Raw genomic sequence first — 72,089 nt, forward strand, 5'->3', positions numbered from 1 at the left:
GAGGTTTCTTATAATCTAAGGGTATGATTATTTAGATTTTGATACATGATTCTTTCACATATGGATTCTGGAGAGTTTTCTAGTCAACATTTTGTTTGGTACCCAACCTCCAAAAGTGATCCATCAGGCTGTTGGATGGTCTAGTCTTAGGAAGTTACAATGCAATGTGTTTCTTGATGTTGAGCAGGCATGATTATTGATATAAATTCCCCATGGTCACCATATTTATAATGATGTTAATAGTTGATGTATAATTATGTTATGACTTATGAGGATAATAAGCTTATAGAGAAATTGCAGTCGATAGCAGATAAGAGTCGTACTAACTGGTGGTTTTTTTTATCTCCACATGGATTGAATGAGGTGCTTTACCTAATGCACATAATCAAATGGCACAACCTCTAACACTATCACCTGGAAAGTCACCTATTTATCAACCTCCACAAAATCAGGTATGACGAGATGCAAGAAAAGGTTCATATCGATCTGACCCACCACCACTACCACCATAAACTGGACCAACAATTGATAAAGACAAAATTATAACATAGTTTAATTTCAAATGCAGCTTCAAGATTGTCAATGGAAATTGTTGGCAAATGATATATGTATGTCTCATGTTGAGGTTATGTAAGAGATACATTTAGATCTTATTGATAAGAGTACCAGGATGACGGTACCTCACTGAGGTTGGAGGTACGTTATTATTTAACCCTCGTACATTGTTATTTAAATTAATGGTATGGCTATTATTGCATCATTCATTATTTAATAGTATGGAACCATTATATTATTATAGGGTGATACGGTTTCCCGTGTAGAACCATTTATCATTGAGGATCGTGGTACATTGCATGACGACAAATTTTGGACACTTTGATATGAGGTAGATAAATAATCACGTGTGTTATTACCCGTTGATGTATTGTTAAAAACATAATTATATTTAATCTTATCTTTTTGAAGGGTGACACTAAAATTCTCATATAAGATGATAGACTTGATTGGATGTTTTTCACTCTCAACATATACGATAAGCTACTATAATGGCGAATATTTTTCAAAATCTGCATCTTAGTTTATCTCTATGTGAACCTGTATCCACAAACTCCTAATGGCTAGAAAGTATTAGGGTACAAAGCCTACTGATGTAATCCCCCTAACGAGTTTCAAACTCACCCTTGTGAAGGGCGTATGCGTACCACAATAGTCGGGCAATAAAGATGAATGTGGAGTATTCTTATGTTGGTTCCTAAAGAGGTTGGCCGCTAGTCAATCTATGAGCATAGAGGGTAGCACCCAAACCTGTATCGAATGAGACTTGCATAAATTGCATGAGCTACAAGGAAAAAGTAGGGTTAATTTGCATGTTGTATTATTATTTAATATATTTAAGTTTTATAATTATTAGTTTTTACACTAGATTTATTTGTTTTTGTGATATAGTTTTTTCTTAAATCATATAAAAGCCCACTTAACCATAATTAAACACATAAATATACACACTACAAATGACCAACAATTAATTTAAAATGGACAAACTAGAAAAACCCACTCCAAAATGAACACACTACAAAAATGAGTAAACCTCCAGAATGGCTTATCTGGAATTTTAGACGAAATGAACTCCCACATCTACTCATCCAACTGTCCGACTCCAAAGCCCGAACCCTCACCAGTACTAGAATCACTACCAGGTCTTCCTCGAGTGACGACCATACTTAAAATAGATCATTCAAAACATCAGGACACACACACACACACACAATATATATATATATATATATATATATATATATATATATATATATATGGAAGGGTTATATGGAAAACAAAAAACCCTAAAAATGCATAAAAAATACTTAGAGATTACACAACTTTTTTTTTTTTTTTTAAATTTTATATATGAAAAAATCGCATATTTATCTAAAAATCCGATGAAAAAAATAAAAAATCAATTTTTTTTCAAAAAAAAAAAATCAGCGAATTTGTAGTAAAAGGTGCAATTTTTTTCAAAAAAAATTCAATTTTTTTTTGTGATCTATAAGTATTTTTTATGCATTTTCAGGGTTTTTTTTAGCGTTTCTTGTTTTTCCATAGAACCTAAACATATATATATATATATATATATATATATATATATATATTTTAGCGTTTCTTGTTTTTCCATAGAACCTAAACATATATATATATATATATATATATATATATATAGATATATATATATATATATATATATATATATATATATATATATATATATATATATCGAGGAATCCCATACTCTACAAGCATCCTGGTATCATCGCAACTTTCCTTGACTCAAGTACGAATCCTCTGCTTCCAGTAGTACGGGCCTATACTACCTTCCACATCTATCTGTACTTTCCCCAATGATTGCTCCGAATCCCCCAAGTCACTCCCTTATCTGTACATACAACCCTCAACAAGACAAGGCTACCCGCACTAAATCTCTTCCTAGGGTAGTCACCACACAACTCTCCGACATCAGATGCAGAAGGAACTCCCTCTAACCCCCCTTTAACTAGCTCACGAATACAATTACATATCACTGACACCAGATAATTCTTCGAATGAAAGGTCTCACACTACAACGGTTGGACTCAAACAAGAGCTGCACAATAGAGTTAAAACCTAACCTTCTAAAATTATTTAGTCTCAATAATATTTAACTTAGCATATTTGCTTACTAGTTAACTGGGGTTAATGAGAACTCCTAAAAAGCACAAAGCAAGCAGCATTCAAGCATTGATTCATCAGAACAAGTATAACCTAAACAGGCCATCCTATCACTGACTAATCAGTATTAGCATGCAAGTCTACAAGCTCATATAGCAGGAATATAAATGCATATCCTTTAGATCATTAGCCCTAATCTAGTATGCAATTCACAGGTTCACATATCAAGCATATCAGAAAACATGTATGGGTATTTTAGGAAAACTTACTTGATCTCAGTCGATTTCATGCACCACACCCCTTTTTTTTTGTTAGAAAATTCCTCTTGTAAAACATTTATTTTTATAAAAACCTACAAAATTCTCAGTTTGAGATTAGACGCACCCGAGAGTGTGCCCGAATCCCTCAAACCAAGGCTCTAATATCAACTTGTAACGTCCCAAAAATTAATACCAAAAAATTAGTTTAATTATAGTAAAAACCATCATTCAAAACGTGTTTATAAAACTGTAATAGAATCAAAGTATGATCAAAACATCCAAATACATCAGAGTCAAATATACTGCAGAACAATATAGTTTGTGCGATGCGATGACCCCGAGCTCTTCCCTTTTGATCCAGAAGTACCTGAAACATAAACTGAAAACCATAAGCACGAAGCTTAGTGAGTTCCCCAAAACATCACATAGCATACATATCAAACATATAATGGGCCACACCTAGCATCGAGCCCCGCTCGGAACAGATCTGTCAATCATCAGGCCTTGCATGGCATCAACCCCGGTACGGTATACATACAAACACATAAACACATGCAAGAATCATAAAGATAAATAACATAAAATACAATTATTAGGCCATGCCTAGCGTTGGGCCCCGCCCAATATACATATCAAGTATCATACATGCAAGAGTCACACAGACAACTAGCATCTTAATCATAATAAACTATAGGCTGACATTGGTGCCTTCGACCCGCCAAACAAAGTGAGGAAACTCACCACAATCTGCTGAATCTCTCAGATAAAATCTCGAACTGCTGATCCAGAAAAATCTCCGCGCCAACACCTTCAAATAATATCCAATTAATAATTGGTCCACAATCCAAAACTGGAATCCTAGTCCGAAGTCGAACCCTCAGGGTAAAAGTCCATTTTACCCTTTCCTCACTTGGTCCAAACCCAAGGCCCAAAAAGCCCAATAATGCCCAACTTCCTAATTAGGCGCAAAACCCATCATGGTCCTAATCTAAGAAAGCCCAAAGCCTTATAATGCCCCAATATCAAAAAACTATTGGCCCAACAATGCCGAAACCCTAAAAGTCCAAAATCTGGCCCATTACGTGAAAGTCAATAAAAGTCAAGCTGCTGAGTATGCTTGGCGTACTCAGACTTACGCTCAACATACTACCACGGGGCCAATACGTGCAACGTACGAGCTGGGTATGCCCCGCGTACTCCACAGACGACCAACCTAACCCATTAAGCACTTAATTGGTTAAGCCACTAATCTAAACTCTCATATCTGATCCTAAGTGGTGTCCTAACACGTAAAGTTGGCAACTTTCCTCCCATACATGACTTAATGGGACCCAAACCTCAAAGAGAATCATGATAATGATCCTAACACATGAATGGACCAATATTACTCATAAATATTGCATTTTATGGACAAAGGACCTCAAAGGTGATAAGATCTAACATCCATGGCTTCTAGAGTAGATCATAATCTCAAATATGGCTTAAAGGACCCAAAAATGCAAAAGTGAAGCCCTAACTTGGATCTAGCAAATGGACCCATCAAGTTGAGAGCTTTATACCTTAAATAGCTTGCAAAGTTGAAGGTGATTCTAGATCTACAAGCTCAAGCTACTCCAAAGCAACCTCTAAGTGTTATTCTTCCTTCAAGTCACCAAAAGCACCACCAAAACTCACTTCCAAGCTCAAATCTCACAAATGGCAATTAGGGATTTAAACTTAGGGTATAGAGAGATGGAGGTTGGTCATATGAAGGTCTAAGGTTGACATAAGTTGTTTAAATAGGTCATAAACCCTAAAAATTAGGGTTCTCCCCTGCTTAGCGTCCACCCCGCGTACTCCCACATTAGCCCAACGTATGTGGGTGCTTCCGTGTTCCACTCACGAGCCAGTACGCTCAGCGTACTCGACTAAGGACTAAAATGAAAGGAATTTTACATTAGGGGCTAAAAAGAAACATACCTACATGGAAAAAGGGTTAGAAGGGTTGGAAAAAATGAGTTCCTTCCACCTTTAGAGAAAAGATAATGATTTAGGTAAGTAGAGAGTCTTTCTAGCTATTACAAATACATCTAAGGTTAAGTCGAAAAATATGTGTATATCTAACATGCAACTTTTAATTTCAAGAAACTGATTGCCATCACGATCCTAACTTCCTCTTTTGTACATCCCTATGTCCCTTTGATTCGTAGCATCGCCATCTTCGACATTTGAAGGATTAGTCGATTTGGAATAAAGAATTGCCAAATCTATTAACTAAGATGTCAAATTGCTTCATCATCTTCTAAAAATTGTCCTCAAATTCTCTTATTTCTAATTTCTAAATGCACCACATTAATTCTTCATTCCATCTCATTAAATCTTGAGTTAACGTCTCCCTAAAATGAAATATAACCCTAAACTAACTAGAAAAATGACATAAGACCTTTTAAATTATAGGAAATGGTTAAATAACAGTTTTAGTCCATGTAGTTTCAAGTTTTTGGAATTATATTTTTTTGTCTTTAATTTTTTTATTTTTATAATTTACATTTCAGGTTTAAGATAAAATTTAATAAATGTTATGTGGTATTCAAAAAGTTGCAAGTTGATAATAACTTTCGATTGCGTTTGCATCCATGGTACTCAAGTTACCAAATCAAGCACGGTTGGTTCCTCATCCGTTAAAATTAACTTTTTCCTTGTTATTTATTTTAAATGACTAAATTAGTCTTTGACCAAAATTGAATTATACTCTTATTTTATTTCTATTTTTCTATTTTTATTGGCTTCTTTTTATTTATTTTTTTGTTTTTTGGTTTTTGTTATAACTAGACTTTTCTTTTAGATATCATGTATTATTATATAATTCGGAATAAAATTAAAATTACAATACACAAATAAAAAATATTAAAAGTGAAAAGTAAAATACAAAATTACAAGACTAACGCTCCTTATTATTCTATTTTCCCCTCTTTGTTTTTTCTATGTTTGTAGTGGTGCAATTGAGATATGCCAACAGGAGTTTATGGTGGTACTCCCCTTCCCTCGTATTTTTGTGTCTCCTCTATTCTTTTTTTTTTTTAGTTTTAGGTCCGATCGGTAGGAAGATCGATCAATAGGAGTTAATTTTGATGAGTTGTGGTGGTGGGATTGAGATATGACAAAGAATGCGGCGTGTGATGATTAGAATAAGAGTTGTGGTGAAGTGTTTTGTCTTGATAAAAGTTACGCTAACTCTTAAATATTTGTTTGTCAAGAAATGTTTATTGACAAGAGAATCTTATATCTTAAGGAGTCAGTGGGAGTCTCAATGGTCTTGAAAGGTTTCAGGAACAAATCAAGAATAAACCTTATCGATCATCACTAGCACACGACTTGAGGTTTACAACCCATCGTGTTGACACTATCTTGTTTCTGTGCCATTCCAATTGAGTTAATTATGCATGTGAGTTCTCATTTGAACGCATAAAAGGCAAGCACTTTGATCAATGAAAAGTACATTGATAGGAAAGGGTGAGCTACTTAACTACTTGGAAGACATGGTGGGCAGCCGTGTTACCATAAGGCAAGAGATCAAGATTGACAAGGTTCGGTCTATATGAGTTTGGATTTGTCGCAAACTTTGGTTTTGGGCAAATTCGCATGGATAGGAACACATACACCATTAAAATCTAAGTGTCATAAGATTCCCTCCTTCATGAAAATGAATGTGAGGAAATGCTTTCACTAAGAGAGATTTTAAGAAGATAGTAATTGTGAAATTGTATTCTCGAATTCGATTATGGTTACGGTATCCCTTTCCATGATTCGAATTGTGAGATCTGACAATTAGTTTGAATTGTTTAGACACACATATGAGCTATCTAAGGAAAAGGTGTATAAGACTAAGGAGCTTAGATAAAAGATTATCAAATCACTAGGTATTAGAAATATGAACTTAAGAAATTCAATAGGTATTGTTTTTCTGGAAGTTAAGCTGTTTTTTGAATACATGTCAAAGCTAGTGGGAGCATAAGTGTTATGCTTATATGATAATAATCATCATGATAGTGGGAGCATAAATGTTGTGCTTATATGATTATTAAGGCAAGTATTGCAAGTTAGCAATATTAATTATAGAAAACAAGAGTTATAATTTGCAAAGTCGTAAGGGTTGAATAGTTGTTTTGCTATAATTAAGGGAGAGAATATTGTACTTCATTTCAAATCTAAATGCTTAGGTTGTGGAATGTTAATAAATTTAGTCAAGGATACATAGTGCGTTCTCAAAATTTCGATTATGATTATGGCATCCCTCTTCATAGTTTGAATTGTGAGAACGTGACACATTAAATATTATGGTAGAAGATTGATAAAGTATCATATCTTTATGTAAGACATTATGCATCGGGTCCCATACGCTTCGGGTATAGGATCGATTGCAAGTGCTATAATATTTGACCATTCTAAAATTTTCCAAATGTCTAGCACATTAAGAGGGAAAAAGGACAAGAATCAGTTTTGACTAAGATAATTAAACAACTATCAAAGGACGATCCAAAGTTCGTTGAGGATTGGTTGCTTGTGAGTAGTTGGAAGTATGGTATTGGATGGACCATATCGACATTATTATGAATAGATAAGATTCTATTAAGAATGAGTTGTCATATGGCAAATTTGGAAATGTTTCATATTAGGAGTTGGATATTGAAAGTCTATGGCAAGATTAGAAAATTTTATGCAAAAGGATGTTCAAGGAATGTACTTTGAGTGAGAGACATCACGTCTATGGAATTGTATTGTAACAATCTCAAATAAAGGACTTTGTAATTTCATTAGCAATAGTCATTGTGACTTTTTGTGCTATGACATTACGAAAGGATCATTGCATAAAATGTTAGAATCCAACATAAGTGGCAAGAATTTGATATTCTTACACTTGTGATAAGGATTGGGAGTTGTGAAATGAGTATGATTGGAAATGTGTTCATTTGATCTATTTCACAAAGTAAGGACCGTAGGTAAACATTGTGTGCATGCTTAGAGCATGGGGCAAATGTAGTAATAATTCAAGTAAGAAGTTGATTACCCGAAACAACGAATAATGAGTAATCAATATGGTGATTAAATAAAATGTTTTATTTATACCCAGAGTTTGGGGCCATACGAGATCAGTATTATTCTTGTGTTTCACTTTGCATGTTTTAACTTCCTGAATAATTAATTATTTTAGAATAATCAAATTATTCGAACGGACCATAGTCGTTCATATGTTGGAAGTAGGTATGAATGAAGACTGTCATGAATTGGTGTGTGGATTGTCTAAAGTGTATTAGACATAAACAAAGGTTTGCTGCAATGTTCATGAGTGCTTATGAATATGATTTGAGCATTGGATTAAACCCACGCTCACTTGGATCACTTCATGAATTGTATCACGAGTGATTGGTGAGTCAATAACATCTTATATTCTTGAAACCGAGATGTGTGAGTTGTATCTTGCGAGTCGGTTACACATTGATAATATGTAAACGCACCAGTAACTTGGTGTTATAAAACATATTGTTGTGTGTGATTCGGTAAGTGAGTGCAAGCAAGCATTGAATCAAATTTTATTCGTTCCTTTTATCCAAAGTAGGATAAAAGCGATATCTTTGGGCCCCTCGATGATTTAGTGATGGCACCTAAGCGCTTGGCCAAGCCGGGACTAATTTGATGTGTTCAATTGTAGTCTGTTGTCAGTTGTCATAAATCGGAAATCGGGAAACAGTATAGAGAGAATGATTGTAATCCATGTCTCATATCTATACGATATCTAGAATGGAGGAATATATGATCCCTTATCTAAAGGACGCGTATCTGATAAGATCAGAGTTGACAGCGGCTTTTGAAAGCTACGATTACAGATCAGGATCTGAAGTCATACGCAGAATAGTTATTAGACTTATCCAAGTGGGAGACTGTTGGATTAGTGTCTAAGTCCATAACTGTTTTGGTATGTACTTCACCCGATAGTAAATGGTCCTTTTGGGTTGCCTTCACCAAAGCAACTTGATAGGATGAATTATGGAGAGAAATGATTAATTATGATTTATTAATATATTATGAGAATAATATATTAAAGGAGAAATCATATTGTTTAATTAATATTAGTCAAGAATTAATTGATAATTGATTTTATGGCTAAAAGAGATTAATTAAACTTAAAGGACTGGAACTGTAATTATAAGATAATTGCATTTGGGTTATGGATTACCTTGGAATAATAGGTTGGACGAATTCTATGGGGAAACCCATTAGAAATCGTCCAAGGGATATTCTAAAAGGGTCCATGGGCTGCTTAGGGCTTAAGCAGTCAGATTAGGGTTTCCTAGTTGAAAACTCTAATAGTCTACATGTATATATAGTACCCTTAAGCCCCAAAAACGTGGCTAAGAGTTCCACTAGGATTTCTGGACGTTTTGGGCAGCCTCCTCTCTCCTTATTCTTCATCCTCTTGCTCTTGGTGTTTGTGAGCCATTAGAGGAGTGACAATTGTGACTCTAAGCTTTCTAAAGTCATTACAAGGAGGATTTGTGATTGTTATTGCTATATAACAATCAAAGGTAATTCTCTAAACCCTAATTTCAGTTTATAATATGTTAGATCTAAGATTGTAAGTCTTGGATATATTGCATGTACAATAGAGAAACCTAGATCCAAGCATTAGGGTTTGCATGAGTACATAGATGTTCTTATGGCTAAAACCCATCAGAAAAATGATACAAGACCTTTTAAATTATAGGAAATAGTTAAATAACACTTTTAGTCCATGTAGTTTCAAGCTTTTGGAATTATATTTTTGGTCTTTAAGATTTTTATTTTTATAAGTTACATTTCAGGTTTAAGATAAAATTTAATAAATGGTCATGTGGTATTCAAAAAGTTGCAAGTTCATGATAACTTTCGATTGCGTTGCACCCATGGTACCTCAAGTTACCAAATAAAGCATGGTTGGTTCTTTGTCCGTTAAAGTTAACTTTTTCCTTTGTTATTTATTTTTAAATGACTAAATTACTCTTTGACCAAAATTGAATTATACTCTTATTTTATTTCTATTTTTCTATTTTTATTGGCTTTTGTTTTGTTTTGTTTTTTTTTTTTTTTTTTTTTTGTTTTGTTATAACTAGACTTTTCTTTTAGATATCATGTATTATTATATAATTCGGAATAAAATTAAAATTACAATACACAAATAAAAAATATTAAAAGTGAAAAGTAGAATACAAAATTACAAGACTAACGCTACTTATTATTCTATTTTCCCCTCTTTGTTTTTTCTAAGTTTGTAGTGGTGCGATTGAGATATGCCAACAGGAGTTTATGGTGGTACTTCCCTTCCCTCGTATTTTTGTGTCTCCTCTATTCTTTTTTTTAGTTGTAAGTCCGATCGGTAGGAAGATCGATCAACAAGTTAATTTTGATGAGTTGTGGTGGTGCGATTGAGATATGACAAAGAATGCGACGTGTAATGATTAGAATAAGAGATGGAGATGGTGGTCCACCCCAAAATCTAAAATTAAATTATCGGTTGATGATTTGTTGGGTGATTTCCGGTTATAATTTTTGGGTAACTTGTTGGTAGGATCTTTGTTAGGAAGATAAACATGATAAACAAAAATAACATAAATTCAACATATATATAAAGTTAGAAAGGGGTAAATTAGTCGTTTCACATGTTTAACCAACATCTTTTAATGGAGTTACATAAATGGATCAATCATGCTTGACTTGGAAACTTAAGGTGCCACGGATGTAACGCAAACAAAAGTTATCCTGAATTAATTTGCTACTTTTTGAAAACCACCCATTTATAAAATTTTGTCAAGTTTTAAATTTCCGAATAACACTTTAAGTTCTTTACCTTGTTAATTTGTAAGAATAAAAAACATTTTTTTGTCCCTATAGTTTCAAGTTTTTAGAACTATATTTTTGGTCCCTAAAATTTTTAGTTTGTATGAATTATATTTCTAGTCCTTGCCTCATTACTTCTCACAGAAAAATAATCCCAAGAGAAACGGTACAAATTACTAAAATAGGTATAACTTTTCACAATTAATTTTAATTTTTAAGAAACAAATGATTTATACTTTTCGTCGACCCTATTTTTTGCAATGTTGTGCACTTAATTACGTATAGGTTTATATACCTTTTTACAAAAAAACTAAATTACATTTTCGATCCCTGTGGTTTCTATAATTACTTATTATTTGTTTTATTAATCTCTTAAATTACACAAATTACATGCCAACTTTTTATATTATTTTATTCTGTGAAAAACATTATTTTAAGATTAATGAAATCCCGTATAGGCCATCACTACGTGTTTATTACAAAGCACTAAGAAATTTCCAACAAGCAAACTCATTTAACCCTTCGGTGCCATGTAACTTTTCCTTTATATATCCATGCATGCATCATGCATTATTTATTTCCGGCTCGTATGTGAGCAAATGGCCATAGAGAGACTCAAGTGACATAGTCTTCAAGTTCTTTGTTTGTCTTATCAAAAATGTTACCAATTCCCAATCCGAAGATAGACTTTTGAGAAATTTATTCACAAGTTCATCATTATCCAAGGTTTTGCGGTGTTGTCTCAGATCATTGATGAGATTATTAAAACGGAGGTATGTCTGAGTCAATGATTCATCAGGCTTGCATGTGAACACCTCGTACTGCTGTATAAGGAGAAGCCTACGAGAGTCCATTGTTTCATCTGTACCTTCAAATAGGACGATGAGATTGTCCCACATTTCCTTGGCTGACTCACAGTTCATGACAAAATGATAAACCTCATCAGGAAGGGACACACTCAGAATATGCATTGCTGTATAATCAAGACCAACTTTCTGTTTATCTTCATCACTCAGTTTAGTTCGACCTTCCTTTATTGTTTCAACCAATTTGTTGTCAAGAAAGTTTAGGTAACCAATCATACGGTTCTTCCAAATGGAGAAGTTATCAACACTAGAGAGTCTTGGGGGCTCATTTATTGAGCTATGTTGGTCTTCTGAATTACTTCCGGATGCCATAACCAAATCCTGCAACCCATTACATTGTTCATTAGTAATATCTATACACTATACACACACATACACACACACACATAGGAAGTACATGTTATGTATGGATACAAGTTGCATGCAAAACTCGAATCTTGCAACTGTAGAGGGTACGTACAGCCATGTCATAGGGAATAACTGATTCGAGCAAAATATGTTTCTACCAGGAGATGTTTTTGATATATTAGAATTCAATTCCAAGCAAAGATTGAGAAGAAAGGCTCAACACGTTAGAGTTTGAGGTATTTTTGGAAAAAGGGAACCTACACTTGCCCTTTTGATCCCAACATCTTCATGACCTCCAAGGTTCTTCGTTTGTCCCTTGGGTTCGACCTTGCGACGATTATCCATATGGTAAATCTGAGTCAACACTTTGGTGAAAGCGTTGTCGACACATGATTTATCGAGAGCTGATGTTTCCATGAATAAGTTAATATTCTCTCTCTCGGCAAATGCCTTTGCATCCTCCCTTTGGACCTCTCGCAAGTTAGTTTGATCAGCTTTGTTCCCAAGGAGCACGATCACCATGTTTTGATCCTTGTGATCCCGAACCTCCTTCAACCATTTTTCCACGTTTTCAAATGTTATTTTACGTGTGATGTCATAGACGATCAATGCACCTACTGCACCTCGATAGTATGCACTAGTTATGGCCCGATACCTGTAGTACTTCATATAATTAAACAGATATGACACATTATATATGCAATACCAACACCGAAGGGTTAATTTTGGATGCATGAACATACATGAAATTAATGTCATTCTAAAAAATATATAAATTAGATACCACGACCGAATTAATATAATATGATGAAAGTTGGTGCGTGTAAGATATAAGAATTGTAAAGATAAACACGAATATATGTACTTTTCTTGGCCAGCTGTGTCCCAAATTTGGGCTTTGATAATCTTGTCGCCAACTTCGATGCTGCTGTTGGCGAATTCAACCCCGATAGTGGCTGAGGATTTGAGGATGAATTCGTTCCTAGAGAATTGTGATAAGAGATTGCTTTTCCCGACACCTGAATCCCCGATCAAAACAAGCTTGAAGAAGCAATCGTGATCATTATACGCCACCATTTCTTTAAAGGGAGATCAAAACTTTGTTCGGGAAGAAAGAGATCCAAGATTGGACGATGATTAGAGTTTAATTTGTTTTAGGTTTCCGAGTAAGTTTTCTATCAATTGTGTAATGGTAAGCGTTCCATAAAATCTAAATATAGTTAAGTCTAACAAAATAGAATATCCCAAAACATTTTTGTAAGTTTCGAGCTTGTAATATATGAGGTAGGAAACATTTTAATTAGTAAATTTAGCACAAAATGAGCTCTCAACTCCAGATAGGTTTAATACATACGTCTTAGGTCCACTAACAAAAATAAAAATGAAAGCCTTTTAAACTATACGTATTTAATTTAAGACAAATCCTAAAAAATAATAAGGGTGTGTATGAGTCGATTTGGTTCGGTTAATAACTAAAATCCAACCATAACCATTATACATAGTTAATGCATGCATTTCGGTAGCCATTGAGTATCGGTTAGTATTGGTTATGGTTAACGGTTTAGTCGGTTAATGGTTATGCACTACAAGAAATAAAGGCATTATCGACGACGAGGACTTTTAACGGTGACTCAACAATTTGTCGTCATTAAAGGCCGTTGTTGCCACTAAAGGCATCACCGGTAATGCCTTGTCGACCGAATCCGCGTTATCCTCTTTTGATATGTCCCAATCGTTCGATCGAATATAGTAACGACCCAAAAATCATAAGGTAAAAAATCCATTTTTATTTTAATATATAAACAACTTTTATTCTTATTAATCATTTTAAAACATGTCAAAGTGAAAATAGTTATCTGAGTACACTCCTAAAATCATAAGTGCGGAAACATCGGTGGATGCGCTGCGATCAAGCCGGGCTCTACCATTTCGAACCATAACCATAAAAGTGTAAGCACAAATCTTTGTGAGTTCCCCAAAATACCTCATACCATACATATCAAACATACAATGGGCCATGACCCACAACCATCGTGTCCTGTCCGGAAAGATCTGTCAGTAACATGCGATTGGCCCCGCCCACCACACTCATTAGACCCCGCTCGGTATACATGTAAACACATACAAGACATGCAAGAGTCACAAAGACAATTAACATACTATAACATAATGAACTGGGTCGGTATTGATGCCTTCGACCCGCAAGTACAGTGACAAATATCATACTATAACACACTTATCAGACCCCGCCTGACATCAGGCCCTACCCGATATATATATATATATATATATATATATATATATATATATATATATATATATATATATATATATATATATATATATATATAACACATGCAAGGTCACACAGATAGCTAGTAAACTAATAACCACAAATCATGGGCAGACATTCGTGTATTCGACCTGCTAAACACTGGAAGGAGACTCACCTCAATCCGAGATAACCAGAACACACGCGTTGCCGCTATCGGAATCCTCACACTTAACATAACCAAAATATGCCTAATCAATAATTTAATATATTTTCCAAAAATCCAAGCTCCCAAACATCCTCTATCTTTCCAATGGGTAAAAGACCATTTTACCCTTCTCATATCTGATCCAATAACCCATGGCCTAAACTCCAAAAGACCCAAGGCCCAAAAGGCCCAAAAGAAAACCATGCGAGTACGCCCTACGTAGCCAACTCATACTCCCCGTGTACGGCCCACTGAAGCACAAGGTACAACTCGCTAAAGGTCAAGGAGTGGGACTTCATGCATTACATTGAGCGTACGCATATGTACGCTCAACGTACTTATCAAATGACAAAATCTTCATATTAAGCACTTAATGCTTAAGAACAAAACATACAAACTCATATTTAACCTCTAAATAAGGTATTAATCCATAAAGTTACCAGCTTTACTCCTTTACATGACTTAATGGGACCCAAAACACATTTTTATCCATTTAAACCCATAATATGAACATAAACTTAAGCATGATTCATCAAAAACCCATCAAGATGATATTTTTATGGTTCCTAATAACTCCATAAGGGATAAAGTTTCCAACTTTATCCATTAGAATGGTCCAACCAACCAAGATCTAGTCTTTAAGTCTCAAAGATACCAAAAGTGCATCTTTTCCAACTTAATCCATGAAGTCCAAATCTCAAGCTTCTAAATCTGAATCAATATTATGTTTAGATGGATAAAGTTTCCAAATTTATCCATAACAAGGTCACAAACTTTTAAGATCTAAACTTTATGCACTAAAATGACCAAAATCTCATAACACCCAAAACTAGGTAGATCTATCAAATGCATCACCAAGATTCAAAGATTATACCTCTAAAAGAAAGATCAAGGTGAACAAAGTTTGGATCTACAAGCTCCAATACAACCAACACTTCAACAATGAGCTCCTTCTTCTCCAAGATGCACCAAGAACACTCCAAAGCACTTAAAAACACCTTCTTTTTGCTCAAAATTCTCAAACTAGGGTTAGGATTTCAAGGGAGGGTGTTCGAGAGGTGGAGGATGAGAATGTAATGAGTTTGGGGAAGTTAAGGAGATCAAATAAGGCTCAAAACACAAAAATATTGTTTGGAACTAATCTTGTATGCCCATCATACTAAATTTACGCCCAACGTACTGAATTTACGCCCAATGTACTAGACTAAGCCCAAAACCTTCCTAACTTCAAATGGTCATAACTTCTTCGTTTCATCTCTGATTTCAATGATCTTTATATCCATGGAAAGGTATTGAATAACTCTAAAATAATATCTAAATATCTTCGACTAAAAACTTCTCGAACAAAAATCCATATTTCATGCAAGAACCTGGCTTAATCTCTTCCTGTTCTACCCTTCGGCCCAAAACAGAAATCGAACTCTTGGATCACATAATCTACATTACCCACATCCAATTGGGTCTAAAACTCTCTTTCCCAAAGCCCGAATCCTTATGATACTTGATCTTTTGGTCGCGACCTCGAATTATGAAACGACTAGAAACTAGGTGTTAGAACTCTCCCTCACTTAAATTAGATTTTGTCCTCGAAATCGCTCCTTTCTATTTTCTAGGAAATCAAACGATCCGACCAATTCTTCCAAATCCCTAATAAAATTCAATCCTAACATACGGTGGCCTTCCAATAATCGAACCTATCCTTAGCATAACTCAAATGTTGACGACGAACGAATCCTTACTCCCGCTAACCTTAACCTATGTAGGATAGCCATCACTGCTCAACTCAAATCCAGGAACCCAACACCTTATCCGACTTCCTGAAAAACAAAACCATTTCGAAATACTATCAATAGGACCTATCACTGCAATCCGAACATGACTCACATTCCAAAATCCAAAGACTAGCACTTGCAATTATCCGAAATTTTATTATTCCATGATGACCTTCCACTAAATCAAGATATAAAATACCTAATCCACCGTGGAGACTGAATGTCTCACACCTAGTCCCACCACAAGGATCCGACTAAGAGTCTAACTAATAAGGGTTACCGTAGCCTAACAACTACACAAATATCTACTACTGACCATAGATTCATCCTACTCTAACCGTGATCTAATACCTTACTCCAAGCAATTTCCAACGGGTCTTATCCACTCTTACCATAACCATACGGGCCTCGCCCATGGGTTTCACCTAGTCTGCACAATCGAATAGGCCTCTCCTATGGGTATTACCCAATTGATTGTTGTACAAGCATAAACTCACCTCGATTCCAACAATCTTCATACCAACTAAGAGTAATCCTTCGATAGTATTGCGCGCCTCGACCCGGGCAAGCACTGATCTTTCCTCAGTCCCACAACCATTCCCATAATGACCTACTTCATTCTGGTGAATGCTACTATCCCATCATAGACTTACAACACCTCCCTGATAGCCAATCATCCTTTTGTATGTTATGACTACCCCTTAGTCTTATGACATCCCCATATCAGCCTACCAACCTTGTGAATGTTATAGATGCCATGTAGTCTTACAACACTTCCATATTACCATATACCTAACCCATGGTTTTACAGTCTATCTACCATACCAACCATAATCATTATGAATCGAACTCGTTTCTGATTACACCCAGTCTCTGATTACACCCAGTCAGGTGTTTCGATTATGCTTAGAACCCTAAGCCTTCATCAGACAAGAATAGGCAGAGAGGCTCTAACACAACACTCAACCTGGATCCATCCACATACCCATCATGCGTCACTATTGATGCGCAATGAAACCTGAATATCCACTCTTTTGCAACCTTTAGACCAAACGATTCTCCCTTACTTGGATCCGACTAGGCTCTTCCAATCCACCAAAAAATGATGGATTCCCAATTCATCTCTCAACCTTACAGTTCAAACTTGTCAACAACCTGAGCTTGCAAGAACTAGCATTCCATTACGATCCAACTTTAGCGATCACACACATTCCAAAACCAGATAAATACTTCCCAAAATCTCAACGAGCTCAATAATCCCAAGTACTTCCAATAATACAACTCCAAATCGTTAAGCTACTTTAGCTTGTGCATAGAACTATAACCCCTCATCGGAATGGACGGATCACCAATCCAACTACCTACTTATAAAAAAATCGGTGCACTCTATGTATCTCTATCAAAGTCCATTTAAATCCTCTCAACAATCCAATCACCAGAACCAGCTCGAGCGATTAATTTTCCACTTACACTCTGGATTGATGGTTCTCTTCTACTCTTGCCCTACCAACAGTAGTAATTGACTCACTGCCTGTCACCAATCAGCTGACATTCCTCCTGATTGATACAAGCGCACCTGAATTCTTACTTCGTTGTCTCAGATAGGGATAACCAATTTCCACAAGATTCTTTCTTAAAAGCCCATGATGCGAGTACCCCTCTTACATACTAAAGACATGAATTCGTAGATACCTATCTGACACTTGCATTCAGAACAATCCTTTATACCTATCAATCGTGACAGATCTTCATCGGCTTAAGTTTCACTATTCCTATAAACTTGACAACTACTGATCTTACACTCATAATCAAACCCATTCCTTATAGCCTCGAAACCATAAAGAACATTTACATATCCTTCCTTCAAACCCGACATGCCCACCTTACAAATTCCTTGAATTCTTACTGATACCTACCAATGATCAGACCGAACGTTGGTCTCCTAAGCGGAATACTTACTCCTCTTCTAAACACAACATATGGTATGCAAAATGGCATATGATGACTTTTCAGATAAAATAACTATATTACTCATACAGGTGCTTCCATTCTTAGCTTCCTAATGTTCCCAGACTCTAAACATGGAAAATTCTTACGGGTCAACCTAAGTGACCTATAATTAAGACCATCCTGAAAGGATTCACCAACTGGCACCAAACTTGTCGTAGAAATATAATGATTAAACTACCTTACAAAAGTCACTAACTTGAGCATTGTAACCGAAGGCTGGAACCTAGTCTGAAATTCTCATTTTACGAAATATCCACTCACCCCTACTTGGAATATACACATCATTCAAACACGCCCAAAACAAAACTAAAGCTCCAACTCGAACTGACTGAAGCACTATTTATTCCTTCCCCTAAGGAATAAACTAAAATGGAGTAAGATAATCCTTCAACCCGTTTAACTCAACCCCAAAAAATTCATCAAACAAGAACATATAGAGGGATCAATTTATAAGTTCTGAGTCTATTCCACTTTAGCACTGTCTTCCACCGAGAACATCGTAACACCGCAATCAACATAGTCACCACACTTGGATACTCTGGGAGGACAAAGTCTCTTCCTTTAGTCCTAGGCACTTTATCCCAACCCTAGCATCCAACTAGTATCTTCCATGCTAAAGGTGTATGGTTTTGCACTTTACCAAAAACGAAAAGGGGACAGTGAGCACTAATGTGGCCCTCTCAGGTGCAATGAAAACAAATCCGCACACTCTGCCTGCAATCCCTTATGAAATGTCCCTCCGTGCCACACCTGTGACATGCAAAAGACCGACGCCTTCCATTATGAAACTTCCTACACTTATCATACCTAGAACTCTTCTGCTCTACTGTTCCTGATATTGAGTTCGCGGACTTGAACTGCTTGGCTACTGACTGTTACTGTATTGAAACTGACATCTCCTCTCCCTTCTGAATCTCTATCTCAACCCCTCTTTTCCTAGCGTTCGACTGTAACTCAGCCAAGGTCTGGTACTGTTGAGCATGCTCAAGTACCACGACACATGTATCTGCTATGAAAAAACTTACTTCGGGCGGAATAAATCTCTCTCTGTAAAACATGCTGGTGATCTCCATCACCAATTATGTCATCTACTTGAGTGATTTATACTCCTGTGCCAGTCGCTCTCTCTCCACAAGTGATACATACTCCACCCGGAACATCTCCAAAAGCTGTTGCCAATTCACTACAACTTTCTTTGTATACGAAAAGGTATAGGTCACAAAATCCCACCAATCCTTTGGTCCCCAACAAAGAAGGTTCATTGCAAACATCACTTTTTGGTCCTCAGGACACAAACAATGTAAAAACATCCTTCCACCTCAGATATCCATCTCAAAGCAGTAATCATGTCCTTGTCCCTTCAGAACTCCAAAGTCTTCGTACTACTAAACTCTTGGTACTATATTTCCTACATCTTTGAAGTTATGAAATAGAAATCACTGCAGTGGTTATGGCAATAGTAACCTCCACAAAAGCGGCATATCACCTATCGAACTCCTAGATCAACATGGTCTTGATAGACCCAAGCATCTCCGAAATTGCTTCCCAAATTTCCATGGCTACCTCGGCCGTAATGATATCGCAAATCTCCTCATCAGGACCCGTCCTCTCTGGGTTGCCAACACCTGATCCTGAACCTCTGATAATCACCATACTGAAAATTCACAACAAAAGGGTAAAACATTAAGAGACTGCGCTCGAAACTCTATGAATTCACCTATTAGTTCCTAGGTAGCCTCAAGATTCCTTCTGATTCTTATACGGATCATGTGCTTGTAGTAGTACGAGCCCATGCTACCTTCCACACCTATCCGTAGTCGACTTGGAATTCATCTCAAGGAAATAAGTCATTACACTATACCACCCCTAGGCGCACTAACATCCATATGCTCCTAAGAGCCGCAACTAACTTCCTAGGTGCTTCTCTTAGAATTCTCCTCAATCACGCTTCTGCTCTACTGGTTGCCTTTATGCATACAAGTTATACATGATACACGATCAAACAGACTATTGAATAAACACCGAAGGGAATGATGACCTTGGGTTGTACCAAGTCTAAAACCAATTGGATTTATTTTTTGTCCCATATTCCCCTATTACTCTACATATCATAATACAACATAGTTGTATGTTTTTTTTTTTTCGATTTAAGTTTTACCCTAATCCCACAACCAAACAAGGAACATGGAATAAGGCTAAGTCAATTATTCTAAGGCTATATAATCCTAACCGTATACAAGTATACAACATACACTTAGAAATTCACATAACAAGCAATTCCATATGCTATAAGGCATCACAAAATTCAGTTAGTACTTATCATACAATTCCTAAAGGAATCCTTAGCCTACTCACTATCATGCATTTCTAACAATTCACATATCACCAAGATCAAATTCAACATATATAACAAGTATGGGTATTTTGGGAACCACTTTCCTGTTCGGTGCTCTGACTGACTATACACACCGCATCTCCTTGTAAAACCAAGGTCAAGTCAGAGGTCCATGTTTATGATCCCAAGCCAACAATCAAATAAGAACATGAAAAGAGACTGGGCCCATGTCTCTAACCCAAACGTTTTATTAAAAGTTTGTTTTTTTAAAAAAACGATTTGTGAAAATTCTCGGATCCTGGTTTGAGTTTGGATTCACACAAGTGTTCCTCAAAATCCCTCAAACCAAGTCTCTTATACCAACTTGTAATGTCCCATTTTCACAAGCAAAATTTTCATTTTTAAATAAGGTAAAATCACCATTTACACAAAACCCAATTTATGAAATCCCATTTCTTCCAAAACACACTTTTTTGAAAATCAAAGTAATATAAATAAGACAGAATCTCCATTGTTGCTGATGAGTGTGTACAGTTACGCCTTCGTCTTCCCACGATCATATGTGGTATCTTAAAAACAGTTAATGCACAACTGTAAGCCAAAGCTTAGCGAGTTCCCCCCAAAATACCACACAGCACGATACGCAAACAATGCATCCACACATGAGCCTTCAGTTTGTCTGGACCTCCTCATAAGTCCTATAATGCTCCTATACCACTCTCCTAAGATTACAGTCTAATTAGACTGTCTTGGAAGGCCTACAGTCACCTGGAACTCTCTCTCTCTCTCTCTCTCTATCTTTATCTCTTTCAGTCTCTCTTTCAACATACAGATGATCTACACCTGGCCTACAACACATCGTAGGCCTGCCCGGGTATCTTGGCCTACATCACAAAGCATGATTATCTCAATCGACTATCTAATATGTCGGCATATAGATCAAACAAACAATCAAGCAATAATACAAACACATGCAACTTTCTACACTAGTCTACCTGTATAACAGCTCGCTACAACATATTGAGCCTCATAGAGTATTCTAGGCTAATACTAACATATTACTAATGAATGCATATGTATATATATATATATATATATAGTTAGAGGTGAGATAGATATTCGAACTGGTGATCCCACTCTAGAGCCGCAACTAAACAAGGAACATGCAAGAAAGCCTAGATCAAGAGTTCTGAAGCTATCTTACATTACTACGTACAACCCTTAGGGCACTCCAAAAGACAATCATCGACCCATGGTACTCTAACCATGATAAAACCACTTTTATATCCTCTCATACAAGGATATATATATATATATATATATATATATATATATATATATATTGAAATACATAGTATAGTGAGGCAACTCACCTGAATCGAAGACCCAAGGAACACAACAACATGCTCACTTCTTGTACAGATCGCTCTCATGAACTAACTATCACCAAGCAAAGGTAGAACCTTAGTCAATAACCCAATTCCTTCAAGTTTGGCCCAAAGTCAAACTAGTCAAAAAATTCAACGATCAATGGCCAACAAAAGTCAACGATCAAGACGTCTACCCCCACCACGACATGGAGGCCTTTTTGCCATGTCGTGGGTACATCAAAACAAAACAGTCATGAAGATGCGAACCACCACATCGTGGCAAGCCCATTGCTATGTTGTGGAAAGTGGTAGAAAGTTGCATTCTTCATTAAGAGCTTAACCATTACAAATCTAAACCCATAACTTTAGATCCATTCTATTTCAATGACTTAATGGATATAGTGATGGGTTTTAGCCATAAGAACTTTCCTATGTGCGCATGCAAAACCCTAATGCTTGGATCTAGGCTTTCTAATTAAACATGCTTTGAATCCAATACTTCTAATGATTAATTAGGTATAAGAACAATATTAAATCAGATCTAGAATCATACCTTTGAATCTCTTGTTTGATCTTGTTGTCTTGGAGCTCTAGAGTCACAATTGTCACTCCTCTAATGGCTTACAAACACCAAATAGCAAGGAGGATGATTTGGGAGAGAGAGGCTAGGAGGAAATCGGCCAGGGTTTCTCTATTCTTAATCAAGTTCCGATTTCCCTTTGCCATAGGGTCTATTTATACTTGTAGACTCCTTAAGGGTTACAACTTAAACCCTAGTTGGATAATCTTCTCTTAAAGCAATCCATATCCTTACCATAGATAGCCTTGGACGATTTTGAGCTATCCATAGCTTCTAGAATTCGTCCAAACCCTATCCAATAAGGATTTACAGTCTAAAGTTTAACTATCAAACAATTGACAGTTTATACCCTCTTATTTAATTAATCTATTTAACTCACCAAATTAATTCTAATTAATTTATGACTTATATTAATCAAATAACAATATTATTATTCTTTATATTATTCTCATAATATATTAATAATATTTATTCTCTCTTAATAAATCATCCTATCAAGTTGCTATGGTGAAGGCAACCCAAAAGGACCATGCACAACCGGGTTAAATACTTGCCTAATATAGTTGCAGCCTTAGACACTATTCCAACAGTCTCCCACTTGGATAAGTCTAGTAACTATATGCACAAGTACAATTCGATTTGCAATCGTAGCTCTCTAAGACGTTGTCAAACTCTGATCAATCTTGTCCTTTAGATAAGGGATCGTACAGTCCTCTGTTAGATATCATGCTGACAATTCTATGGAATGATTAGTCAAGCAATTAGGTTTCTCGATCTCCGATTTATTCGACATAGAACTTAATCGAACACATCAATTTAGTTCTGACCGGGCCCGACACATAAGTCAAATCAAATCATCGAGCGGCCGAGATATCGCTTTTACCTTCTTGGAATAAAAGTTACAGATAAACTTCGACTTATATGCATTTACTTATTCATTAACCAACTATACACAACAATGTGTTTTATAACACCGAGTTACTGATGCGTTTTCGCATTATCAATGTACAATCAATTAACAAATAATAAACCATATATCTAGGTTTTAAGACTATATGATATTATCGTCTTGCGATCACCCTTTTATATCAAATTCCATAAGGTGATTCCAGCAAGCGCGGGTTTGTTCCAATGCTCAAAACCAGTTCATAAGCACTCATGAATATTGCAGCAACCCTTTGCTATGTCTAACACCATTTAGACAATCTACATAGCAATTCATGAAAATCTTCATTCATATCTACTTCCAACATATGAATGATTGTGGACAATTTGAATAATTCGATTATTCTTAATAAATTCAATTATTCTGGAAGTCAAAACATGCAAAATGAAACAATAGTTAAACAATTAACATAAGATAGTAACATTACTCATAAATAAAACTCCTTTATTTAATCATCAAATGTCAATTACATTTATCTATTACACGTTTCTAATACTATCTAATCTATGTTAATATCATCCTTCAGCCCAATACTCCTAGCATGCAGCAAGTGCTTAACCCTACTCAGTCCCTTCGTAAGCGGATCTGTTGGGTTATCTTCTGATGATATCCTCTTCACTATGAGTTGTCCTTCTTCTACATGATGTCTAATAAAATGATATTTTCTGTCGATATGTCGTGATCTACCATGATCCCTCGGTTCCTTGGTCAAGGCAACCGCTCCTTCATTATCACAGAAAATCTCCATGGGCTCCTTTATGGCAGGTACAACTCCAAGATCACTGATGAAGTTCTTCAACCATATTGCCTCCTTCGACGCTTCGCTCGCTGCAATGTACTCTGATTCGCACGTTGAATCAGCTAAGGTTTCCTGCTTGGAACTTTTCCATGTCACTGCTCCTCCATTTAGGGTAAAAACCCAGCCCGACTGCGAACGGTAGTTGTCCCTGTCGGTCTGAAAGCTGGCGTCACTATACCCTCGCACCTTCAAGTCATCACTCCCTCCGAGGACTAAGAACCATTCCTTCGTCCTCCGAAGGTACTTAAGGATATTCTTCACCGCAATCCAATGGGCTCTGCCAGGATTCCCTTGATATCTTCTAACCATGCTCAAAGCAAAGGCTACATCAGGGCGAGTACAAGTCATAGCATACATGATTGAGCCAACTGCGGAAGCGTATGGTACTCGGCTCATTTCTGCTATTTCAGCTTCGGTACTCGGACTTTGAGTCTTACTCAACTTGGCATTACTTTGTATCAGTAATTCTCCCTTCTTCGAGTTTTCCATACTAAAACGTTTTAGTACCTTTTCTAAGTAAGTGTTCTGACTAAGTCCTATTAGTCTCTTACTTCTTTCTCTCACTATCCTTATTCCCAAAATGTAAGAAGCTTCTCTGAGGTCCTTCATAGCGAAGCACTTCCCGAGCCAGGACTTAACTTCCTGCAGAGTCGGGATGTCGTTTCCTATGAGTAATATGTCATCGACATATAGAAAGAGGAAGCTAACTATACTCCCACTGGCTTTGACATATACACATGATTCATATTCGCTTCGTACAAATCCAAACTCTTTGACTTTCTCATCGAAGCAAAGATTCCATCTGCGAGACGCTTGCTTAAGTCCATAAATGGACTTCTCAAGCTTACACACTCTATTCGGATGCTTCGGATCCACAAACCCCTCTGGCTGAGCCATGTAAACATCCTCAGCCAATTTTCCGTTAAGGAAAGCGGTCTTGACATCCATTTGCCAAATCTCATAATCATGAAATGCGGCAATCGCTAGCATTACTCTAATAGATTTTATCTTTGCAACTGGTGAGAAGGTCTCATCATAGTCAACACCGGGAGTTTGAGTAAAGCCCTTCGCAACCAATCGCGCTTTATATGTGTGTACGTTTCCATCTACGTCGGTCTTCTTCTTGAAGATCCATTTGCACCCAACGGTCTTACGTCCGGGCACATTATCAACCAAATTCCAAAATTGGTTATCATACATGGATTGGATCTCGCTATCCGTTGCCTCTTTCCATTTCGCAGACTCCGGGCCTGCCATAGCTTCCTTATAGCTATTAGGTTCATCAAGATTTATTAGTGTACCATCACTAATATACGTGTGCCCTTCAGTAGTAATATGAAAACCATAAAACTGGGGCTGAACTCTAACTCTATCGGAACGTCTAAGAGGTAAGGATTCGTCAATCGGTTTAACCGGAGTTTCCTCCTCGGGTTGAGTGCCAGCGGTAGAGGTTCCTTCATCTATTGACTCTTGAATCTCTTCAAGCTCGATTTGCCTCCCACTGTCTCCTTGGCCTATGAGTTCTCGCTCTTGGAAAACTCCTCTCCTCGCAACGAAGACAACATTGTCCTTCGGTCTATAGAAGAGATATCCAAAGGATTTCTGCGGGTAGCCGATGAAAATACATCGCTCACTTCGAGGTTCGAGCTTTTCGTGAGTATCTCGTCTTACGAAAGCCTCGCAACCCCAAACCTTGATATGTGACAACGAGGGAGCTTTCCCTGTCCACATCTCGTGAGGTGTTTTGGTAACCTTTTTAGTAGGGACTCGGTTAAGGATATGGGCGGCAGTCTCTAAGGCTTACCCCAAAAGGAGATAGTTAGTGAAGCACGACTCATCATAGAGCGAACCATATCCAATAAGGTTCGATTACGCCTTTCTTCCCCACCATTCAACTGCGGTGTCCTAGGAGGCGTCAATTGTGAAACTATTCCACACTCCTTGAGATAATCGTGCAATTCAAGACTTAGGTACTCTCCTCCTCGATCGGATCAAAGCATCTTGATTTTCCTGCCCAATTGATTCTCCACTTCATTCTTGAACTCTTTGAACTTTTCAAAGGTTTCTGACTTTTGCTTGATTAAGTAGATATACCCATATCTACTATAATCATCGGTAAAAGTTACGTAGAAGCGGTTCCCATCCTTCGTGGTTGATCTAAACGATCCACATACATTGGTATGTATTAGGTCCAATAGACCCTCACCCCTTTCACACGTACTCGTGAAGGGTGATTTAGTCATCTTTCCAAGCAAACAAGATTCGCACGTGTCATCTTCCCTAAGGTCGAATGACTCCAACACTCCATCCTTTTGGAGTTGGCTATGCGTTTCTTGTTGACATGTCCAAGACGACAATGCCACAAGGATGCTCTATCCATACTATTGGAAGAATCTATGTTTAAAACATCATTTCCTAAGTTATCAACAATCATAACAGTTTCATAAATTCCATTACATGGTATAGCTTCAAAATAAAAGACACCATTTAGATAAGCCAAAATAGAACCATTCTCATTATTAAAAGAAAATCTAAAACCTTGTCTAAATAAACCATGAAATGAAATGATGTTTCTAGCCATTTCTGTCGAATAGCAACAATTGTTCAAATCTAAACATAAATTATTCCTAAGCACTAAAGAATACACTCCAATCTTGGCCATAGGCGACGATCTTCTATTCCCCATGATTAGATTGATCCTTCCTTGCTCTACATCCCTACTTCTTCTTAGTCCCTACACATTAGAAAAAATGTGGTAACCACAACCGGTATCAAGAACCCAAGAAATAGCATGATTAGAATCGTTAGATTTAATTGTGTATATACCTGCGAAAGATGGCTTGATCTTTCCTTCCTTGATGGCTTGCAGGTACTCTGGGCAGCTTCTCTTCCAATGTCCTATCTTATGGTGGTGATGGCACCCTGCCTCCTTTGGGTTAGGGCAGGGCTTAGCAGGATCAACTTTGGTCTCACTAGAAGAGGCACCATCTTGGGCTTTAACCTTGCGATATTTCTTAGACGAAGCCTTCCTCTTCTTTCCCTTTCCTTGACCAATAGCCAAGACAGGAGTAGCGGGTGGATTGGGAGTTGGTGCAGCAGACTTGTCTTTGAAGTTACTCTCAGCGACCCTCAAGAGACCTTGGAGTTTGCTTAGGGTGACCTCTTCTTTGTTCATGTGGTAGGTCATCCTAAATTGATTGTAGCTCGGAGGCAAAGAGTGAAGCACCATGTCGATCGCCAAGTCTTCCCCAAAGTCAACATTCAACTTGCGAAGGCGGTCGACATACCTTTGCATCTTTTGCAAGTGCACGGTAAGAGACTCTCCATGACCCATCTTAGCGGAAATCATGTTAGTAAAAATCTCATAACACTCTTGTCTCGCGTTCTGGTGGTATCTCTCCAATAAGTCTTGATGCATTTCGTATGGGTACGTGTCCTTATAGGACTTTTGGAATTCGGAGTTCATGGTGGCTATCATGATGCAATGTACCTTCGTTGCATCGTGCTCATGAGTTTCAAAAGCGGTCATTTCAGCCGGAGTAGCGATTTCAGGGTTGATTTTATCGAGCTTCTCATCGAGGATATACTCCTTATCCTCATAGCGAGCAATGGTGCGAATGTATCTTATCCATTCGCTAAAGTTCGTTCCATCGAAAGTGACCTTTTGGCAAAGGCTCATCAATGTGAAAGAACTAGCAGCAGCGTTGTTTGCGTTCGACATCTACAAATAGAAAGGACAAAGATAGATTAGAATATGAATCCCTAATTATCACCCAATAAGAAAAATTAGGGCTAGGATCCAACAACAATATTTACATTGTTAGAAAAGGGATGCCGTAATCCAACATGCAAATAATACGAAGGTAAGTGAATGACGATTCACTAATTCTCCACCACAAAAACATAACTTTAAGTCCTAAATGTATTGAGAATTCCTAGGTTCGGATGAGATTCATTGAAACTATTCAATGGCATGTTTCAATCTCGATATGCCCCTCTTGTTTGTGACTGGGATACCGAGGATCACAAAGCGGGTGTGAATTACCATGCAAATTCACACGGTGCCTTCATTGTAACGATCACCTATTCGATGTGCCGGTAAACCACACACACTCCATCGAACTATGATAAACAATGAATCACCCTTTGCCACCTTTGCTTAGAACCAATTAGTGTGCCGGTAAACCACACACGCTCCACTAACTTCTTAGCAAGGGTGCAAAGTGTAATTTCATGGGATTGCATAAATTCACTTTTCCTAAAGTAACTAGGATTGGGAAATTTTTAAAAAATATGTAGCTACTTTGTATTTCATATTATACTTTAAATGAGAGGATAAGGTTGCCCTATCCTACCCGTTCGGCTAACAACCCTCCACCGATCAAGCAAGCGGTGGGTGTGAGTGTACACCCATTAAGCGCCATTTTATAGGCCACAACCTTATACCCACCTTATAGATCGGCTTCGTGAATGAGCCCTACTAACGGTAAGACTAGCATTTTAGTTATATATATATATATACATATATATATATATATATATATATATATATTATTCTTGTAATATTATATTAGTATAGGGTTGTATTTTAAACTTTTAAAATCTAGGGTTTGAAATTTAAATTGTCTAAATTAAAACTTTTAATCACAAAACATAAATTTCAAAACTTGAGGACAAGTTTTAAAACAGTTAAAACATGGAGGATCAAATAACAAATAATTTTAATTAACAATTAATTTCCTAATTATCTATATTTGATTTATTCAAGATTTCATGCAAGATAATTACCAAATTAATCAAAATAAATAATTAATTATCATATAAGGAAATTAAATATTTTATTATTTGATAAATATCTTTAATTAGATCAAGATTATATTCATATATATCAAAAAATCGGATTAGGGTTGATCTAATATGATTAAGGTAAGTTTCCATAAGATAATCATGAAGAAATCCCGAATCTGGCCATTCCTGACGCTTGGACTCGCTGAGTGCACCAAGGGACTCGCCGAGTCCATGACTCAGAAACACAAAATCGAATTTTGCAGTTAAGTTTCAAACAAACAAGCAACAATTTAATAGAAACCAAGCTAGGCTCTAATACCACTGATGGGTTTTAGCCATAAGAACTTTCCTATGTGTGCATGCAAAACCCTAATGCTTGGATCTAGGCTTTCTAATTAAACATGCTTTGAATCCAATACTTCTAATGACTAATTAGGTATAAGAACAATATTAAATTAGATCTAGAATCGTACCTTTGAATCTCTTGTTTGATCTTGTTGTCTTGGAGCTCTAGAGTCACAATTGTCACTCCTCTAATGACTTACAAACACCAAATAGCAAGGAGGATGATTTGGGAGAGAGAGGCTAGGAGGAAATCGGCCAGGGTTTCTCTATTCTTAATCAAGTTCCGATTTCCCTTTGCCATAGGGTCTATTTATACTTTTAGACTCCTTAAGGGTTACAACTTAAACCCTAGTTGGATAATCTTCTCTTAAAGCAATCCATATCCTTACCATAGATAGCCTTGGACGATTTTGAGCTATCCATAACTTCTAGAATTCGTCCAACCCCTATCCAATAAGGATTTACAGTCTAAAGTTTAACTATCAAACAATTGACAGTTTATACCCTCTTATTTAATTAATCTCTTTAAGTCACCAAATTAACTCTAATTAATTTATGACTTATATTAATCAAATAACAATATTATTATTCTTTATATTATTCTCATTATATATTAATAATATTTATTCTCTCTTAATAAATCATCCTATCAAGTTGCTATGGTGAAGGCAACCCAAAAGGACCATACACAACCGGGTCAAATACTTGCCTAATATAGTTGCAGCCTTAGACACTATTCCAACATATAGTTTCCAAACTTATCCATTAGGACTTCACCACAAGCCAAGATCTACACTTCTATTAGTTTTTATTTAAAATTAAATAAAGTTGATTAAATATCGATTTTTTACTTGAGAAACTATATCCATTAGGACTTCAACCCATTACTTCTTCCCCCTTTCGTTCTTCAATTACCAGTCTCCAACCAACAAAAATGGCAATTAGATGCAATTGTGGAGTTGAAACTGTGATTCGTACCTCATGGAGCAAGAACAACCCTGGATAACGTTACTATGCTTGTTCTAACTCGGTTAATTTCGATTTCTTGATAAATCTAAACTAATCTCCTAATTTCTCCTATTTTCTGTAAATTTTAGCATTGTTAAATGTTTCTACACTTACTTTGTAGGCTCATGGTTGCAAGTTCAATGGTTGGGTGGTGGAGGATCAGAAATGTGCTTGTATGAACATTGGGATGAAGCTTGAACAACAAAATCTGAAATTGAAGTTGTATATAGCTATTAGTTGGTTTCTGTTTGTGTCAATTCTAGTGTACAAAGCGTAGGATAAGTTATCATATACATTTACCTTTCAGTTGTACAAAATCAAGTTGGATGTATCAGTTTGCAAGTTAATTAAAATGGGGTGTTTTTGTAACATCCCGACTCCCAGGTATAATATTATATAATTTTCATGATTTTGATTGAGCAACTCGACGAGTTGGAGGCACCAACTCGTCGAGTAGAGAAGGAATTGGCCGCGTGGGTTTATCGACCAACTCAATGAGTTGGAGGGACCAACTCGACAAGTTGGCGCTGTGAGAGGAAACCCTAATTTTCTAGGGTTGTGTCCTATTTAAAGGATCTTAAGCCCTCATTTCTACCTCCCATGTCACCTTACTCCCCTGTGTGAAACCCTAATCATTTAGATTGATTTAAGAGAGAAAGAAGAGCTAACTTTGGGCATTCTAGTGCGCTATTGGAAGAGAAGAGAAGAGTATCAAGGCTTGGAATGAGAAGGGACTGTTAGATTCAGTGTTTATCCATACTTAGCTTCTGTTTAAAGGTAAAAGTCACCACCTTGCTCATTATTTTGATTAGATCTCGTTTTAGGAAGTTTTAGGGCTTTTTCCATCTTTCCTCGAGACTTTGAGTATTTTGAGCTAGCCAAGAGATTGAGACTTCAGATCCGAACCTTATGAGGTCCCTTAAGCCCAAAAGTCTAAGATTTATCAAGCTAGAGGAGAGATTTTATGCTTAGGAATCTAAATGGAACTTGTTTTGGCATTTCAAGCCTTAAGTGCCATGTATGGACGTAAAGCTTGCCGCTTTACATGGTATCTCAGCCTTGGGAGGCTAGATCTACAGTTTGGGGTTGAAACTCTTCCTTAAAACGTCTGAATAAGAAAATAGACTGAAAGGACTCGACGAGTCAGTGAGCTGACTCGACGAGTCGGCTAGGGTTTTCCCCGACGAGTCTGGACATGAGTAACTCGGCGAGTTGATGAGACAACTCAACAAGTTAAGTTGGATTTTTGCGACATTGCTGAAGGAATGAGGGGACTCGGCGATTCAGGTCAACATGGACTGTTGAATCGAGTGTTGATTTATGTTGACTTTAGGGTTTAGTCAAGACAGGGATTATGTGGACCATTAGGGGGTAAATGGTCTTTTACCCATCCCAAGAGTTAGATAGAGAAAATAGCTTGGTTTATTTAGAGTTGTGATTTAAGTGTTAATTAGAGATGCTTATGACATGTAGGCAGGGATTAGAGCGTTCGAGGGGTACACAATTTCTTTGCTTACTTACGAGGTGAGTCTTCTCACTATACTTACCTTGAGTAGTAATGTTATGTGACCGAAGGGTCTTGTATGTTTTATTAAGTATTGTGATATCCTACATTATGTCCTTGTGATTTATGTTGTGTATTATTCTGAGCTTTACTGAGTTATGACCGGAGGGTCCACCTGAGTTGTGGGACCGGAGGGTTCCACTGAGACACATTAACCAGAGGGTCTTATTCGAGATATAGCCATGAGAGGCTAATGAGATGCGTGTGATATTTTGGGGAACTCATTAAGCTTCGTGCTTACCGTGTTATGTGTTATGTGTTTCAGGTATTTCTCAAGATCACGGAAAGGTGTCAGATTGATTGTACACACAAGATGGAGTTATGTTTTTGAGGGTCCTAGATTTTATTCAAACAATTATAAATATGTTTTTTTTTGATAATTTGACATTTTGGGGATTTTGTGAAATGTGTTAATGAGATTTATGTGATTTTAAAATGAAAATTTTGTTTGAAAATTTATGGTGTTAGAGTTTTTTTGGTAATTGCCAAACATGTATTCATACCAAAACAACAATTTATATCATACCATTATGCCATCAAACCATTACAAACATGCATTCATACATTAATAACCTAATTAATCATTAAGTCATTCAAACCATTACAAACATTCATCCAGTCAACAGTTTGAAGTACATCACCATCATAGTTAAAGAAGTAGCACAACATTAGTTCAAACTGAAATTACAGACCCAAAAGACATGAACGAACATTGTTCAAATACATAAAAAGCATTAGCCAACCAAAAGACATGCAAGTAATACACAAACACTAAACCATCAGACTTTTCCTCTTGTTCACAGCACCTGAATTTTGTCCTACACCAACATTCTGTCCCACATCAATACCACTGACCTGTGATCCTCTTACTGCCTGCCCCTTGCAGGTCCTACCATTATGCCCAACGTTTCCGCACATTGAACATCTATCTGTTATGGTCCCTCTAGCACTATAATCTTCCATATCAGATATTCTTCTTTTCTTTTTTGGCCTACCAATAGGCACATGATTTTTTGGTGGTAGTAAATTTGTTAAATAAGGAATTTTTTTCCCACATCATCCTCCCATTAATTGGTTCAATTTCAAAGGCATACATCTTTTTCCATGTATTCAACTAGTATGTTGGGTGAACCCATGTTTCAGGTATCCCAACATTCTCATTGTTTCTCCTCATATCCCATATAGTTGCAATTGTGTGCTCGCATGGCATGGTAGTGACCTCCCACTTGTTACATGAGCATGTATGTTGTGTTATGTCAACTACAAATTGGTCCACACCTTCACCACCTGTAATCATTTAAGATGCATACAATCAACAATGTTGAAGAATTATAACATGTATAACTTACCTGTGAAGTGAGACCTAGACCAATGTTAGGGTGGAATGGCTTTAAGCCATTCATATGCATCATTGTTCAATTTCTTCAGTTCCTCCATTGCAAGATTGAATTGTTGTACAGTTGATGTTGTTGCACATTTCTAGAGACAATCTTTAAACTCCTTGCCCCTCCACTTCCGCTTCATAATCTCATGGACATGACGAAGGCATAATCTATTTTCTGCACATGGAAACAATTTTGCAATTGCAGGCCAAACACCTTACAACATAAACATAGTCAATTTTATATAATTAGTACAAATAATATAAATGTTAAGTAGTTAAACAATGTATACTATTACCTTTTGCCTATCAGTTATAAATGTGAAGTTTTGTAGTCAAATCCAAATCATCACCAAGATTTTTTAGAAACGATGTTCATGAGTTGTAGTTCTCAGACTCTCCAACACCATATGCCAATGGGTAAGTGCAACTGTTTCCATCTAATCCCTATAGTAGTAAGAACAAATTAGGTTTATATATATAAGGCATATGTAAGATTAAGTAGTTAAACCGTGTATATTATTACTTACCTGCAGTTAGAATCATACCAGGGTAGGGACCCTTCATGAATGCATCATCCAATCCAAGAAATTCCTTTTTCTCTACTATAAAACCTTGCTTCAGTGGCCCAAGACACACACACACACACACACACACACACATATATATATATATATATATATATATATATATATATATGTTTAAAAATCCTAGTATCTGATGCAGGGTTGGAAGAATTATCCACTTTAAGCTTGATTGTTGTGTTTGGGTTTCGAGTTTGAAACTCCAGTAGATAGTCCCTTAATATAGAATATTGACCCCCAAAATCACCCCTAATAGTTTCTAGGGATTTTGCTTGTGTCCTAAACACTTTCATGTCCGAAATCTGAATTTGGTATTTCCTCTCTACCTGCTCCTTTAAAGCCTTGATTGGTATTTTTGGGTTAGACTCCAACTGCTCAACTATTTGCTTGGAAAGAAACTTGTAATTACAAGCTTTGATTTTTCTTGTTTAGAGACATTTATGCTTCTTTTCATACGTTTTCACTGTCCAATCATCATCCTTTTTCCATTTACTTACTAAAAGTTTCCAAGGGCACTTATTGCTTTCATCTACTTTTACTACACTTTTCTTTTTACTAGACCAACCTTTACCACTACACTTACTTGGCCCTTCTTTTTCACATATTTGACTAGCTCCACCATTCATGTTTCTTTAACTGGGCGCACCTTTCCCACTAGTTTTACTTGGTCCACCTTCTCTATAAGTCTCATGTATCCCCATATCTGGTATTGTTCCTTTACATACTACCCTGACCCTGTTTTTATCATTCTTGACAATATCCAATTCTCTTCTTGTCTCTATTGCATGCGAGTAAATTTTGTCTTTTGCTTCTTGAGAACTTGAGGATGTTTGAAGTATGTAGAAAGGGTCACTCACTTAAGCTGCATCATTATCTGTGTCCTTTCAGCAACTCATATTTTATTTGTTCTTTTACTCATTTTCCCCTCACCAAATGATGACTCGGATTGTAGAACATAAGTGTTGATCACCTCAATTTCCTCATTAGACATTACTACATTCTTTGTTGTAATAGGGTTATCACCAAACTACTCCAAATTATCATCAATGTTGAGGTAGAAATCATACATGTCCACCTCAAGATCATCCAACAAGTTATCCTCATCGACAATGAAATCACTATTATCACTATCACTTGAATCTCCACTACCCTCACTATCACTAGATCCACATAGGGCTTCACTAAAGGTTTCCACAATAGGGGTTCCATATATGGTTCTTTCACATATTCAACTTCAATTTAGGATTCCAATCTAGGGATGAAACATGTGCAACATCAATAAGAATAGGGGATTCAATGTTAGGTTCCATTGTAGGGGTTTGCATGTTTGGTTCTAAAACAGGGGGTTCAACTGTGGTTGTGTTAATCCATTCGAGAATAACCTTCTAGAACAAGAAGGGGGTCCAACAATCTCTTCAATCCTGAGTTTTGCAAGGTTAGGAGACATAGCATATGTATGCAAGTTGGTACGCACAATTATGTATACACTTCTATAAGCTAGTGTGAAGAAACGTAGGACCTTAAGTGGTTGGCGTCTTGGTCACTACCCAATGCAAACAACCCAAAATCTGAATCCCTTAACGGTCGTTTAAAGTGATAATACATAATCATACCTTCTTTAACGCAGCCTAACTCCTCCATCATACCATCAATGTCATGAATAGAGAACAAATCATTGTCGATCAAGTCCACAAATTTGTGTTGTCCCTTGATGTATTTTCTTCCAGGAAATTTGGTAAACTCTCCTCCATAGTCCAAGCATATACTAAAAACAGTTGGATTCCCACATTCACAAGAAAAAAACAACAATATTTTCAAAATCGGAGATAAAATGATTAAGAACAGGGCATAAAATGGTTGGTTTTCCTTACCGTAATTGGCTTCCAAATCGATTTCATCCATCAATGGTCGTATTCGCCACCCATTCATCTTCATTATTAACGGAAAACTAGGGTTTCTGTGAGACGAGAAAGGTTTTGATCGGGGAATGAGTATGCAATGTTTGGGTGAACTGGATATGGTGCCATACACAGTTGATAATATACACGTGACATGAAATAACGAAAATACCCCTGTTTGCAAGGCACGTGGGGCACCCAAACAGAGAAAACTAATGTGTAACAACAATAGGGACTGGGTGGGTAGTATTTAAATACATGAGGGACGGTCCGAGTTAATTTGCAAAAATAAGGACTGAACGTACAATTTGACACTTGGACAAGAGACGATTTGTTTAATTTACTCTTATGGATTAAACCTATCCAAGTGGAGTGCTAAGTTGGCATACAATGAACTTGGAGTTTAACTCTTATTTAACCATAGAATGGAAAAAAAAAACAATTAACAAAAATATTATATCTATGTTTTGTTTTTAAATTAGTTCCTACTAGGGGTGATCACGGTGCAGTTCGGTGCAATTATTGGCCAAAACCTTACCAACAACCGCAAATGCGGTTAATCCATTTTCAAAACCGCTTGGTGCAGTTATTTTGTGGTGCAGCTAGGTGGTTACTTTACGCTGTGGTTTTGTTTTTTCTGTGTTTCGATTATTAACTGCATAAATTTGGTGTGATTATTTTGTGTGGTTTTTAACTGCAGTTTAGAGTTCAAACGGTTTTAAAAGTTCAAACATATTACTTATAATAATAAAAAAAATCATAAGGTGTAAAACAATTAACTTAAATAATATCTTAAAAACGGCAAATCACTAGTAATTAACAATAAATATCTTTAAATTGTCAAATTTCACAATTTTCTAAAGTTAAGCATAATAAAAAACCAATACTTTTGTCTTTAGAATTTTATCCTTATTTCATCCATAAAACTTGTCTTATTTTTAATATTTAATATATTAATAATTAATAAAAAAATTGTATATAATATATGAGGTATGGTGCGATTTTTTTTGCGGTTTTGAAAACTAATAACAACACTGCACCATAAATTTGCGATTTTATAAACCTCACTATCGGTTTTTACTGTAGTTGCGGTTTATACAGTTTTTACGGTTAATTTTAGTTGTGGTGAGGTTTTTGCTCACCTCTACTTCCTACTTTGTGAAGTTCAAAACAATGAATATCACACATCATCATCAGATGATGTTTCTAAATTGTAGAACTCTTATTCGCCTTGGCCTTCATGCATGGACGAATAACTCAAATTAACCTCTTCGGCTATAGAACTCTTCATCTTCTTGGGCTTCATGTTCAAGTGCTTGGATTTATAACAACCTTTGTCTTCTACCGCCACCTTTTCTTTAATCCATGCATCATACTTTGTTTTTGGCTCATCTGTTAGCAAAAGCCTATAAAGAGACTCGAGTGACATAGTCTTCACTCTTCAAGTTATCCGTCTATCTTATTATAATGGACTCGGTCTTCCATGCAACATGTAGACTTTTGAGAATTTAATCAGAATTTCATCATTATTAAAGGTGTTGCGGTGTTGTTTCATATCATAGATGAAATATTTGAAACGTACAAGTTTCATATCATAGATGAAATATTTAAAACGTATGTACGTTTCGATCAATGTTTCATTAGGCTTGCATGTGACCAAGTTGTACTATTGTATAAGGACCAGACCTACGACACTCCATTGTTTAATATGCGTATAATACATAAATTTTCAATTTTGTTCTTTTCTTAAAAGAAGAGATCATGTCCATAACAATGTGCAATAAAGATAAGTCCACCAATAAGTTTCATCATATATTCATAATTCATATACCAATTAGAATAAAGAAATCGACATCAACCAAGAAAAGTTGTACAACTCCTTGAAAATGATACAATACCACAAGTCCACAACCCCAGAATCTTAAAGATGGGGTCGTCTCAATTAGGTCAAAAAATCAATAGTATTAGCACAAAATAGCAAGAAAGAATGAAGTTTTTCTTTTTCTGTTTAATCCAAATATCATAATCAAGCTGGATTGACTGAATTTGCATTTTGGGTTTTAACATTTTTGAAGTTGAAAACACCTGTAAATCCTTTTCCTTTAGCAAGCTGCTCAAGTTCCTCAAGTTTTTGCTTTAGACTTTCCATTTCCTTCGCTAAATCCTCATCTCGTTGCCTCATTTCCTATACACCATAAACAGATAAGCAATAAGCAAAAAAAAAACGACATTTTATTATAAATTTAGACAGAAATTGAAAAAATAAAATAAAAATTTACCTCCAATTCTTGTTTGCGGACTTCTTCTTTTTTGGCTTCTGATCTAGCACTTCTTTGCACCTCAAATATGAGGGCGACTCCTGCCACCTATTTGAAATTTTAAAGTGTACACCACCATTAAACACATTTAAAGTTCTTGCTAATTTTTTCTGCTATGTGGAACTCTTCTGTAACTACTGGTAAATTGATGAGTTTTAAACGATCATGATACTATGAAGAAGATTAATATCATACCGAGAAGACAAAGAGTTCACTTATAAGATCCCCAGCTGCCTGAACAGCTTTCTCCTCATTCAATGGCCGAATTTCAACATCAGTTGCGTGTCCATAAATTCGCCTTTGTATGTTTGTTGTTAGCCTGTGATTTGCCTGTTACATCATACACATCACTTGAAATTGGTCAAATTTACAAATCTAAAGATGGAATTGCAACATTTGAAATGTTGACGTAAGCCCTAACACCTAATGCTAAGAAAATAGATAGAAAGAAAGTAAAGGTTCCGTTATCAATTACAGAAAACCCATAATTAAAATTTAATCGAGAAATCAAATAAACACAAAACAGAAGCGAAGAATCAGTATGAATGTGAAATAGTAGAAGCGGTTGATTACCTGCGCGAAACTAATGATCGATGTCCGAAACTTGGGGTGAAGGGCAGCCTGTTTTTTGAGCCTGCTGGCAATGGGTTTGCTTAAAGTTTTCAATGCGAGCGTCCCAAGCTTCAATAAGGGGAGAACCATTACTCTTCTGGCCCGATCTTAGGATTTGCTCTTATCTGTACGAAAATGGCGCACTGCACACCAAGTGTTTGATGATTTGTCTAGAAGCGAACGAGATCAACAAAACGTATATGTATAATATTCTCCATTTAATGACGATGGTTATGGTGGATTGCTATGATTTCCTTGGAAAGGAAGATAGAGAATAGGTCACTGGGAGGAAGCCGGAAGGTAGGTGGATGCGCTACAAAAGTTTGCGTCTCCTCACTTTGATACGAATATGAATCCCACCTTCTGGTTGACTTTTCAATTCAATTCTGTTAAAATCTTTTGAAAACTGCTTGAAATTTACAGAAAATATAGTAAAAATTATACATACACCCAAAAAACCTTGCATTTTAAGGGTTTATGTTACGCATAATTGCATATACTCTTCGTCGATGAATCATAAACAGAATTTACAAATTATATAATGATCATTTGTCTTATCCTTGATCAGTCAAAAAAGAAAAAAACAAAATAAGGAATAGAATGTAAATGGGCTTTGGGCCTTTTGTCTAAAGCTTTGGACTTCCAAAGTCCAAGGTGTTAATTTCCACATTTTTCCAAGTTAGCCCCTACTGTTTAGAAGATTTACAACAAGCACCCTCTCCTACAATGACTTCCCAGTTCCCACCCTTGCTCACACTTCATGTTCGCCTCTTCCTCCTCCATAACAGCAGCTAGGAGTTCAGCCATTGTCGTACCAGGTATCTCCATCCATTTCTCAATTATTTTCGCTCCATTTTTCTTAGAGTCGCGATAAAAACCCTAAATAATTTCACCTCTAATTGACGGCTCAAGTCCAGAATCGCACTAAACCCCAAATCAATAAACCTCACCCACTAACCTGTGCTTCTTTCGCGAGGTTTCTTCGGCTGCTTCAGATTTCATTTTTCTTGTAACACGTTTTCTTGTTTCCAGTAGGTTCACAATTCCCCATTGCTAAAATTTTCCTTTTATAAAACTTGGTTGTTTGTAGCCTGTTAGGTTTTGAAATAGTTTATGACTCTTGCAACTTTTGTCATAAAAACTTGCTTCAGGGCATTAATTGATGCATCACTAATCGCAGCTTCACTCCAGCGAACATTGATAATTTGATGTAGATTGTATGTCTTCGTTCTTCCTGTTCTTTGCGATTCATCCTGTAAATAATGAGTTACAACTCGAATTTTCACTCTAGACCTAATCCTTTTCAAATAAAAAGTTGATATGAATCTTGTTACTAATTCCGTGTTTAAACTTCAACCATATTAATTTTGAACAGGTCTCTAAAACTACAATAAATCTATTAGTAGCATGGCCTTGCCATGTTCCAGGAAGCTACTACGCTCTATAAGCTCAAGTTATAAACTCCATTGCAGTAATCATCAGAACATCGTGCATCGATCTTTCCACATTCTTTCTACTGGTAAGACTCATTCTGTTTATCACTTACAGCAACTCAAATCCTTTTGGGGGTTATTATTTATTAATCTATCTGACTATGCATATAGCCTCACGTGATCATGACACTGGTGATATGCAATCTTCAATGGAATATTCAATCTTTAAAAAGGTAAATCATTTCTATCATCTTTCTTTATACATTGTCTTTACACAGCCATTAAAAAACTCCCATAATTTATACAGGCAGGGTTTCCTTTAATGGGGACTCGAGGTCTATCTACTTCGATGCTAAGTTCAGATGCAAGTGAAGGATCATTCCCATCTGAGCTACTATCCAGAAAACAAATCTTAACTCCTGAACGCAAATTAGGTGCATGAATGAAAACAAATCATACATTATCTATTAAGAATGGAGTTTGTGTTTGACCATGGTTTTGAGTTTGACACAGGTCAACTACAGGACCTGGTGATCCCAGTTACAAACTTTCAGAATGAAGACAAAGGACTGATGGTGTTGGCAGGTGATGTTTTTGATCTTCCCATTCGGAAGGATATTATCCACCGTGTTGTAAGATGGCAGCTTGCAAAAAGACAACAGGTTTTTTTGAATTTTGATTTTTTTCATCAATTTAGAAACTTTTTCAATCTTTCTCAATCTCATTGTTGAATATTGATTGAGAGTGATGATGATTACAGGGAACTCATTCAACAAAAACCATAAGTGAGGTCAGTGGTACTGGAAGAAAGCCATGGCCCCAAAAGGGTACTGGCCGAGCAAGACATGGATCATTGCGTGGGCCCCAGGTATGCTTTTTCTATTAATTAATTAATTAATTTAGTTTCAGATGTTTTTTTTCTTTTTTTTTAATTTAAGATTTTGAAATAATGAAAAAACAGTTTAGAACTGGTGCTGTTATGCATGGGCCTAAACCCCGCAGCCATGCGTTTAAGCTGAACAAGAAGGTCAGAAGACTAGGGCTCAAGATTGCATTGTCTGCTCGTGCAGCTGAAGGGAAGGCAAGTCTTGATTTTATTTTCTACTTTCAAATAAAATATTTAGTTTATATAATTTATTAACATATAAAGGTAACAATTTGCAGCTTTTGGTGTTTGAGGATTTAGTGCTTCCGACTCATAAAACAAAGAATATTGTGAGTTTTGCGAATCAAATGGAAGAGTCCACGAAGATTCTAGTGGTGGATGGAGGTCCTATTGATGAAAACCTCAAGCTTGCAACTCAAAACCTACATTATGTCAATGTTCTTCCCTCTATTGTAAGCTTTCTAGCTCTATTTTTTTAAATAACGATGAAAATGGCGTTTATGTCTTTTGCCCATACGAGATGTGAGGAATATATCTGTCATGTCATGTCATGTCATTAGCTGTTCTGTTTAGTTATGAATTGTTTTGGTTTGTTGCAGGGTTTGAATGTTTATAGCATCCTTTTGCATGACACGTTGGTGATGTCACGTGATGCTGTTAACAAGATCGTTGAGCGTATGCACACTCCTATTAATCGTTGATTTAAAAAAAAAATGGAGGTAGTGTTTTGAGTCACTATGCTAAGAGACTTTGGAGTTTTGCAAGTGTAGAATTGTTTCTTTTCATATATTATCTTCACTTTGTAAGGGGTTTTTGTTATAGATTTAATGACATTTTGAACATGTTTTGATATGAACAATATTTCAAATGTTTGAATAATTTGGGATTTCTTTTGATGAATTATAGAAGACAAGATAGATAAACTTGTCACTTAGCTTTAAAAAGTATGTGTTCAATATCTTAAATTAAATGGTTGGTTTTGGTGTTACATTTACATAAGAAGGAAACACACTTTTCCTTGCATCAAATTGCACAATTTTTTTTATTGCTCGTAGAGTTGGTTTCCAAGATTCTTGATGCTTGCTTTAAAAGATTGTAATGTTTTTGTATTGCAAGTAGAGTTAGATTTCTATTTAAAAAGTCAATTTCACAATTTAGGAATCAAATTTTATGTTGATTCTTCAAGTCATTTAAGCATAACGTAAATAGAATAGAAGAAAATATCCAATATTTGGAAAGGTAATTGCCTAATTGGCACCTAAATGACTTAAAGTAATGTTCTTATATTGCATTTCATGCCACCGTTGACCTTTTCAGTTTTCACTCCAATTTCATTATGCACACAAGTTATCATCTCAAGTAGCCTCAGCAATTGCATCAAGCAATCTCCAAAAAGCCAACTCATATCCAAGTCTTCACTTTCATCTAAAGAAAGAAACTTTGAGGTCAACCCTTTGTTTTTTGATAACCAAGTAGAGTAGATTTCAAGATTCGTTGATCTTTTATAGGCAATGGAGTCGCTTACATTTTGTAGATAAGTTATTTTCCAAATGAGTTTCCATAAGGAGAACCTTGATTTGGTTTTGGTACCAAGTGGGCTTCTGGTCATGTTTGGATACCACCTATGGCTTCTCTATAGATGTCTCAATTGCCCTCACACCACAACTATTGGCTTTGAAAACAATGACAAAAAAGCTTGGGTCGACAAAATCATGAAGGCAAGATTTTTAAAATTTTTATATACAATTCGATACAATTTCCCCAAGGGCATACATACCACCATTGGTTCAAGGTGGTAAACATGTAGACCTAGTTAAGGGTTCAAGTTGTAGCAACAGCTGCTACAATATAGAACGTAGTGAGCCACTATGTATCTTATTTATATTTCAAATGATGCTTTTGGGGCAGAGCGATGTGGGCCATATTAGGGGTTACTGAATGAATAATTTTTATTTAAGAACTTCAAAACAATTGTAATTTAAATACCCCATTTGTTATTTTTCTTTTTGCTAGATGGAAAACAATGACTTTGCGGTTCCTCTAAACGTGCTTTCCTACAATATATCATCATCAAATTTCATGTCATCCATATGTCTAACTCTTTGTGCGGTCATCGGCACTTTGGTTGCAAACAGTTCTTCAATGTTTCAAAGCAAGTTCATCTACGGAGATGCAAATTCATCAACAATATCAATAAAACACATAAGCCTCTTGGTTTGTTTTCTCTTGGCCTTTGCTTGTTTTATTGAGTCCACAAGATCATTGATTCATGCTACTTATCTAATAAGTATGCCAAATAGCAATGTGCCAATAAAATCAATTGAATTGGCTGTGATTAGGGGTGGTGATTTTTGGTCACTTGGGCTTAGGGCACTTTATCTTGCCCTATTGTTGTTGCTATGGCTTTTGGGGCCTATTCCCATGTTCACAACCTCGATAATGATGGTTTGTGTGCTTTATTTTCTTGACAATAACACGGTGCCATTGCATGTGCATCAAAGCACCAAATCGATGGAGATTGGGAGAAAGGTGGCCGAAATCTTACCAAATAGTAGAGAGTGATCTTGATATTATGTAATGTAAGAGTTTTATAATTCATATACTTTTCAAATGTATAGTAATTACGTTAATTCAACACTATCATTTGATAACCATACAATAAAAAAGGAATACAAATAAATTTAGAAGAATTGCGATATAGTATCTGCAAAATTCTCTTTGAAGGGCAACCAGATGAAGTCTCAGAATGTTAATAATTAAATTAAAAGTAATCTAGATTATTCGTTATTTCCAATTAGTTATTTAGTTAATTTAATTGTTTTCGTGTGGCAAGTGATAACTCTTAAAAGAACTATCATTTATACAAATTCAATTGGGCCTTGTCCTGTAAATTGTAATTCTCTTTACTAAACTCTAACCAATCTTCATGTTCAAAGTCCATTGATTTTTCTATTTGCAAAAGAAAGTTCCATGAACGCCATGTAGGCATGTAGTATACAAAACATAAAATTTCCATATATTTTGAAACACAATGTCTTTTAAACATGACTTAGTTAGATCAAAGGGTGAGTAATTACCATCGTCGTTTCGGTAAAATATTGTTTATGCTGGTCAACCAATAAGTCAAGGGTTTAAATCCCCTTTCGGGTTGGATAATTCGGATTTTTCATGTTAAAAAAAATACCCATTACCCGATCCAAATTAAATTCGGGTAATTCGGGTATCGGGTCGGGTTTGGGTAACTCGGGTATTACCCGAAATATATAATTTTTTTTTGAATTTCTCCTGAAAATAAATTTAATAAAATAAATATGTCATGTTTTATTAGTCTTGTTTATATAAACAAACGAGGCATAAACAAACTTACTCAAACTTTGAACATTAAGATTTTTTAGTCAATAATACCTGAGATATCAAGTAATTTTTTAACAACTTAATCTAATCTAATAAAATGTTAAAAAACAAATACTTAAAGATCTTAATTTAAAAGTTTAAAATGTTTAAGATAATTGTAGCCATAAGTTTTGTTATGTTCTGAAGTTTCGTCAAGATAATGAGTTTGTTAGTTGCAATAAAAATGATAATCTAGAAAACAGTTAAGTTTTAAAGAACATGATGATATATAAACAATTACTTTTACAATTGCTAGTGTCATATTGTCATAATAAAAGAGATTCATGTTTTACAATAATGATAGTTAGTTTAAGCGTGATCAAATATCTGCTACAAAGTACAAGCTTTACGAATAAAAAGAAATTTCAAAATAATTCGGGTAATTCGGGGATACCCGAAACCCAACAAACGTACCCTTTACCCGACCTGAAAAAAAATCGGGTTACTCGATTACCCGAAAAAAAACCCGATTTACCCGATACCCGAAAAAATCGGGTGGATAATTCGGGTATCGGGTATTTTCGACAGGGCTAGAATAGATTATGAAGTGTGTGGGTTAGACAATTAAAAAAAAAACATGAAAAAATATCAATAATTATTATTCTCGTTCTTTTCGAACTCAAGAAAAAAACAAGAATATTTGTAACATAGTAGTGTCAGAGACATGATTGTCGACATGATCTACCTAGCTCCCCTACTTTATTTTAAGGGGATTCATAGTTTGGTATGTTTTGTAAGGCAAGAAACATCGATCAATAAAAACTATGATATTTTTTTTTCTTTTCCATTCCCTAATAATAATATACACTTAAAGAATACAATGTCATTTTTTGGTCCCGATCATGTCTAGTTGGGATCCTACATCACTCTTGTCATTAGGCATCAAGGACTGAAGGATATATTTGTTGTCATGTGTATATTGAACTCGTTGTTTGATGGTGTTGCCTACGTACCTCAAAATGTGATATTAGGCAAGACTTGTAGAAAAAAGTACGAGTACTATCTATTCGCATGCTTGTAGCTTTTCATTTTCAATAGTACAATAATATAAAGCATTACTGATTTACTCAATTGGCACATCACTTTCTCAAATCTTACATCTATATTTAATTACAATTTATAAGTTTTTCATGCATGATACGTACAAGTGAGCATTGTATCATTAATCTGTGTTTCAGAATGAGAAATTGCCTTCTTCACTTTTTCTTAATGAAGGTGGCATGCATGGAGTACGTTAAGGAGTTTATATCAAATGAGAAACTGTTTTTCATTTCATTTTATTTTATTTTATAAAGTAAATGGTTTTTGAGTTTAGATCATAATAAGCATTAAAGGGCGAATAAGATATTTAGAACACGAACACGTTTAGAACACGTTTAACTTTGCTTTGGATGAGATCAAGTGTGACAAAAGTGCATATATAGCTAGCTAGCTTACTTGGATCAACTTTGGTTACTCTTTACTCATATCATCGACTTTCTCTTTTCAGTTGTATGCTTTTGCCACTTTGTTTTCACTTTTAAAAAGAATAATGGATATGAGTTCAAATAAAACAAAGGCTGTTTGGATGTGATGCCAACTTTATTTTTGCAAAAGTTGCAATCAATCAAGTGTATTGTTTCATAATTTGATTATAGTCTTTTTAATAATAAAGAATCTGATTTTGAGAAGTATTTGCACTAAAACCAAGAGTTTCAATTCTTAAACTACAACATATTTCACTTATGTCTTGAACATTTGATCAAAAGAAGAGAATACAACACCTAAAATTGATATGCTAGAAGTTCTTTGGTAAAAAAAAGTTTTTTTAATGAATAATTTATTTCCTGTAATTATATGAGTTTTTTCATCAAGTTTTTTCAATATTGTTGTGTAATTTCCATATATCTTATTCCTTATAATTTATTAAATACATGATCAACTATAACTAACACCTTCTTAACGAAACCTACAAATAAGCTTTGTGAAAAAGTTTTACTATAATAAATATATCTTAAGATTATATTGGGCTGTTGGAGTGGCATTTAGGTGTCATGAAAAATTCTAGTAAAAAAAGTTTGCTATCGTGATTTAGGTTATGTTTGGCGTACTAACTGAAAAGCTAGCTGTTAGCTGAAAAGTTAGCTGATAGCTGAAAAGCTAGCTGTTAAATAAAAAGCTAGTTGATAGCTGAAAAGCTAGCTGATAAAAAATAACGTTTGGTAAAACTAGTTGAAAAGCTAGCTGAAATATATAAAATTACATAAAAGGACATGTAAGAGTATGTGTTTTTATAATTAATTAAGGGGTGTATTTGGAAAATTTTAAAAAAGCTCCTAAAAAGCTAGTCTAAGTAGCTTTTCAAAAAGCTAGCTTATAAGCTACTTTTTGGTTTACCAAACACGACAACATAAAAAAACTCGAAAAATAAGCTAGCTGTGGCGCGCCAAACACAGCCTTAATGTTTAAGATAAACAAAAAGTTACAGATAATACTTCAACTTTAATCATAATTTTATTTTTATTATTACCTAACTTTTGATTCTGACAAACAACATTTATTTAGACAATAAAATGTAAAGATAAAAAAAAAAAATACAAGACCTAGGGGGCATTCAACCAACAAGGTAAAATAACTAATGGATTTTTTATGCAAATTTGTATATATGAAACATTTTTATATATGTTTGGGTCAATAATGTTATATAACTCGAGTTTTTTGATAATTCAGTATTAAAATTTGATAAAGACCAGTTCATTTGCTATATGAAGATTGAATGACATTTAAAAAATTACAAGATCTACGGGGCATTCAAACAACAAGGAAAAATAACTAATGAAATTTTTTATGCAAATTTTGGATATATGAAACATTTTTATATAAATAATGTAATGTAACTCGAGTTTTTTCATAATTCAGTACAAAATTTTGATAAAGACCAGGTCATTTGCTATGTGAAGACTCAGCAAGTGGAAACAACAAATAAAATAAGGTTTATAAATATCTATCGTAATCTTTCTCTTGGTGTCGATGTAATACTAGTTCAAATGACATGTGATATGTTTCCTAAAATTATCTTGTAGTTGTTATTTTATATATACATCGATTGTTTTGTAAAAATAATTATAAATTTTTAAAATGTGTAAAATAACGTAAAACATGAAAGATTCAAGTTTTCGAAATGAATTGTTTAAAGTACCTTTCGATTTATGAAATCTTTGATTAAAACAAAAGCCTTAAGCTTATATTTCCAAACAAAATCCTTTTCAAGTTTTCTCTTAAAAGTTAAAACCTATAACTCTCAAAATCTTGTTTTTAAACACAAATTAGATTCATGTTTTTTTACGACCTAATAAAATAAATGATACAAAAACAAAAAAGAATGACAAAAAAAAATCTCACAAAAGATGGTCCATAAATTCTTTTTTTAGGATTATTCACTAAAATTATCCGGAAAAAAATCGTTTTAATCATTAAAAAAATTAAATTGTTGAGGCATTTTTTCATCCAATTTTTTCTAACTCATTATATTTTTGTATTATCTAATTAGTTATTCCTTGTTTTGTCAAAATACATGTAAATAGTTGTTTCTCATGAAAATTTTGTTTCTTCCCTTATTATTATTATTATTATTATATATATATATATATATATATATATATATATATATATATATATATATATATATATATAGGAAAAGTGAATATACCCTTAAGAGTATATAAGTTTATGTATCCAAACTCACCATAATACGTAGTTTTGTTTGATATAATCATTATAAGTTCTTAAACTTCAACCCCAGACTTGTTTTACTTTCAAAAATTTTCGAAATTTCACTATTATTTTTCTCTTATATCATATCTTTTTGCCGAATACATACTAAGCTGTATATATTATTGTTGAAAATGAAAATTTTGTAAGATGAAGATAAATGTGATATTTATAAAAATTTTGGAAGTAAATCAAGTTACAAGTTAAATTATATATGATACAAAACGAAATAGTATGGTGAGTTTGGGTACATAAGCTTATATACCCTTAAGGGTATATTAACTTTTCCATATATATATATATATATATATATATATATATATATATATATATATATATATATATATATATATATATAGTGCGAGGACATAAAAGCACTATGTTTATGTTATTATTTTGTAATGAATATTATATATATGTATTGTTAAACTAATTCTAATATAAATTTAATGTTTGATTATTCATATATTTATTAGAATGTTATTATTTTATTATAAATTTATCTATATGCATTTTTGTATTACATTCTAATTTTAGTTCTAGCTTGTGACTATTCATTTATTCATTGCAGAATAATGACATAAAGCTATGGATACCAAATTCATTACAGAATAATAACATAAAAATAGTGTTTTTACGTTCTAACAATATTTATTGTTTTTATTTGAACTATATATATATATATATATATATATATATATATATATATATATATATATATATATATATATATATATATATATATATAGTCTGGATCCTGTACGAATCAGAAAATTGGTATGAACCGCGAGTAATATTCTCCAACAATCATTTCGTCAAGAAACAAACGTCAAACACATTTACTTGGTTGTGTCGCGTTCGCATGCGACACACGTCCATAGAACATTATTTAAATGAGTTTTTCTTTTCTTTTTCGTTTATTTTGGTTTATTTTAATTTTTCATTAAAAAATATATAAACCGATATGTGCTCGATTTTAACGTTTTGATTGTTTTTTCATTTTTTTTTATTGATTTCGTTTTTTTATTGTTTTCTTTTTTAAAAATTATTTATTTTCTTTTTTTTTTGTTTTTTTTGTTTTGTTAATATCTTTACTACATAATTGAAGATATTAGAGTTTTTTTTTTGTTTTTTTAATTATTGATTTTTTTTTGTTTTTTCTTTAAGTTTTTAAACTAAATATCGGTTTGAGTTTTTTAATGCTTAACACTTATAAAACTTTAAATAAGAAGAATATTAAGAATCATAATATTTTTCGTTCATACTTTGAGTTTTTAAACTAAATATCGGTTTGAGTTTTTTCGAACCCTAAGTGAGATCTTGAGAGTTTAAGCCTTAAAGTGTGGTTGTTGGTGCTTTGTGAAGGATAAGGAGAAGTGAACCATTTGGAGTTGTGTTTGGAGCTTGAAGATCTCAAATCTGTTCATTATTTGGTTTCCTTGTGAGGTAAAAAGCTTCCATCTTACTAATCCATGATGTTAGATCTAGTTTGTTGCCATTTTGTGCTTTTTGAGTCCATGGTTTGATTGTTGAGCCTCTTGATTCACTCTAGAAGTGGTTGATGGTAGATCTAGGGTCCTTTTGGTCCCTTTGTCCATAAAAATGCAATATTTGAGGTGTTTATGAACTTTTGCATGTATTAAGACCCTTTATTAAGTTCTTTTGAGCTTTAGAACCCCATTAAGCCATGCATGCACGTAAAGTTGCCAACTTTACGTGATAAACCACCTTAAGGAAGTTAGATCTAAGTGTTGGAGTGAAGTCTTAACCGTTTAGGAGCTGAATGAGAAAGTTGGCCATGTTGGGGACTACAATGGGCGTACAAGCTGGTACATTGAATGTACAAGCCCCAACGCAAGTACGCTAAGCGTATGAGCTGAGTACGCCCTGCGTACTAAACAGTGGGCTTTAGATTTGTGGGCCTTTCGGTATTGGGCCCATGTTGGATCTTAGGAGTCTAGGGCTTTGTTGGGCCATCAAAATATTATTTTGGGCTGATGCTATATTATTGGAATCTTTGGTTGGAGGCCCATGAAATGGATTTGGGCCGAATTTGGAAAATTGGGCCATATTTGGGCTTTGGATGATTATTTTGGAATTTGGACTTTTGGACGATTGGAATGGGTTGTGGCCTTGGGCCAAGTTGGCTAAAGGGTAAAAAGGTCCTTTACCCTAAGTTTGGACTCTTAGTGTGAGTCGGGATCCAGTTATTACTTGAATGTTATTTTGTGATTGATAGCACGAGGATTTTAGCAGGCCAACAGTCAAGGATTTTTTTGCGAGATTCAACCGTGTGAGGTGAGTTTTCCTCATTGTATTTAGTGGGTCGAAGGCACCAATGTCGGCCCATGATTATTATGATAGGATGCTAGATGTCTATGTGACTTTTGCATGTGTTATGCTAGTATACCAAGAGAGGCTCGATGTTGAGCGAAGCCTGATGACTGTATTATATGCTACTGGTTTGTGATTATTGCTTGTGTTAGCATGATTATATGTTTGTATGCTTATTATGTGTATCGGGCGGGGCCCGAAGTCAGGCGGTGCCAAATAAATGACATATCTGTTGGATTAGGTGTCTAGGCCCATAACTTTAATTGGTATGTACTTGATCCGATAGTATCATGTGTAGGGTTTTGAGTGTTCTAACACTCCTAAGGTGTACATGCAACCCTAGAAACCTTGGATCTATGTTTGTCTAAAATACATGCAAATTTTGATTTCCAAGGTTCATAATCCTATCTAGAATACATGGGGAACTTTAATCATAAAAGTTTGCTAGAACTACATACCTTGAAGTGATTTGGATTCCTTGAAACCTTATGAGCCTAGCAGCTCAAGTGTGATGCCTCAAATGTCTCACACAACACCAAATGCACTTGGAATAAACTTGAGAGATATGTAGAACACTTTAGAAATCGACTTGACCTCCTTTGTTCTCTTAGGTATCGATTTTGGTGTGTAACATGAAGCTTATATAGTGTGTTATAATTTGGGTTACACCATGTAAACCCTAAATGTCATGACCTTTCATTTCCATGACCCATGGGTTCTATAACCACCATGAAGCATCCATGGAGCATCCTATGGGTTTTAGCCCAACTTGATAATCCATGGAGCATTAGCCCACTATACAAGTATGAGTGGTTTACACAATCAACCCATATATTTAATTAGTCATCTTTTGATCACTTAATTAATTCCAAATTAATTCTTGATCAATACTAATTAAATAATACTATTAATATATTAGAACTTATAATATATTAATAAACCTTAAGTGTTATTTCTCTCATTTTAGTCTATCCAAATGCATGATGCCATGCAACCCAAATGGACCATGCCAAGCCGGGTCTAGTACATACCAGAAATAGTTATGGCCTTAGACACCTTATCCAACAGTGTCCCACTTGGATAAGTCTAATAACTATAGCTGCAAGTATGACTTCAGGAACCGATCAGCAATCGTAGCTCTTTCAAGGTCTCTCGGAACTGAGATGATGATGATACACCATTTAAGATAAGTGATCATATAATCCTCTGTTCTAGATATCATCCGGACAAATACATGGAACAATGTCTTACTTATTATCCAGTAGTTTGTTTCTCGATTTCTGATTTGTTTGACAAAGAACTTAATCGAACACATCAATTTAGTTCTGACCGGGCCCGGTACATGGGTCAAAACAAAATCATCGAGGGGCCCAGATATCGCTTCTAATCCAAGAAGGAACAGATAAATTTTTACTCATATGCTTGTTCTACTACTTGTTGAATCACACATAAAAGCACGTTTTATAACATAGAGTTACCAATGCATTTTCATACGATCAATGCATAACCAACTCATAGGCAATAAGTCATATCTCTAGGTTTGAAGACTTATATGATATTACCGTCTCACGATCACTCTGGATAAATTCCATGAAGTGATACCAGTGAGCGTGGGTTGAATCCAATACTCACAACTTATGAGCACTCATGAGTATTGTAGCCATGTCCAACAACTTAGACCTCTGCAACCAACTCATGACAGTCTTGATTCATACCTACTTCCAACATATGACCGACTATGGAGAATTCGAATAATATGATATACCAAACATAGTTATTCTGGAAGTCAAAACATGAAAAAGAAATATAGTAAACGATTGGCAAAAGATAGCAACACTTTACTCATAAATAAACACAACTTTTATTCATCATCAAATGTCAATTACACTTTACAAATTTCAGAGCTATCTAACTACTAAAACTAATATCATCCTTCAACCCTATACGCCTCACATGCTGGAGATGCTTAACCCTGCCCAGTCCCTTCGTAAGGGGATCTGCTGGGTTCTCATCCGATGATACCCTCTTTGCCACGAGGAGTCCTTCTGTCACACCCCAAAACCAAGAACGGCGGAAACATTCTGGGGCGGAGGACGTCATGTACAGTATTACAACAATGAAAAGTAGTAAACAAGCAACAACATCATCCATTGCATTAATAATATAATTTTAATACAAGTGTTCTGTCAAATTATAATAGACACTAAAGTATAAACAAAATGAAAGATGAGTCTTGAACGAGCTCCATCTTCTCTAAACCTTGCATCGGTACCTGTCTACTGTTGACCTGAGGATACAAGTTATTTTGAAAGAGAGTATCAGCTTTAAAGCTGGTGAGATCATAAGTATTAATGTGTCTTAATTTGTATGTAAGTATTTGTTTGACATGTAATGAAAGACTTGAAAATGTTTTGAAAGAAAGTTCGTGTAAGTATGAAAATGTTTGTAAAACAACTGTAAACGTTTGAAAAACCCTAGAAATCCCTATGATTCCTACTATTATGAAAAGGAGTCTTCTACCAAGACTTAACTATTCTAAATGTAGTCTTCTACCAAGACTTAACTGTTCTAAATGTAGTCTTCTACCAAGACTTAACTGTGCTACTATTATTATTATTATAAGAAATTGTATCCTTTGGTACTAAGATACTCAAATAATTCACCTCATCGGTTATGTGAATGAGTCACAAGATAGAGGTAATAATATAAATAACCTAATTATTATCCTTTTGTACTAGGATAACTAACAATGCCAACTAAAGACATCCGTAGATGTAGATTTACCTCTGTTGCTAACAGTTGGGTATAGGAATAGTTAGTCCCTTAAAGTATACCTGTAATGGTATCAACCGTTGACATTCGTGGATGTGCTTTTACCTCTGTAGCTAACAAAGATTCTAGGAATGGTTAATCCCACAAAGTATCCTTTGGTACTAGGATATTTAATCCAATCTATCTCGCCGATTATGTGATTGTATCACAAAGTGAAGATAAGAATGAGGATTATATAACAGAATCTATACATATAAAATGTACTATTAATTCATCATATGTTATCTATGTAAACGTACTCATGTAAGTGTAATCATGTAAATGTACTCATGTAGATGTATTTATGTAAATGTACTCATGTAGATGTAATCATGTAAATGTACTCATGTAGATGTATCTATGTAAATGTACTCATGTAGATGTAATCACGTAAATGTACTCATGTAGATGTATCTATGTAAATGTACTCATGTAGATGTAATCACGTAAATGTAATCATGTAAGTGTATCTATGTAATAGTATAGTAATGTACTGGGTGTACTAGCTGTAACGTGTGTTCTCTCTCTATCTAGCAAGTATTGACTCATGAATGAACTGACTCATTGTATGATATCGTGTTCTAGTAATAGTTCTAGTATCTTCCTAAACTACCCATACCATAGCTTACTACTAATGTAACTGGCACGTATGATCATGGAAGTATACCCTTGCTACCCAAGGGTATTGAATGAACTAGGAAAACCTTTATGACTATATATGTACATATGATATATAACTAATATTTAAACAACCTTCGAACGGATACTCGATGTCCCACCAGACCACATCTCAAGCGCGAAAAGGAAATAGGGTGGATAGCCTTCTTAAGTCTTTTAAACATGTCTTATATATCTATGCATATATAGGCATGTAATTGATAAAATAAAAGCATAAAATAAGTTTTATTATCTAAGAAAAGATCGACTTGATGTCAATCTGTAAAACGGTTTGAAAGCATGGGTTTGATAACACAATTTAAGTATAAAGAAACATTTGTTTGAAACACAATTGTAAATGAGTTTGAAATGAAACATACAGAGTAAAATGTACAGTTTAATAAGGAGTTTTAAACATATAAAGTGTTTATGAAAATCATTTGAAGGAAACTGTTTGGTAAAACGGCTAATGAGTAGTAAATCATTTGAATGTTGCTTATTAATCACATGTGATTGATATAATAAGTAGCATGATTCTACTTGTATCTCCCCATAAAGCATTTAAAAACATTTAAAACATTGATTAAGGGGTATGAACTCACCTGTTGTGAGTGGTGCGGATGAACTGAAGAGGTAGGATGGTTAGGCGTCAAGTGAAGTCTTGAACACACTCTATGATCCTAGTTAACATATAATATCACATATATGTATCAAATTATTCTATAAACAACTAATAAACAAGTCAAGACACCCTAGGACATGCTAAACACCTTTATCAAGTGTTATTAGCCTCTAGGATTGCATCTAAGTGTTGTAGGGAAAAGCTATTGAGTGTAGGGTTCAAGGAAAACTCCATCATGGATTTCACGGCCCTAATGTCACTAACAAATGAGTTTATGGTCGTAAACTCATGAGTTTACGGCCGTAAGCTCATACTTACAAGACCATTTGTTGTTTGATGCTCTATAAGACCCTAAGAAGCATTTCTACTTAATGGCTTGGTCTATGGAAGAGTTTAGGGCATTATATAACTCCTTTTAGGAGTTTACGGCCCTGGGACCAAATCCCATGGAGATTACGGCCGTAATCTCCCTTGGAAGGGTGTTTGTGGTGTTTTCAAGTCCCTAATTTAACTATGAACTAAACTAGGCTATTGTACAAGACTTTAGAAGAGGTTATAGAACCTTTTGGCCCTAATGTTTGGAGTTCACGGCCCTGGAATTTCTTGGGCCATGAACACCTTACTCTTGGTGTTCTAATGGTGTTTGCTAGTCCTAAACACATTAGGGTACATGTCTAAACTAGTCTCTTGGCTTAAGGAAGGCTTTTAGGGTGTTTTGGCACCTTAAAATGGAGTTCACGGCCCAAGAACATCCTTGGCCGTGAACTCACTTTTAGCCCTTGATTTTTAATGTTTTTGATGTCTAAACAAGCCATGTGTAGTCTCCAGGTTCAGTTCCAAGGTTTGGAGGGGCATTGGGCACACTTTGGCCCTTATAAAAGAGTTTACTCCCCAAGGTGTTCTTGGGCGGTAAACTCTCAGATCTTAGTGTTTTCCTATGATTTCTAGTGTAGTAAGTATATAAGAAGCTTTAAAACAACACTAGATAGAAGTACTCACTTTCCGGAACGAAAGTCCGAAGATCCTTGAGAGAGAATTCGACTTTTCTTTAGTTGGAAATGTAACTAATGAATAAATATGGTTCAAAATTCTATATATAGTCCTGGGATTTTTGGCAGAAAATATTTTATTCCCGAAATGAACTCTAATATCATAGAGTTTTGGAATAATAGTGTTGCACAATATCCTAGTGCATCCACTCTCATGATATCTCCTTAAGTGTAAATCCTGAAATACTCAAACTTATACCCAAAAGTCTGGAAATTCACTGTAACTGTTCTAAATTCTATTGACTTGATATGGTTTGTACAGAATGGAAATTTCGGATTGTCACACCTTCTTCTATTCGATGTCTGATGAAATGGTATTTTCTATCGATGTGTCTGGATCTCCCATGATCCCTAGGTTCTTTCGCTAAGGCAACTGCACTTTCACTATCACAGAAAATTTCCATTGGCTCTTTTATAGCTGGTACAACTCCAAGGTCTCCAATGAAGTTCTTTAGCCATATAGCCTCCTTTGCAGCCTCGCTTGCTGATATATACTCTGATTTGCAAGTTGAATCAACCTATGTCTCCTGCTTGGAACTTTTCCAAGTAATTGCTCCTCCATTTAAGGTAAAGACCCAGCCTGACTGAGAGCAGAAATTATTCCTATTAGTCTGGAAGCTAGCATCACTATACCCTACAACTCTCAAGTCATCACTCCCACTGAGGGTAAGGGCTCAGTCCTTATTCCTCTGCAGGTACATAAGGATATTCTTTACCGCGGTCCAGTGAGCCTTGCCAGGATTCCCCTGATATCTGATGACCATGATCAAGGAAAAGGCCACATCAAAACGAGTACAGGTCGTAGCATACATGACTGAGCCTACTGCGGAAGCATAATGTACTCGACTCATTTCTGCTATCTCAGCCTCGGTGTTTGGGCTCTAAGTCTTACTGAATCTAGCGTTACTCTGGATGAGTAACTCTCCTTTCTTGGAATCTTGCATGATCCAAGTAGATACTCTGATTAAGTCCAATTAGTCTTTTACTCCAGTCTCTCAGAATCCTTATCCCTAGAATATAGGCAGATCCTCCAAGTTCTTTCATAGAGAAACACTTCCCAAGCCAGGACTTCACTTCCTACAAGGTTGGGATGTCATTTCCTATGAGTAGTATGTCATCCACATACAATACCAAAAAGCTGACTATACTCCCACTAGCCTTGACATATACACAAGATTCATCTTCACTCCTCGAAAAGCCAAACTCTTTGACTTTCTCATTGAAACAAAGATTCCATCTACGAGGTGCTTGTTTCAATCCATATATGGATTTCTCAAGCTTACACACTCTATTAGGGTATTCTGTACTGACAAAACCCTCTGGCTGACACATGTAAACATCTTCAGCCAAATTTCCATTAAGGAAGGCGGTTTTGACATCCATTTTCCATATTTCATAATCATGAAATGTAGTAATTGCTAACAGGACCCTAATGGACTTAATATTTGCTACTAGTGAAAAGGTCTCATCATAATCAACTCCCGGAGTTTGAGAGAAGCCCTTTGCAACCAGTCGTGACTTATACGTGTGTACATTACCATCCATGTCGGTCTTCTTCTTGAAGATCCATTTGCACCCAACTGTCTTACGACCTGGTACATTGTCAACCAAGTTCCAAACTTGATTGTCATACATGGACTGTATCTCTTTGTCCATTGCCTCTTTCCATTTAGCAGACTCGGGGCCTGCCATGGTTTCCGCATAGTTGTTAGGTTCATACAAACTTACCAGTGTCCCATCACTGATAAGTGTCTCACCTTCCGCAATAATATGGAAACCATAGTAGTGCTCAGGTGCATTCCTAACCCTTGTGGAACGCCTCAGAGGTACAGACTCGTCAATTGGATCAACAAGAGTTTCCTCCTCAGGTTGACTGCTAGGATTTGAAGTTCCTTCACCACTTGAATCTTGAATTTCTTCGAGGTCAATTCGCCTCCCACTGTTTCCTTGGCTTATGAACTCTCTCTCTCTCTCTCTCTCTCTCTCAAGACACCCCTCCTTGCTACAAGGACCACATTCTCACTGGGTCTGTAGAAGAGGTAACCAAAGGATTTATGTGGGTAGCTGATGAAAATACACCTCTCACTTCGTGGTTCGAGCTTATCGTGAGATTCACGCCTCACGAAAGCCTCGCAGCCCCAAATCTTGATGTGGTCTAGATTAGGAACTTTTCCAGTCCACATCTGATGAGGAGTTTTGGCAACTTTCTTTTTTGGGACTAGATTAAGGATATGGGCGACAGTCTATAAGGCGTACCCCCATAATGAGATTAGTAGTGAAGCTCGACTCATCATGGGACGAAGCATATCCAATAAGGTTTGATTACGCCTCTCAGCCACACCATTCAACTGTGGTGTCCTGGGAGGTGTCAATTGTGAGATAATCCCACATTGCTTAAGATAGTCGAGGAAATCTGTACTAAGATACTCACCACCACAATCGGATCGAAGCATCTTAATGTTCCTACCCAATTGATTCTCAACTTCTTGTTTAAACTCTTTAAACCTTTCAACTTCTTGTGAGACATTCCCACATTCCTTAAGATAGTCGAGGAACCCCAAGGCTCAGGAAATCAGTCACTTGTTCCCTTAGAAGAATCCCTGGCCGAAATCTTGTAGCCTCTCTTTCTCTCTCTCTCTTTTTTTCCATTGCTAAGTGGCGTTTGTGACTCCATTAGAGGTGCAACACTTGAGGCACTAAGCTCTTGAAGGTCAAGATCAAGCAATCAACAAGAAAGGTATTCTTCTAACCCTAATATGATTAGATTTCGGTTTTCATGTATGCTAGATTAGGGTTCGTGCTTTGGAAATTAGTTTGCATGTATAACTTGAGAAAAACCTATATCCAAAGCAATTAGGGTTGCATGTGCGCCATAGGAATCTTGTAATGCTCAAAACCCAACAGTGGTATCAGAGCTTAGGGTTTTTTTTTTTTTTCTGTTATATTTGATGCTATTTTTTTCCAAAGCTTAAACAAAATCGTTTTTTTCTTTCACTGCCTGATGAACTCGACGAGTCCAAAGATGGACTCGATGAGTTGGACCAACTCGACGAGTCCATGCCCTGACTCGACGAGTTGGTTCGTTAGTTAGCATATTTTTCGGATATCAAGCCTAAATTTGATAAGGATCATTACCTTAAATTGTTTTAATTGTTTAAATTCAAATTTTCTGTTATGGTAATGAATATCCTCATCTAATTGAAAGATAATGGTCAAATTTTAAGATAATGTTCTGTAGAAGTGTTTAATCGAGTATGAGAATCAAATCAAAGTAAAAGATGAACACAAGAAGTAAATAAGGTCTGGTTTAGCTCATGTTACTTTCAGAGAACAAGAGCAAAACTGATAGTAAATGATGGGAAAACTCTACTATCAACTCTATGTTCAACTCCTATTTATAGGAGGCTGAAAGTACAAAAAATACTAAGGCTAGACATTATGCTTCGTTAAAAAGATGCCTAAGAAAATACATAGAAAACATACGAAACTATCTATTACACACACTTTGACATATTATAAGATATTTCGAATCTACAATCTCCCCCATTGTAATCATGTCGAACTTCTCAATTCGTGAGAATCTGTGCAGCAAAGTGCATCATCCTTCGTATCTCCGAGTACCATGTCATTATCTTCCTCAACTCAGTTTTATCTCCATCATTATTCTTCTTGCAATTATTCATACGAACAATGAAGTTCGTATATTGTGAAGTAGTATATCTTTCTATCTCTGAAGATTGGAATAAAAACCTCTTAGCTTTACCATTCTTATCTTTTCCTGCAAACACCAATCCAAAAGGCTTTAAGCATATCTCCCCATCAACATATTTCTTCAGTTCAGCTTGGGTCTTTGACACTTCCATAGAAACTTTCACTTCCCTTCCCATTGCTGATGTTAACTCCACATCAGTCAATGTTATACAATCCTAGTAATTGTCTATGAAGATTTTGATATGGGCAAGACCAAGCCTCAATACATCTTTGTCAGTCCCTTGAAGTTTCAAAGCCTCCATGTCTTTCAAGATTAATGAAACTTGAATCAGGTCATTCAAGTTAATTAGAGGAAAATTGGCAACCGAGAAATCACATACTTGATTGTTCGCTCTTACAATGTGATACCGAAAATGTTGTATCATATTCTCAAACATTACATCTTTTTTTATACTGATAACCTTCTTGATCTTCACTAATGACCATATTTCTTCTGGTTCTTTTCCAACAACCGCATGAAACCTAAGTTTCATATGAATAAAATCATCCTCGTTATCGGACTTCTCCACTGTCTTGTACTAAGCCATGATAAACATCATTTTATTCACCAGAAAATCAAGCTGACTCATATGAGTGTTAGTGATAGAATAGCTTTTCTTAGGCTTTTTCTCGAACGCATACATGTGATTGAAAGCAACTATTGCTTCAATATTCTCATAGCTGTACAACTTCTTTGGATCTCCCTTATCCATACTAGGTGGATCACTTTCATGAAGTCTTAGTATGCTCTGTATCTGCCTTTGTTTCTCCATTTCAGCTTCAATTTCGACCTTCCTCTCTTCTTTCAATTTTTCAACCAAAATCCTCTTCCCTTTTCTATCATCTTCAGAAGGTTTTGGTTTAGAAGAACTTGAAATTCCTCCTTTAGTAGAAGAGCCAATAACAAATCCATTCAGAATGGGTCTTGTTGTTGTCTTTATGGCTTCTGTTGTATTCACCTTTGAAACTATATGTGTTGGGACTTGAGTAGATACAACTTTCGTTAATTCACCAGTAGTTACAATCTTCTCAATCTTTTTCGACTTTTCAACCCCTTTTGTAATTTTCAAAGATTTGCCTTCTTGAATTTTCTTTTCTCCCCCTTGCACCCCTGTGAAAACAAGAGGGGCACCAACAAGCAACATGTTGGCAAATTTCGAAATTGGAGCATCAGCCTTCTGAATAGCTTGATCCAAACTATGTAACTTTTGAGTTAAAAACGAAGTTAGAGCCGGTTTCGATACTAACTCTTTCAGTTCACCAAGTAAAACATCCATCTTGTCGAAATTTTGAACATCTTCTTTAGCCTTTGCATCAAACTTGGGAGTTAATGATTGATACCATTTGACAATCATTCTGACTGCAGCCACTATAGTTTCAACATTCGACTTGATTATCGAATAGTTGGAATTCAGCTCATTCAGCTCTTTGGAGACATCAACCTTCAGCTCCTCAAGTTTTCGATTAACATCTTCTTTTATGGTTTTGGCATCTTTAACAAAAAGAACATGACGTTCGTTTGTTAACATACGAAGATCTTTGATTTCAGAGTTAAATGAATTAGCCTGAGCCTTGACTCTCAACTCGTTGTTCTTATCAAGAACTTCTAATTGATGTTGCATCGAAGTTCTACAACTTTGAGCATCACATCAACTTTTATCCTTAACATTGAATTTTTTGCTCCGGAATTAGCTTGTGATTGAAGAATAGAATTGAATTTTCGATTGAGAATCTTGAACTGCTTCCCTGACATCAACATATGGTCAAGTATGTTCTCCTCTTTGGAATCAAATTCCAAATCAGGAAATGTTCCTCCGAAACCCCCTCCATCTGTTTCATCATCGAAATTTGGTTTTGGTTGATCAACGGATTGTGATTGGAAAAGTGTAGTGATGGGTTGTTGTAATACTTGATCAAAAGTGGGTGAAGTAGTGGTAGTTGAAATGTGTTGAATAAAAGGTGGAAGTGAAACAAAAGTACTTGAAACAGATTCGGAAGAAGATATAATAGGAGTACCTTGAGATATTGGATGAACACTAACATTAACATGTGTACCCGTATCAGATACGTTTGCAGCAATGTTAGAAATTGGAACCTCTTCAGAAACTGACTTGGTTACAACAATTTCGAGTGGAACTGTTGTTGTTGGAAATGAAACATTTGTGAGGATTAGTGGTTGTGTGAGTTTTGGGGAATTCGAACCCAAAGGTGTTTCTGGGACGATCTCACTATCTAATGACCCTTCACGAACCACCAACTTTCGTTTCTTTCTCTTATCGGTGATGTGCTTCGCCATATCCTCAACTCTTCGCTTCTTTGAGGATGGTGAAACTGGTGCAGGAATCTCACGAACTTTCACTCCTTGTCTGCTAAGCTGAGGTTTGCGAATAGTAGGAGATTGATCTTCTGATGAAGTTCATTTCTTAGAAGATAATTTCCTTAACCTTTTGAAGACACCAGATTTCGAAGGGATCAATTCCTTCGAAGATTCAACAACAACCTTCTCCTTAGGCTTCTCAGTTTTGTTTGTAATCTTCTTAGGAGACTTAGACTTAGTTTGTTTCTTGGGGCTTTCGTGAACAACGTCATAAACTCCATTCTTCGATTTCTTAACTTTCTTAGATGTTGCTTCATCACTTGTTTTCAACAAAATCCCAGTTTCGACTGAAGGATTAACATGTTTCAAGTATGCCACCAATACTGAATTTGTTGGATCAATTTTCTTCATCATCTCATCAGGAATTCGAGCAACATTTGGGAATACTTCTGAATCATCTTCAACAGTCTTTGGAAAATGATACTTTATAAATTCTGCCTTAGCCTCATTAGCAGGAATTGGAATGCCTTTTTTCTCATATACAGACTGAAGAACCAAACTCCAGTAGCGTGCACACGAAATTCCTTTTACTACATTCGTGTTTTCCAGGCTCTTTATAAACTCTTTCCAAATCTGAATAGCATAATCAACATTGAGATGATAGTACAACCCTGCTATCATATCATAGACTTTCATTCTCCCCTTGTCAAGCCCTACACTTCACCCAGTTAAGCAACGAAGGTGTATCCCGAACAAGAAATTCCATATGCAAGGAAGACCATACTTCTTGAAGTCACTGATCTTGACGAGTGGTGGCTGATGACCCATCTCGTTAAACATGAACAAAATCTAAGCAATAGTAGGTTGAAAGAATGGAGGTGAATTCGGAATCACCATGATTTGAGTAGACATCTTCTTCGTGAGTCAAACTCGCTTTTCATTCACCAGATTGAATGTGTTTACATCAGTGGATTTGCTGTACGAAGCAGTGGAACCAACCATTGATAACCATGACATCGGGGCATCAAAAGCATTAAACATCGCAGTTGCGAGACCTGAATGTTGAAGTGCAACAATCAGCATCTTGAGTTCTTCAGGATACATTGACACATCTCCTTCAACCTGATAGTTTGTGCTTTGAATCTTCATAATTGGTTGAGATGCAATTTCGTCAGTAGTGTCGGTTGGAGCAGCAGCCATTGATTATTGTTTTGAGAAATTCTTGAAGAACAGAGAAATTTAGGGCTTTTTGATCGTCTGATAATTTGAACGCGTAATTATAAAAGGAGATAATAACTTCCTTTTATATGTATCCCGAAAAGAAATTTCAAACGTTTTCTTTAAAGAATAAGCCACGTCTGTCCTTGAAACTGGCACCACTAGCCGTTGAACTCGCCATGTCAGATAAAGTACCTTGAAAGTCGAACCACGTTGCCAAACCGTCACATCAAACTGTTCATGAGTACCAAGTGGATAAGATCGAAAACCTTCGGCATGGAGGTTAGGCTCATTCGTCTTTGGGTTTAGAAACGAAGTCATATGCCAGACTGGGGAAATCATCAGCCTGAGTCGGTAATACTCAGAACCTCAAGGATTTCGTGAGTGCAGTGTGCCAATAGAATAAAATAAGAAGCAAACTAACAAAAATTTGGGATCTGTGATGTCGAAAAATAAAATTTCGACACAAAGGCAGTTAAACCCCAGGAAAAGGTTGCTTCGTTAATTATCAAGAGAGATAATCAACAGCTTGTGTGGTTTCCCGTGAATTACAATCGAATACTTATAAATAAGTATCGAAGGGATTCTTTTTCAAGGCTTCGTGGGTGGCTTAAAAATTTCGTTACATATCAACCTAAACATAAGGTGAGTAATTGTAACAGAAATTACTTGTGTGACCAATGTTATCAGTGACAAGTATGATTTGGATTAATTTGAAAGTGACAATTGAAAGAATTAATACTCACACGAAAATCATATTCAAAGAAAAATTATTTTCAGCTGGATCCTGATGGGTAACAAATGTCGTGGGCTTCGAACATTTGATCAAGACCACTCATAACGAAATAATATGATTTGGAGCATCAAAAATTTGGTACTGAAACAAATGTTTCGTGAAAATTTGGAACATAGTTCCCCGTCAATTCCTTAGAAAAAATTTAGAAAATTGGGTTTCACTTTCATCACGGACTCATGAATTCAGATTATCAACACAGAGTTTTGATATGTCTAAGTCTTGACTAGTTTAATCAAAGACCTCTTGGACATATGTCATTGTGTGTGAAATGTGTTAGACGTTTGAGACGAAAAAGAATATTTCACGAATTTAATTGTACCTTTGTTATGTTTGGACCAAACAGAAAACTCTTAACGCATTTGAGAAGAGTTAGGTAGCTCAGTAGACTAATGTGAATGCAAGCCTGATTGGGAAGAAATCTTCGTAATGAAAATTTTCATTAAGGCTTTCGGAATCACACATTGAGTCAATGGCGGCTTGGGTCGACATGCTGCAGCATGCTTCTAGGGACATTTTAACTAGTGCAAAGTTTTGAAAATTTACCTTACCCTAGAAATGCAAGCATGACCCTTGTAAAACTTCCTTGGAATCTGCACTAATAAAGAAAAGACAAAGTACAAAATAACAAAAATCTTTTTGGATTTTATATTTTTGAAAAGAAGAAAAATATTTTTGTGATTTTGAAGTTTTTCGAAAATTAAAACAAATAACAAAAGAAAATCTTTTTGGTATTTTTGATTTTTCGAAAAGAATACAAAATAAAGAATTAAAGAATACACGAAAACTTAAGAATGTACCAAACTAACGAAACTTTTCTTTCCCAAATGTCGAAAACGAAGCGTATCGAAGCGCTGAACGTGAACAGTAACCTCTGAATGGTTAATACTTTCAGCCTCTGAATGAATCATTATTGCCTCTGAATCGACCCATTTGCTTATCACTTCTTTGTCATTCTTTCGAAATTATTCCTGGAACAGAACTTGCTTCAAGCATTCCCAAACCTGTCAGAATTCTAACAAATGCTTTTTTGTCCAATGGTTTTGTAAAAATATCAGCAAGCTGATCAGTTGTTTTTACAAAATGAACTTCGATATTTCCATCTTCCACATGATCCTTGATGAAATGATAACGAAGTGCAATATGTTTGGTTTTCGAATGTTGTACTGGATTATGACAAATGCGTATAACACTTTGTAATCACAATACAATGGAATCTTTTTCATATTAATTGCATAGCCACACAATTGACTATGGATCCATATGATTTGCGAAGTGCAAGCGGCAGCTACAACATACTCAGCTTCTGTTGTAGAAATTGAAACACATGTTTGCTTTTTCGACTACCAGCTTACTAACTTCCCATCCGAAAGTTGACATCCACCACTTGTGCTTTTTCGATCAAGATTGCAACCTCCTAGATCAGCATCTAAAAAAGCTTGTATGAAGCATCTAGTTTTCGAAGGATACCACAATCCTAACGAAATTGAACCTTTGAGATAACAAAAAATATTCTTCACCGCGGTCAAGTGTGGTTCTCTTGGATTTGCTTGATATCTAGCACAATTAGATACAAAAAACATGATATCAGGTCAACTTGCTATAAGATAAAGCAATGAACCTATCATACTCCTGTATAAAGTAAGATCAACAACAGGTGTGTCTAACGAAGATGTTAGGCTTGTTCCAATCGCCATTGGTACTCTTAACTTCGTGCTATTTGTCATTCCAAATTTTTCGAGCAAATTCCTGGTATATTTTTCTTGATTGATGAAAATCCCTTCTTTACTTTGATGAATGTTTAAACCAAGAATATTATTGATTTTACCCATCATGCTCATTTTGAATTGGCTTTTCATCAAACATTCAAATTCACTAGACAAAGCAGGGTCAGTAGAGCCAAAAATAATATCATCGAGATAAATTTGAACAAGCATTAGATAATTCCCAACTTTTTTTCGAAATAATGTGGGGTCAACTGATCCTTGTTTAAATTTCAATTGTTTTAAGAAATTGGTATGAGTTGCATACCAGGCTCTTGGTGCTTGTTTTAACCCATATACTACTTTATCTAAAATATAAACATGATCAGGATATTCTTCATTAACAAAACTTGGAGGTTGTTCCACATAAACCGTCTCTTCAAGTTCTCCATTCAAAAATGCACATTTCACATCCATTTGATAAACATCAAAATCTTTATGAGCTGCATAGGCCAAAAATATTCGAACTGCCTCGAGTCTTGCGACAGGGGCGAAGGTTTCTTCATAGTCTATTCCTTCTTGTTGAGAATAACCTTTAACAACTAATCGTGCTTTATTTCGAACAATATTTCCATCCTTGTCGGTTTTGTTTTTGAAAATCTATTTTAATCTGACAATCAAAACATTTTCCAGTTTAGGAATTAACCTCCAAACCTTGTTTCTTTCGAACTCAACAAGTTCAGATTGCATTGCTACAACCCAATCTGAGTGTTCCATTGCAACCTTAAATGTCTTTGGTTCTATTTTCGAAATGAAAACATTAAACATGCAAAATTCTTGATGAGCATTCAGTACCTCATTTTTTGCACGAATATGAGTTCTAGTCAAAACTCCATCTTCTGGATTCCCAATGACTTGTTCTTTTAGATGATTTCTTGTCCATTTTTCTAATGGTGAATATGCAGGATAAAAGTCCAATGGTGCATCTTTGTACATTTCTTCATTTTCGGATCCTGCAACATAATTATTATCATTTAGTTCATGAAATTCATCGTTTTGATCAAGATTTATGGTTTCAGTATCATTATGCTCCCCCTCAACATAATTGTCATTCTGATGCTCCCCCTCGAAAACATCATTCATACTACTCTTCTCCCCTCGAAAGGATGCTCACCCTCAACATTTGAGGATATATGCAAGTGCTCCCCCTCCACTTGTGCAACTAGCATACTTTCGCCATTAGCAGTTGTATCTAATGTGATTGTGGAATCATCAGTATGTTTCGAAGAGTCAGGAGTTTGATTATCAGGAACATTTACTTCAGCATCAGTAGGCCTGTCTAGAACACCAAAAATTAAATAATAATCAAAATCAGATGAATTATAACTTTCAAACTCATCATTTGATTCATTAATAATTGGTTTTTGTTCGAAACATTTTTCAACTTGTTTCACATACTAATCATCAAATGTGAGATTAAATGTCTCTTCAACTTTTCGTGTTCGTTTATTTAAGACTCTGTATGCAACCGATTTATTTGAATATCCCAAAAATATTCCTTCATTAGCCTTAGCTTGAAATTTCGAAAGATTATCTTTAAGATTCATGATAAAACACCTACAACCAAAAACATGCAAGAATTTGACATTAGGTTTTTGGTTATTTATGATTTCATACGGAGTTATATTAAATGACGATGAATGAAAGATCGATTCTGAGTAAAACACGTTGTCGAAACTGATTCTGCCCATAGATATTGAGGAAGATTCGCATTTGTCAACATTGTTCGTGCTGCTTCACAAAGAGACCTATTCCTTCTTTCAACCACACCATTTTGTTGTGGTGTATATGGTGAAGAGAAATTATACGAAATTCCTTTTTCTATTAATAATGAATCGAGGACGTTGTTTTTTAAACTCCTAACCATTATCGCTTTTGATTTTGTGAACTTTCTTCTTTAGGCTCGGCTCAATTTTCTTGATAAATTCGATCATTGTTTGAGAGACTTCAGATTTTAACCTGAGAAAATACACCCAAGTGAATCGTGAAAAAGCATCAACAATAACCAAAATGTACCGTTTCTTGTTGAGAGTTTCAACAGTTGATGGTCCGCAAAGGTCAATATGAAGAAGTTCCAACAGTTCAATAATTTTCAAATTGATGACAATTGGATGCCCTTTCCGATGTTTTCCTTGTTCGCAAGCTGCACATAAAGTATCATTATCAAACTTGAAAACATGTAAATCTCGAACAAGATCCTCTACCACCAATTTATTCAAATTTCGAAAGTTTAAGTGAGATAAACGTCGATGCCACAACCAGCTGACATTAGTTGGAGCTTTCGAAAGTAGACAAACCGAGGGTTTCCCAATAAAATGTTTGATGTCAAGAGTGAACATATCACCATATCTTTTTGATTTCAGGAAAACTTCGTTTGTCTCAACATTCGAAATGATACTTCCTTCTTCGTTAAACACAACTTGATTGCCAGTTCCCACAACAAGTTGTGAAATACTTATCAAATTATGTTGAAGACCTTCGACATAAGCAACACGATTTACAGTAAACTGTCCATTCGTTACTTTCCCGTATCCTTTTACTTGACACATGTGATTGTTCCCGAACTTCACAACACCAACATTTTCCAAACTTCTAAAATCACACAAATTCTCCTTCCTTCCAGTCATGTGACATGAGCAACCACTATCAATGTACAATTTCTCATCATATTGCTCGTCACATGATCCGTGCAATCATTAAAAGAATTTAGGTACCCAAGGTTGTTTGGGTCCTTGGTCATTAGTTTGAAAAAGTGAATGAAATTTAGAACCTAGAGCCCAATTTCGAACTTTGGTTTTGAACGTATCAATTAAGTCGACATCATCAGTTAAAGATATCGAAACATAATTTTTCGATAGTTTCGGACTTTCACTGACTTTCTTCTTATGCTTCTCAGTGTGTTTGTCCTTTGAGATTGGTTGTCATTTCTGAACTGGAGTATTTGATTCTTTCGAAGATGAACTTCCAGATGAAGAGTCATTCAAATACTATTCATAAGCATTTTTGATCTGATTTTGAGAAAACTTTCTTGATTGATACTTTTTCCCTTTTCCCTCATTCCAATGATTGATTGTTTCCACCCCAAATTAACCTTTTTTGTATGAAACTTTAGTGGCCTTGTGTGCAGATGGATTCAGAAAATTTGGTTGTTGTGGAATAAACTTCACAGATGGATGGAATTTATCATTCGCAAGTGTTTGATTGTTCGCAGAATTTTGAACATTTTCAAATTTTCGAACATTCTCAAATTTTCGAATATTGTTAAGTTCTCAAACATTGTCAAATTTTTGAATATTCTGTGGTTGATGAACATTTTCAAAATGTCGATTTTTTGCATGAATATGTCTTTTCGAAGAAAAAATATTTTGTTCATTTGTTGGTTTGGGATAGAAAGTATTTGGAGTTGAAAACTTTTGTTGATTTTTAGCACTGAAATTCTTTTAATGATGATTTGTTTGAAAAGTCTTTGAAGATGTTGATTTTGAAAACTTCATTGAATAATTTTGAGAATCAGAAGAAATTGATTGAGCGGGATTTTCCTTTTTATCCGAACAAGTTGAAAACTTTGTTTGTACAGGTTTAGACAACCCATTTTCAAACATTTTCTTGGTTGGTATTTTTGAATTCTTTTCATTTGACACTATTTGCTAAAAAAATTTCTTTCGTGCCTGTCTTTTCGAAATTCCTTTTTCATTCAAAAAATTTTCAACAAGATCCTTAAATTCTTGTGAATTAAGTTTCACATTCTCATTTGTTTCATTAGATTCTTGTTTCAAAATCTCTTTTGTATTTTCTTGTTTTTCAACCCATTTTCGTTGTGGTTTTTGTATTTGAAAAACATACGAATTCTTTGTTAGATTATTTTAGACAGTGCTTTGATTTGAAAAGAATCCTTCGTCTGATGTTTTCTTGTTATCTTTTTCGACCATTTTGTTGAGCTCTGGTTTGATGTTTTTAACATTTCCAATAGTGACAAACACTTGATTCGGAAATACAATATCATCTGAACACTTAAAATTTGGATACACAACTGTATTTTTTTCCATATAATGAGCACCTTTTTCAGATAAGACTTTGTTGAAATTTTCAGTGTCTCCGAACACTTGATCAACAACAACTCGTGGAATGGATGTTTCATTCAAAACATTCTTTTCTGGTTCAAAATTGTTCGAAACTTTTTCTTCACCCTCATCATCACTACTATCTGTTTGACTGTCTCTTACATTCACATAGTCAAAGTCACATACTTTCGAAGTAGAGGGTTTGTCAGTGTCATCCTTAACCATCGAATCATCACAAATTTCTTTACCTTTTGACTTAGATGTGACATTAATGACAAATAACTGTAAACAATCGACACTTTCCTCTTCCTCAATTTCACTGATTTCGCTAAAATTATCAAAAAAAATTTCGATATCAGCAAACTTAGATTGAGAGTCAACTTTCGAATTCTCAGTTCTTTTCAAAATTTTGATTTGTTCACTTTTGGTCAAAAGTATCATTCACTATCTCAACAAGTTCATCAGCATTCAAATATTCGTCTATCTTAACAATACCATAATCAAATCGATTATCAGGCACTTTATCGAATTCTACTATGGTTTTCTCACAATCATAGGACAAACTATCAACTTTCTCTCTTTCAAAAACAAAAAAAGGCAATAATTTCCTATGTTGTTCTTTGCTTATATCAGATGAATGATGCAATGAAGTCAATTTAGCATATAATCTTTTTGATGAATTATAGTAAATGTTTTGCTGAGCAAGTAAAATTTGAACTTCATTATCTAGACATTCCCTATCATTATTCACATTATTCAATTGCAATTCCAGATACTCTACCCTGCTTCGTTTCGAATCTATCAATTTTTGGGTCTCTAGCAACTGGATGTTTAGTTTCTTAGCTTCATTACTAGCAGACACCACAATTGTATCAAAGTAATCATTAATATCATCAAATGCAATTATTTCAGAATCATAAGCTTGTAAAGGAATTTTAAAATATTGAAGAATAGAACGTACCTTCATTGTCATCGGTGATTTGTCTCCTGATTTGGTCATGAAACAACGACCAGTCACCATTTCATCCTCATCCTCTTCAAATTGTGCGAACACAGCCACATGCGTCGGATTATGCATCTCTTCTTCATCAGATCCTGAAGACCAGATCTGATATGTGCCATCTTCCTCACCTTCTCTTCTTGCAACCAATGACATCCCTTTCGCTTTTGTATGTACCTCTTCTAGTTTCTCCATATAGTATGCTTCGTCCTTGACCTTATTCTTTTTCTCTTCTTTCTTTCGAAGCTTGCAATCATTAGCCAAATGATTTGCTACGTTGCAGTAATGACAGTCAATTCCCAAATCTCCTTTAAGTTTCTTTTCAACTTTCGAATCATCATTCTTCTAAAATTTCTTCTTCTCCTCACCCACAGATTTATTAATGAAACTTGCTTTAGCATCACCTGGCTTCACCTTGGGGTTGAACGGTTTCTTAAAGAACTTTTTAACTTGGTTGTTCGAGTAAAAAGCAACCGCTTCATCATCTGAATTTATTAGAAAACCTTCTTCATCAGAATTATATTTTTCAACTACCTCTTTCTCAGACACTTTCGAAACAAGAGCTAAAGGACCTCCCAAACTAAGTTTCGACTCTTCATCCATCTCATTCAGTTCACATTCGTGAGTTTTCAACTGATTATACAAATCATTCAGAGATGAAGTATCGAAGCTTTGTTGATTCTTCACCATCATACTTACACTTCTCCATTCCTTATGAAGTCCCATCACAAAAGTGAGATTGAACTCCATTGAAGACCTTGTGATTCTATAACGATTACATCTATAGATCAGTTCATTAAGACGATCATAGTAAACTTCAATAGATTCACTCTCCTTTTGTCTGAACTCTTTCAGCTCAACAAGACACTGCTTCACAGAATTTATCTTTGTTTTCTCACTACCTTGATACTTTTCCTTAAGAGTGTTCCAAATTTCCTTTGCAGTTTTACAATCACGAATGTAATTGTAAACAACAGGTGGCAAGGCAGCTCGCAATTCTCTCAAACAACGCTTTTCATTGTTCTTCAGCCTAGGGGGTTGATCAGTAACTGCAGGTGTTGATCCAGATGATCCAATATTTTGAACATTCGATGGAGGTTGAGCGATTCTTGTAATGCAGCTCCAGAGTTCCTCGTCCAATCTGTTCAAGTGATCCTCCATTCGATCAGCCCACTGATCATAGTACTCTGGAATCAACATAGGAATCTTCATAGCAGATCCTAACGGATGAGAAAATGAAGTCATCGTGTTCATGTTGAAATTCGCCATTAACGTACGGATGAGATTTTTCAGAAGAACTTGAAGAAATTTGAAATTAAATGAATGAATTGATTAGAAACACAAAATCGATTACTCGATTACACAATTTAAACACAGAATCAAATCAAAACCGTAGATCATAGATGATTTTCAGAACCAAATAGTGCGGAAACTTTT

The 72,089-nt window shown here is 35.4% G+C and overlaps 3 protein-coding genes and 1 long non-coding RNA gene across 5 annotated transcripts; 2 read left to right on the plus strand and 2 right to left on the minus strand.

Annotated features, from left to right (window-relative positions):
- Positions 1-11,209: 11,209 nt before the first annotated feature.
- LOC145100221 (ras-related protein RABA1a-like) lies at positions 11,210-13,253 on the minus strand. Its single transcript, XM_079037582.1, has 3 exons — positions 12,891-13,253; positions 12,287-12,680; positions 11,210-11,998 (listed from the first exon to the last, which is right to left on the minus strand). Exons 1-3 carry the CDS (start codon positions 13,100-13,102, stop codon positions 11,375-11,377), a joined length of 1,230 nt encoding a protein of 409 aa, XP_078893708.1. The 5' UTR covers positions 13,103-13,253; the 3' UTR covers positions 11,210-11,374.
- A 24,486-nt stretch (positions 13,254-37,739) lies between these two features.
- On the minus strand, positions 37,740-39,273 carry LOC145102013 (Optic atrophy 3 protein (OPA3)). Its single transcript, XM_079039332.1, has 4 exons — positions 38,777-39,273; positions 38,399-38,533; positions 38,165-38,251; positions 37,740-38,070 (listed from the first exon to the last, which is right to left on the minus strand). Exons 1-4 carry the CDS (start codon positions 38,903-38,905, stop codon positions 37,912-37,914), a joined length of 510 nt encoding a protein of 169 aa, XP_078895458.1. The 5' UTR covers positions 38,906-39,273; the 3' UTR covers positions 37,740-37,911.
- Positions 39,274-39,517: 244 nt separating this feature from the next.
- LOC145102012 (Ribosomal protein L4/L1 family) lies at positions 39,518-42,078 on the plus strand. 2 transcript variants are annotated; one of them, XM_079039330.1, is made up of 9 exons: positions 39,518-39,633; positions 40,191-40,334; positions 40,420-40,481; positions 40,556-40,682; positions 40,762-40,910; positions 41,009-41,116; positions 41,210-41,329; positions 41,413-41,586; positions 41,734-42,078. In XM_079039330.1, exons 2-9 carry the CDS (start codon positions 40,223-40,225, stop codon positions 41,833-41,835), a joined length of 954 nt encoding a protein of 317 aa, XP_078895456.1. In that variant the 5' UTR covers positions 39,518-39,633; positions 40,191-40,222; the 3' UTR covers positions 41,836-42,078. The 2 variants fall into 2 exon arrangements, with proteins under 2 accessions (XP_078895456.1, XP_078895457.1); XM_079039331.1 differs by lacking the exon at positions 39,518-39,633 and adding an exon at positions 39,981-40,032.
- A 602-nt stretch (positions 42,079-42,680) lies between these two features.
- LOC145100222 (uncharacterized) lies at positions 42,681-43,914 on the plus strand. The gene is made up of 2 exons (XR_013704903.1): positions 42,681-42,852; positions 43,148-43,914. It is a non-coding gene; the product is annotated as an uncharacterized LOC145100222 (long non-coding RNA).
- Positions 43,915-72,089: the final 28,175 nt, after the last annotated feature.

Source organism: Lactuca serriola, chromosome 4, assembly GCF_051521515.1.
Source record: "Lactuca serriola cultivar US96UC23 chromosome 4, Lser_US96UC23_V15, whole genome shotgun sequence".
Taxonomy (NCBI): Eukaryota; Viridiplantae; Streptophyta; class Magnoliopsida; order Asterales; family Asteraceae; genus Lactuca; species Lactuca serriola.

What these genes read in the sequence shown, in the direction of transcription:
- LOC145102012 (XM_079039330.1), top strand. Translation starts at nt 40,223, where the DNA reads ATGGCCTTGCCATGTTCCAGGAAGCTACTACGCTCTATAAGCTCAAGT. An exon ending in AATATTCAATCTTTAAAAAG is followed by an intron (nt 40,482 to 40,555) that starts GTAAATCATTTC and finishes TAATTTATACAG; the next exon opens with GCAGGGTTTCCTTTAATGGG. An exon ending in GATCATTGCGTGGGCCCCAG is followed by an intron (nt 41,117 to 41,209) that starts GTATGCTTTTTC and finishes ATGAAAAAACAG; the next exon opens with TTTAGAACTGGTGCTGTTAT.
- LOC145102013 (XM_079039332.1), bottom strand. Translation starts at nt 38,905, where the DNA reads ATGGTTCTCCCCTTATTGAAGCTTGGGACGCTCGCATTGAAAACTTTA. An exon ending in CGATCATTAGTTTCGCGCAG is followed by an intron (nt 38,534 to 38,776) that starts GTAATCAACCGC and finishes ATGATGTAACAG; the next exon opens with GCAAATCACAGGCTAACAAC. An exon ending in GTGAACTCTTTGTCTTCTCG is followed by an intron (nt 38,252 to 38,398) that starts GTATGATATTAA and finishes AATTTCAAATAG; the next exon opens with GTGGCAGGAGTCGCCCTCAT.
- LOC145100221 (XM_079037582.1), bottom strand. Translation starts at nt 13,102, where the DNA reads ATGGTGGCGTATAATGATCACGATTGCTTCTTCAAGCTTGTTTTGATC. An exon ending in GACACAGCTGGCCAAGAAAA is followed by an intron (nt 12,681 to 12,890) that starts GTACATATATTC and finishes GAAGTACTACAG; the next exon opens with GTATCGGGCCATAACTAGTG. An exon ending in TTGGGATCAAAAGGGCAAGT is followed by an intron (nt 11,999 to 12,286) that starts GTAGGTTCCCTT and finishes AATGGGTTGCAG; the next exon opens with GATTTGGTTATGGCATCCGG.